Source organism: Phaseolus vulgaris, chromosome 2, assembly GCF_000499845.2.
Source record: "Phaseolus vulgaris cultivar G19833 chromosome 2, P. vulgaris v2.0, whole genome shotgun sequence".
NCBI classification, from domain to species: Eukaryota; Viridiplantae; Streptophyta; class Magnoliopsida; order Fabales; family Fabaceae; genus Phaseolus; species Phaseolus vulgaris.
The window spans coordinates 23,057,259-23,128,923 of NC_023758.2; the positions used below are offsets into that span (position 1 = coordinate 23,057,259).

At 33.7% G+C, this 71,665-nt stretch overlaps 8 protein-coding genes and 1 pseudogene across 9 annotated transcripts in view; 3 read left to right on the forward strand and 6 right to left on the reverse strand.

The window, feature by feature from the left end:
• The window catches only part of LOC137810958 (pathogenesis-related thaumatin-like protein 3.5), a 2,065-nt gene extending 1,026 nt beyond the window's left edge, over positions 1-1,039 (reverse strand). Inside the window, exons 1-2 of the mRNA XM_068612477.1 lie at positions 881-1,039; positions 1-664 (exon numbers count right to left, since the gene is read on the reverse strand). The exon at positions 1-664 is cut by the window's left edge and continues 24 nt beyond it. Coding sequence (XP_068468578.1) covers positions 1-664; positions 881-944 — 728 coding nt within the window. The 5' untranslated portion in view covers positions 945-1,039. The remainder of the gene's footprint in view (positions 665-880) is intronic.
• A 5,373-nt stretch (positions 1,040-6,412) lies between these two features.
• LOC137810957 (ferredoxin--NADP reductase, leaf isozyme, chloroplastic) lies at positions 6,413-16,669 on the reverse strand. Its single transcript, XM_068612476.1, has 10 exons — positions 16,554-16,669; positions 9,074-9,417; positions 8,749-8,983; positions 8,507-8,640; positions 8,284-8,362; positions 7,965-8,056; positions 7,666-7,743; positions 7,266-7,328; positions 6,924-7,158; positions 6,413-6,689 (listed from the first exon to the last, which is right to left on the reverse strand). The coding sequence occupies exons 2-10, from the start codon at positions 9,176-9,178 to the stop codon at positions 6,622-6,624; spliced, it is 1,089 nt and encodes a 362-aa protein (XP_068468577.1). The 5' UTR covers positions 9,179-9,417; positions 16,554-16,669; the 3' UTR covers positions 6,413-6,621.
• Positions 9,254-11,038, forward strand: LOC137809215 (uncharacterized). Its single transcript, XM_068610351.1, has 6 exons — positions 9,254-9,319; positions 10,005-10,138; positions 10,257-10,377; positions 10,457-10,627; positions 10,713-10,790; positions 10,862-11,038. Exons 1-6 carry the CDS (start codon positions 9,254-9,256, stop codon positions 11,036-11,038), a joined length of 747 nt encoding a protein of 248 aa, XP_068466452.1.
• An 8,967-nt stretch (positions 16,670-25,636) lies between the features above and the next one.
• Positions 25,637-27,126, reverse strand: LOC137809216 (uncharacterized). Its single transcript, XM_068610352.1, has 4 exons — positions 26,935-27,126; positions 26,627-26,731; positions 26,242-26,532; positions 25,637-25,780 (listed from the first exon to the last, which is right to left on the reverse strand). The coding sequence occupies exons 1-4, from the start codon at positions 27,124-27,126 to the stop codon at positions 25,637-25,639; spliced, it is 732 nt and encodes a 243-aa protein (XP_068466453.1).
• A 5,492-nt stretch (positions 27,127-32,618) lies between these two features.
• On the reverse strand, positions 32,619-33,537 carry LOC137810960 (V-type proton ATPase subunit G-like; annotated as a pseudogene).
• An 864-nt stretch (positions 33,538-34,401) lies between these two features.
• Positions 34,402-35,676, forward strand: LOC137810959 (uncharacterized). 2 transcript variants are annotated; one of them, XM_068612479.1, is made up of 5 exons: positions 34,402-34,687; positions 34,769-34,895; positions 34,979-35,254; positions 35,334-35,435; positions 35,514-35,676. In XM_068612479.1, the coding sequence occupies exons 1-4, from the start codon at positions 34,476-34,478 to the stop codon at positions 35,352-35,354; spliced, it is 636 nt and encodes a 211-aa protein (XP_068468580.1). In that variant the 5' UTR covers positions 34,402-34,475; the 3' UTR covers positions 35,355-35,435; positions 35,514-35,676. The 2 variants fall into 2 exon arrangements, with proteins under 2 accessions (XP_068468580.1, XP_068468579.1); XM_068612478.1 differs by lacking the exon at positions 35,514-35,676 and having other exon boundaries at positions 34,979-35,414.
• On the forward strand, positions 35,556-36,008 carry LOC137809218 (uncharacterized). The gene has a single exon (XM_068610353.1). The coding sequence runs from the start codon at positions 35,556-35,558 to the stop codon at positions 36,006-36,008; it is 453 nt and encodes a 150-aa protein (XP_068466454.1).
• A 19,674-nt stretch (positions 36,009-55,682) lies between these two features.
• LOC137809219 (peptidyl-prolyl cis-trans isomerase FKBP62-like) lies at positions 55,683-57,976 on the reverse strand. The gene is made up of 5 exons (XM_068610354.1): positions 57,916-57,976; positions 57,765-57,845; positions 57,546-57,638; positions 57,280-57,449; positions 55,683-55,799 (listed from the first exon to the last, which is right to left on the reverse strand). The coding sequence occupies exons 1-5, from the start codon at positions 57,974-57,976 to the stop codon at positions 55,683-55,685; spliced, it is 522 nt and encodes a 173-aa protein (XP_068466455.1).
• Positions 56,980-60,867, reverse strand: LOC137810961 (probable peptide/nitrate transporter At3g43790; the record flags this gene model as incomplete). The annotated part of the gene is made up of 10 exons (XM_068612480.1): positions 56,980-57,167; positions 57,280-57,638; positions 57,765-57,845; positions 57,916-59,236; positions 59,517-59,566; positions 59,718-59,795; positions 60,039-60,141; positions 60,217-60,297; positions 60,445-60,560; positions 60,700-60,867. Coding segments are annotated over 7 exons (708 nt in total), but the record flags the coding sequence as incomplete, so codon positions are not given.
• Between the last annotated feature and the right edge of the window lie 10,798 nt (positions 60,868-71,665).

Sequence of the window (71,665 nt, forward strand, 5' to 3'; positions counted from 1 at the left end):
GTGATGGTATAATCAGCAGAAGCGCAAGTGAAGGTGCTGGAGCCATCGTCGTAAGCGTAGCTATAAGCGCGTGGGCACGCGCTCTTGAAGAACTGCGAGTAGGAACTGGGTTTGCATGTGTCAGGTGTCGCGTAAGCACCACTGCAGCAATACTGTGGATCATCGAAAGCTTCGCACGCGCTTCTACACGCCACGCCCTCACCGCTGCTCGTCACTTTGAGCTCCGAGGGGCACGGCGTGTTCAGGTCCACCACGCACCCCGTTGCGGTGCAGTTTCCGCCGCCGGTTGCGCCCTGGGGCTCCACGATCATTGGCAGGTTGTAACCGTCGACCAGGCTCACGTCGAAGAAATCCAGCCCGCCGGCTCCGTTCAGCGTGAACTCTGCAAGCGTGGCCGGCGGGGCGGCGTTACCTCCGGCGCATTCCACGGCGGAGCCACAGTCGCCGGTGACGCAGGAGAATTTCCCGGCAGCGTCTTGTGAGCAGAGGGTCCGCCCCCAGAGGCGGCCGGACCAGGCGGGTGGCACGCCGACAACGTTGGACTCGCCGGGCTGTAAAACAAAGCCGGTGGTGGAGAGCGGCGAGATTCCGGCGCTGGATAATATGCCGGGCCACACAGTGTAGCTGCACTTGTTGACAATGGTGAATGTCGCTGAATACGAACCTGTCCATGGTTAAACACAACAACGGTCAAACAAAACAAGTTTTTGACAGTTAATACAAGTAGTAGTTAACACAACACAACACAACAAAAAACATTTATTTTTAAATACTTAATGTCTGTTTTTCAAACCAAAAAACATCTGCATGCACATGTGCTCCATAATAATGTCAAACATTTTGAGAACATGAAAGATGTTACGTTGGTGTGAGTGGTTACCTGCTATGAATTGGAAGAGACATAGTGAGAGGAGAGTGGTGGAGAATTGAGTTGAAGGGGCCATGGTTGAAAGTTGGGGAATGAATATAGGAAAGGATGGAAAATAATCAATATTCGAATTCCTTGTTGGATGGTTTTGGAGAGAAGTGTTGTGGAGAAGTAATATATATAGTGGTTTTGATGTGGGCATTTGAGTTTAGGGTTATGGGTGTGGGACCAAGTCTAGCAGGGCACATGCATGCATAAACCGCCAATGTGGAGGTCGGCAATGTCTGGTTTATTGGTGACGATTTCACATAGGTCCTAGATTAAAGGAACCTTAATATATATATAAGTATATAAAATGACAAAACATAGAGATGGAGGGTCTGGGAAGGAATCAAAAACAGTGCTTGAATTGAAGCTGAAAAAGGACGGCTACGGATTTACATATTTAGAGCCAAAAATATGAATAGTGATATAAAGAACCTTTGATACTCGTGCACTTGAAGCAATTATCATTTTCAACTAACGAGGGATTGAGGTTGTTTTAGTGCAGGTCAAGTGGAGGACTGAAAGGTCAAATATAAGACAGTAGAAGTACTTATTCCATGTGATTTTTGTCCCTTCATCAATCTCATTCACATCACATGGACCATCCTTCACATGCTCACATGCATTCTGCCTTCTATTTTTACAATCACTACATTTGTTCCATAACTTATTCTTTCTCTATTGCTGCATAATACTTGATAATGGCTTCCTTGTTTATTGTGATACCATAATTGCTAAGACAATTTCTTTCTCTTAAAAAAATTCTGTTTGCAATCTCAAAACCAAAGCCACACTTCTACTGATAAATATTTAAAAGCATGTGAAAAAAATAAAACAAAAATACCCGTACAAATCAATGTATTATAAATCTCACCGTCCTTTTGAATGAGTAATATTAAATTATTATAGAGTTTTGTTATAAAAAATTGTAATTTGTCTGTTCTGGCCACTTCTCTCCGTATTGGACTTGCACTGGAACAAGGCCCAAAAAAATCTGAAAAAGGTAGTTGAAGAACACCACAATGCAGTATGAGCCCATATCACGCAATAACTAACCAGTAAACCATTGGAACGTGGCATTGAAAGCCCGCTTCATTCAAAACGAAACAAAGTATGATACATGCGGAAATTTTACCAAATATATCTAACCAATGATCTCCTTTGTGAGAGCCGAAAATACTGAAAAATTGAAACCACTAAAAGACAATTTTCGTTTCAAGTTGTTTTGAAATTTGTGTCTCAACCAAAAAGAAGAAAACAAAATCTCGAGTGTGTCAGAAGACTGACAGCACATAGCAGAGATTCATGGTGCATTTGTGTTTCAGAGCCAACTAAAAACAAAATAGAGATGTAACATTCACAAAGATGCAAGTAACCAAGTTGGTTGCATTTTAATTGAAGTGGGTACTCCACAGTTATGTGCCCTGTGAATTGATGAAAGGTCAACAACCTTAACAGTCCAGTATTACGGCCTTTTCTGTGTCATGGGAATGTGTCGTAAGCTAGCATGAGTGATGACATAAGAAATATGACAGTCTTTGTTTTCAATTTATTTTATTATTAGTTGCTTCATTTCATCCTCTAATAATATAGCAAAAGTTGGCAAGAGATTAATCTACAACCACATTTACATTGATGTCATTGAACACACTATATTTTTCAATCAATCAATGAATTATAATAATTCTCAGTTCGTTTTTAGTCTACTTGTGTATTCAGATTGTCCCAAGCCGCAAATATGAGATAATGCATTCATTTCATAGCTATGTGCAGTGAACTTTATTTTTTGAAGCCCTACAATGTTCTTTTCGGAATTCTGATGACTGGGGTCAAGAACATTATCATTAATGAAAAACCAATCAATATATCACATCTCTTGTATTATCAGGAAAATCCTATACTGCAAAAGAGTACGAATATTTTAGTTGTTTGTACATTCAAAGAAGTAAATTAATGTACGTGTAGAGTGAATGACTGAATTAGGTATAACTTTTAGAGGCATAAATACATGGCACAAGGGGTGCCCTACCCTTACAACAAGACATGAAGTGCACTGAACTAGAAGCAGTATGCTCATAGAGTCATAGCACCAAACAATGCATCAGCACAAAAACAGAACAAAAAGATAAAACACCATACTAATACTAACATAAGTTCGTTTTACACAGAAAAAAACATAACAAAACCAGAACTTCAGCAAAACATAATTTATGTTATTTGTTAGATAATGTTCAAATAGACGAAAGAGAAAATCATATAAATGGATCATATAGTATATTATGTATTATTAAAGTTTGTTTTGCACGTGTTTGAGGATATTTTACAAAATTATTTCGTCACTTGTTAATAAAGCATGATTCTAAAATGTAACAATGTGAAGCTACTTTTCATGCACTAATTACCTACTCTCAATTTGTTTGATTTGAGAAAAAGATTGAAGAAAGAGAAACATTTTATAATACTTTTTCATTTATTATTGTTGTGGTTTTTTAATTTTATTTTATTTAAAATGTAATCTATAAGTTATACTTAATCAGGCTAAAATAATAAGGTTTACTTGTTTTAGTAATATTATATGATTGTTGTTGTTTACGAGGTTTGAGATACTCGTATTAAGAAACTCTTTTAAATATTTATTTTTAAAAAATTAGATCAATTTTAGATTTATCGTATAATTAATTCTATATAAATATGATTTCTTTATAACACAATAATTTCAATATTATGTTTAGAAATTTCCCATAAGTCACTTTACATATTGTTGACCGTTAGAGAGTAACATTTTTCCCCATGCCGTGATAAAATTAATTATTTATGTTCAAATTATTCCATTTATTTTTATTCATAATTATTAAAGTCTTTTTAGATGAATAGTTTTGACTTGTGAGCTTATGATAAATTTGAGAAAAAAAACATAAGATCCATAATAATGTTGATTTAATTTAAGAGATTTTGTTAAAAATGTTTTTTATGAAAAAAATATTATTTTAACTCAGATAATAGTTGTTGATGTTTATAGTAGAAAATCAGCACACCATGAGTTTTACTAGAATAAAGTAAGCTGAACTTTATATAGTACGAATTATAGAAAAAAAAGTATGGATAAAATTGAGATAATACAATTTATTTATGTGAATTGCTTTCTGTACCCAATCAATTGCTTTTTGTACCCGATGATTTTTTTAAAATTTAATTTTGCCCTTGTCTTCTTTATTTTGAAAAGGGTGTAGGGTGCACAGAGAAACTTGATTTTCTTCTTCTCTTTGGTTGGTGTTGGTTTAAGCTGCGGAGGTGATTTTAGTTTGGTGGTGGACATGCTGTTTTCAATATAATACATATATTAATATCCGAAGTTAAGAATTCTAGAAAAACTTCTGAAGATATGCATCCGCAACACAAAGTTACACTTCTGGATAACCCACATCTAGAACAGCGAAAAAACTTCTAGACAGAGGCATCCGCAACACAAACTCACACTTCTGAATAATTCACATCTGGAACAAAAACAAACAAAAAATAATTTCGGATAAAATTATCCACAGCACATAAAGGTATTCCACATAAATATATCCAGAAGGCAATAGCAACGAGAAAACTCACTTTTTTGCGTGTCGTCTATTCTCCGGTAGCTTTGTTCTCTCTCGCCGTCCAACTTCGTCACAAACGATGCTGCCTCACTGACCATCACCACCTTAATCGACGTCGTTGTTCGGTTGATCTTCGTCACAGGTAAGCACCACTACTGAATGGAAAACGGCACAAAGAAAAAAGCGGCAGAAAGATTGAAAACGAAGGGGGCTGCAGTGTGTTGGGTGCAGGAAAAACTAAGGGGACTACAAAAAAAACCCTAATTTTCATTTCATTAAGGTTAGTTTAGTCTTTTCACATAAGCAATTAGGTGCCAATCACATTTGATTGGATGCAGGGAGAATCTGCCTGGACTGATTCTCCCTGCATCCAATCAAATTAGACCTGTACCCAATTGCATTTGTGAAAGTACCGAATTTTCCTTAATGAAAATGAAATTAGAGTTAAGTGATTTCTGCACCCAATCACACCTCCAAGGGTTTCTCCCATTCTGCACCCAACTCGCATCCTCGCACCCAACAGCGAAGACCAACCCAGGAGCACTGCGTGAGGCATCATCAGTGAGGACAGCGACAGTGAAGGAAGGCATCAGAGAAGACAAGGTGAGTTTTAACATGCGTATGCGTTGCAGATTGTTTAAGGCGAAATTGATTTTTGACTTGCGGATCTTTTGATACAGAACGTTTGATTTTTGACTTGCGGATGTTTTGATGCAACACATAGTGGTGTGTTGCGGATGGCTTCTCTGCAGCTCAAATCATCACCAACTCAAACCAAGTTTCTCTGCACCACACCCTACACGCTTTTTCAAATAAAGATGACAAGGGTACACTAGAATTTTAGAAAGTTCGTCGGGTGCCAATCACAATTGATTGGGTGGAGGAAGAAATTGCCATCTGCCTTTATTTATATATCACTAAAGTCCCCAACCCATTCTCAGTCCTGCACCAAACAAAAAATTAATAGCCCATGACAATTTACTATTTACACCAACCCGTTTTCCCCTTTGCACTGTTTCCAATATTTTTTTTAATTGTTTGATAAATACCATTAATTCTATTTTAGTGAATCCATGAATGTGATAATAAGATCTACAAAAGATGTACAAATATGCCAAATCTCACATATAGTCTATTGTTTAGTCATCAGTACAAATGATCAAACCTTTTCTTAACACTACATATTATTAATATCTTATTTATGTGTAATTCATTTTCATATTTAAAATTTGGTTTCGTCGATATTTTCTTTCTTAAATGTCATTGTTGATATTTTTCTTAAATAAATATTCACAAAGAATTTATTATTTGATAAAATATACTTTTAAGGAATTTTATTTCCATAAGATCAATGTGCCGAGGTGAATGGAAGATGAGTATTTTGAGAGTATAAAAAGAATGGGGCTGAAGAGAAAAAAAAAAGATTATGAATAAGATTGACCTAAATTAATTAAATTTCATATATTTTTTTATATATAAAACAAAAATGAAACTTCATTCTCCAAAAATATCTATTTTTAAAGATTGAAAATCGAACTAAAATGAAAAATGATTCATTTCGCTTTGCCCTTCTACATAAAAACTTGCATCATTAATCATTTAAATAAAACTTTAAATCTGATCTTAAAATAATTATAAAAAAAAATGTCACAATATTTTAATAGTATGATAAATTTTCGTATGTTAAAATAATTCGATTGTCAAAAAAACCAGTACAGAGAATAATTCATCTTCAAAAGCTCTATTTTAAAATTATGAATTAAGTTAAATAAGGTCTTAGCTATTGTTGATCTATACACCAAAGCATGAGTGTATTGAAATACTGCATCATGATCTGCATAATTAAATAATGTTTCGTTAAGGGCTTAGTTCCAGAAAAGCTATGCACTACAAAATCTTGACAAAAGAAAGATTTCGGAACTTTGTAAAAGCGAAGTCGATTTCATATGTATTGCATGATCCTCAAAATTATTTCATGCAATGAAGCTTGTTCATAAACATGGTAACAACAACATGATCCTCAAAATTATCTACAGAACACAGAACAGCAAAATAAATTTGCTGCTGCTCAAAGAGGGACATCACATCATATCTATGCAAGTGCAAGTGAACACAGATGATTCAGTATACTTCCACATTCCATTGTTCTGCCTTCTTCAATTGCCTCTTGTAGTCAATCCAATCGATACCTACATCAACAAAACCAACTCAACAACGCCAAGAAAGAAATTTCTCTAATTATGTGCTATCAGTGAATCAAACCGAACACTGAGTTAAAATACTGAACCATTTTCAATATAGTTCCATGTCATTTTTTGAGTTCAGTTTGAACAAACCTTTTCTTGGTTACTTTTGATTCTAATTTAGTGCTGAAGTGAATTATGATGACACTTAACTATGACTAAAAGAAAGTGTTATATTACCATCTTTTGCTGCCAATGACACCATTATGTCATCGATTCCCTTCTCCATTCCTTTCAATCCACACATGTACACAAAAGTGTTATCTTTCTTCAGTAATTCCCATAACTCTTCTGCATATTGAGCCATTCTTGTTTGGATGTACATCTTTTCTCCCTTCTCGTTTGTTTGCTCTCTGCTCACAGCAAAGTCAAGTCTGAAGTTCTCGGGTGCTTTCTCCTTCATCTTTTCAAATTCCTGTTCCACATATCACCATATATGTGCAACAAAGATCTATAAGCTTTCAGATTCCACACACCAAAATGATTGAAGATGAATAACAACAATACTTTCATTCATCTTACCTCCTTATAAAGTAGTGAGCTGCTTGTGGGAACACCCAGGAAGAGCCATGCCAAACCATTGAACTACATACACCCCATCACTCGTCAAACATTGATCACGTACAAATACATTTTTTACAATACTAAACTCTTAACTAGTTTCTTATGCAGCAATTACGTGACTAAAAAAATTTGCCTCCTTTGAAAGATGAAATTTTGTATGGAGTTGCAATAAAAGAAAGCTCCTCACGGTTGTGGATTATGGTAACCTTCAATCTTTCAATACATAAATACAAAGTTTTTTACTTCAGAGTGTATTTTTTAGACGTGTCTGTAAAACAATCGAGGAAATTGAAATAAATAACTATACACATTCATATTCATAGATTCAAGAACACTATAAGTCTCCGTGTACACTTACCCTGTAATCATCATGCTTCTCGAAGAACATTTTCCATAAAAATGAGCGAAATGGGGCAATTCCAGTTCCAGTGGCCAACTAAGGAAAAAAATCATAAAGATCAATGCTAATGGTAAAAAGAAAAAATCATGCAAATTTCTGTTTAATAAATCGTTTTAGAAAATATATAAACATGACTTCTTCATATATTAAAATTAACTTGAATATGAAATAATCTGTAAACAAATTAGTATAGTTTTTCTCAAAAATTTCAAATATTCCTTTTTCTATTAAGATGAGGATGGTTAGATAATGTGTACCATGACCACTGTGGCATTAGGATCTTTTGGCATAAGCATTTCTTTACCAATAGGTCCAGTAATCTTTACCTCGGCTCCTGGCTTTAAGTCGCCTGGGTAAGCATGACCACAAGTGAGTAAATATAATTTCAACTAAAAAGGAAAAAAAAAAAAACTCACATTGCTTGATTAAGTACATCTATTGAGAAATATAAATAACATTTACGAGCACTTCTTAATTTTATATACACAATTTAAAAGGAAAAAAAAATCTCTAGATAACATAAAAATCCTGTGACCTTATATATATATAACAAAAACTAAAGTCAGTAATCCTTACATAAGAAATTTGAGCAAACTCCCTTGACAAGTTCTCCATTTTCATTTGTGTACACAAGACGTTTCACGCATAAAGAAACCTGTTTGAAGGCAACATATACATTAGATGGCAAATAAGTTTAACTGCTATGCTGCTAATCTCAAATTCTTTTGGGGGTGAAATATGCAAGAGTCTGAAACACAGATCAACATTCAACTTTGACAAAAGCTTGATCAAAACTCACAGTTTTGGAATCTCCAAAATCACCAAGGGCACTGCTGGCAATAGAATACAATCTCAGTTTGTGAGGCTTGCCATTCTTGTCAACCCCATCAGCAATTATCCCGATTGATTGTCCTTCTCTGTAAGGAACTTCTCCTGAAACAACGGGAAGTTATATAGTTTTAATAAAGACGGTGTTTTTTAACAGCAATATACATGTTATGAATAGCGAAGGAAAAGGGTAAAATTTGAGAGAAAAGGTACCCTCAGTGCTGAAGACCATGTGCCAAGTTTCCCCAGGTGCATCATCCCCGGTGATCTTTGTGTTGAGAAGACACCTACCAATATAGGGGTCCTTGGGTTTGAACTTGTTCACGATCAGACCTTCATCTTGTTTCTTGGATTCCTTTTCAACCTTTGCTGGTGCCTCTGTGGTCACTTGGGCTCTGACCGAAACTACCCTTCCACTGACTGAAACATCTCTGTATTGTAACGAAAGCTGAGAAACAAAACAACCGGATCATACTCCAGTAACACTGCAGTGCTAAAACTGCAACCTTTTTCTTCAATACATGTGAATGGAACGTACCTTCTTGAAGAGAATTCTATCTGGGGAAGTGACAGAGGTTCTGCTTGGAAGAGAGGTGGACTTAGAGGCGGGAAAGGAGACTGCAGCAGTTACCGCAGTAGCCATGTTGTAAAAACTAGAGACAGAGAAAGAGAGAGTGATGATATGGTGTGTGTGCAGTGAAGAATGAAAAGAAAAAGAATGAGTGAGGGTAGAGTGGTTATTTCAGGTTGCACAGAAGATTTTAAGATTGGGTGGATGAGATTTGTAAGGCAATGCAGTGGCAGATGTGAGGATAAGTTTATTTGTGTTGTAATGCAATGTGTCACACTCGACCCTGCGAGGACCATTTTACCCTTCACTCTCTATGCATTATGTTAAAGAGGTAATTTGATTTATATGATTGTTGCGATGACAAAAGATTTTTTGATTGGGTAAAGATACATTTTTTATATCAATGTAAAATTAAATTTTGATGTAATCTGTTTAGATTAGATTCAAGGTCATTTCCTTTGTTTTGTGTAAAGATATGATTCAAGGTCATTCCTTTGTTTTGTGTAAAAATATGAATATTTTGTCATTGTTTGGAAACTATTTTCTATTGCATTGTGTTTTTGAAACCATAACGCGTTAATAACGTAACATTACATTTAGATGATATAATATATATATATAATGACATTGATTTCCATTCAATATTATTTAAATAATTTTATGAACATTGAATAAATTAGAAGGCCTAAGAATTAATGAATAAAATGGAATAATATGGAAAATATTTCTAAGTATAGATTCATAACTGAACTTAAGACGAGTTATACCAAATAGTAGTATTCCAGTCAATCATTATCTCTTTTGAAGGTTAATAAACTTCATCAAATTTTTATTATATTAATATTTTAAATTCTTATCTGTTTTTGTTTCCACTTATTTTTACATTTTATTGAAACAGGTCAACACATTCATAGTTCTTGCAACTATAAAACATGTTGTGGACGATGATGATTGGTGGTATATTGCCTGCATCTGTAACAAGGCAGTTTACCCCGACTCCGAAATGTTTTTTGTTAAAAATGCAATAAACATGTAATGAAGGTCACCCTTAGGTACACGTTTTGAAGTATGTGTTGTTGATTTATTCTCGGATATTGATTATAGTATAGTACTAATGTGTTGCTTTGAACATATTGTATTTGTATGACAGGTATAAAGTGCAACTTCGTGTGATCGATGACACTGATTCTACAACCTTCATGCTTTTTGACAGAGAAGCAAGTTCACTGCTAAGTAAATCATGTGCTGAAATTTTTGAAAGCCATGATAAGGTTATTGTTGCACACCTTTAGATGTGAATTATATTTATAACCCGTGCATTGATTAATTTGAATTTCATTTTTATTTTAGAACGAAAATCTTCCAAATGAATTTGCAGAAATATTGGAGAAAAAAGTTTTGTTTAAGGTTGATTCAAAAATGGATAAAGGCTTCAGGTTTGAGCAAACCTTTAGAGTTAAAAAAATTTGTGTGGATGCAGACATCATTCAGCGTTTCATCAGTGACAATAATAGTTCATTGGTAAGTTATGTTTTACTGTACAATGTCTGTAATATAAAATGTCTGTTACGTACTGATTTGTTTAAATTCTCATTTGTTTGATAAGGAGATATATGATCAAGATGGAAAAAAAGGAAAAGGAAAGCTAGCATTAATCGATACTTCCTGTGAGAACATCATAGAGGTATAAAAAATTCTAATAGACAATAGCATTAGTTGAAAACATTTCTTCTAAACGTGTGTGTATTGAAACAGGATTTGTTGACAAAGTTTGGGAGTGAATGTAGTGAGTCGCAATCTCAAACTGTGGATTTGAGCAATGACAGTGTTACAGTGACTTCACTCAAGAGACAATCTTTACCAATGGTGCAAGTTGCAAAGGACAATTTGTCCCTCAAGACATTCAAAAGAACTGTTAAAATTGAGAAGTGAAATGTTATTTAAAATTTATGTGTGACATTTGATCTTTTGAGGATATGAGAGTAATTTGTTTACTTATGTAATATTGTAGTAGATTTGATATATTATGCAAAACAATGTCAGAACTATTTTATGTTTTGGGGATATTATGATTACTATTATGTATGACATGTTATGTATTGCATTGATAGCTGTGTATTGTTATTTTTTAGGTTTGTATATTTTGATCCTTAATGGATGAAGATTGTTAGAGTATGCTGAAAGTTCTGTCATAACAAAGTTGCAGAGGTGAACCAGAATGTTCTACGACATTGTTATAAGATTGAAGATTGTTCATACAATATTTTAAACATGTATAATTCATTTGAGATTTGATTATTAATGTGAATAATCAAATGTGTTGTTTGTATCTTTCAAATGTGTTATGCAGTGCATGACTTTAACCCGTGTAATGGACTTATTAATAGGTTGTAATAAATGAAATTTCAAGCGTAGTATTAGATTTGAGCTCAAACATTCTTTCTTTGGTGACATTATGATGAATAGATTGCCCAACTATTGCTAAACTTTATTGATCTTTGTGAATACAATTACACAAAGGAATTTGTATTAAAGCCTTATGATTTTTGTGAATGATAGTTATGACATTCAAGTCAGCTAAGATGCAATTTTGTAAGAGTTGTTGAATTTTGACATTAACATCATGTTGCAGAAGCTTCCAGTAATTCTGAAAACAAATTGCATAAAAAAACATCTCCTTTTAAGACATTGTCCATATTTAAGCTAAAGACAAGAGTTTTGATTTCATCCACAAATTGGATGAGAATGAGCAATATATCTTCAAAATCAGTAAGCAAATGTTGAAGCACAACCTGCCCTAGAACAGTAGTGATAGTAAGATTGATACCATGATCAGATGAAGTAAATATTAGAATAGTATTGCTTATATCACAATATTCAATTTGAGATAGAATTGGGCATGTTCAATGGAAGCTACCAAGAAAAATAGACAATAATGTGTATAATTTTTCATAAAATTTGCTTTTAAAATGTTTGTCAATAATATTTGTAAGTATGACACGTAATTTTGGGAATGTGCAAACAACTTTCACCTATACTTTATTATTAATTATTAATACAATTTGACTATCTTTTGTAAATCTTTGTTGTGTAGCCTAATTTGTTTTTACTTGAGGACAAGAAGGATATGATGTAGTACAGATTTCTGCAGACCATTGGAATAACCCAAATTTGAGAAAGTCAAAGTGCATCCAAAAAAGAGAATTTGGATTCCCGCTTTAAACTTTCACTGGTCTCTACCTATTTGACAAATTCTTTTGTCAAAACAATTTAACAACTAACTGAACTTCACTAACAACAATATATGCATAATGGATCCAGATGAGTCAAAGTCTACAAGAAATCGAAGGAAGATCATCCTTCAAAATAAGTTACACAGAAAAGCTACCAAACTTACAGGTAATATCTCACATGCCATTTATTTTTTTGAAATATAGAATTGAAGTTTATTGTTGATGACTTGATTTCTTGAGGTACTGCAGATAAAAATTGCAGCAAACAAAGTCCTCAGACAATAACAATTTCTTATGAAGAAGCAAATTCTGTTTTAACAACAGGTAAATGAGGTTCTGATTGTTGGTTATTATTGACTGTTAATATATTAAAATCAAAACTACACTGCAGATGTCCGTGACAAATCAGGCCACAATCCAACAAAGAAAATGAAGATGGTTTTCAACCAAGAATCCACAAGTCAAAGGAATAAGTTAACAACATTTTCATATGGATTAAACTACACACAGGATGCGATTTCTGAAATAGAGAGTACAGAAGATGTACATGACAGTTCATCCGAGAATGCAATAGAGAAAGTTGCCATGGTTGTTACCCCACAATATACAACCCAAAAGAAAAACTTAACAGCTACAAACCATGAAAAGGAGTGTATTTTTTCACAAAATGCAATATCAGACTTAGAGAATAGGCAACCCTCGTGTCCTTTAAGTATAGGTAAGTCTTAAGGCCTTTCTTATAGAGGCATATTGCATATCATTATATATATTACTGATTGTTTATAATATCCTTAACTTGCAATTAATTTTTCTCCTAATCAAAACACACTACAATCAATTGCACAAAGGAAACCATTATCGAAATTCAACTATAGTAAGTGATGTCTTAAACCTTGAAATTCGATTGTAAAATGTATTTTTTGTTAATTTGGAATTAAAAACATGATATATTAAAATGAATTTATGATGTGCACATGTATGTTCAAATATGCACCAATATTCTTTTTTATGGTTTTCTTCACTTCTCATTCATAATGGAAAATAACAATTTATTTAGTATCACTGTCATTTTCAAAAATTTAGAAAAACGTTATTCCTACTTCATACTAAATGTATATGCTAACTAATTAAAAATAAATTAAATTAAAATTTTAATTATAAAATGTAATTTTTGTTAATTTGAAATTAAAAATATGATATATTAAAATGAATTTATGATGTGCACATGTATGTTCAAATATGCACCACGCTCTTTATTTGGAATTCTATTTATTTATTTTTGGATACGGGATATGTGTGAATGGGTATTTAACCACAAAAATATTTATTTATTCATGAGGATGCCTTTTTTAGGCATGCACTCTGCTCTGCTGGATTGGATTGATGTGTTGCCTCATAAAAGTTTCTCATTTCACATTAAAACGTATCCCTAACTCCTGAAGTGTTTTTCAAACTCTTGCATTTTAAACTCGTTGTTTACCCAATCTTCTTCTTTATTATTGTCTGTACTTCTCATTCATAATGGAAAATACCAATTTATTTAGTATGACTATTATTTCCAAAAATTACCATTCATCATTTCAATACCTAGAAATTTAACCTTTTTTTTCCTTTTTTTATTGCCATAAAAACTATTAATTATTACTTATTAGTTATTATTTATAAATTATATATCTTTCCACAATCACACACCATTAGTTTGCATTTCTGAAAAGTTTTTGAACTCTAATCTACCTCTACTCTCTGTATACTTTCCTCTGGTAAACCACTTCAGTGCTTCATTAACTTTTAAACAAACAAAATAAACAACGTAGACTCAACAGAAATCATAAGTAGGGAAACATTAGGTACATTCAAGAGCATTATACAACCTTCAGAGGTATGTTCTCATATTTATTCTCCATATGTTTTTTTTTCTTTCCGTTTTAGGGTTAACTATTCTTTGTGTGCATTCTCATATTATGCTTATATTATCATAGTATGAATTTTTTTGTGGATCGGGCCTTTGCAATAATATTTGGTACGAAACTAGATTCTATATGGACCCTTGCGGATCAAAGAGGAAATATATTCAAGGTACGTTATAATATGGACATGCATAATCCCTTGATCGTTCAAGGTTGCGATGACATGCTTAAGCTGTACGCATTAAAAGAAGAATCTCATCAAATTCTCTTCTGTTACGTGGGGGATAACTGTTTTGATGTAATGATATTTGAGGATACGTTGTCCGAAAATACTCGTGGATTTTTTCTAGAGATTGAAAGTCGAACCTCACTAACGTATCATGCACTTGTGCATTTTACACTAACTTTAACTGTTTCCCAGTGCACAACAAGTCATCTGGTATTTTTTGTATAACTGACTTTTGCTTTACATATATTAAATGAAAATGCATTTTTTTTTCACAATAGCAAATATTTAACTTTTTATTGTTATGTAGGATTTTCCTGTGACTTTCACAGTTTATTTGCGAAGAGGTAGATTCCAAAATGTCACTTTGCACGGTCCAAAGAACGGGTGCAATGCAAAGTTCTAATTCGAAATGTTCCCAAAAAGACTGTCAAATTGGGAAATGGATGGAAAGAATTCTACAGGGAACACTCACTTCAGGAGAATGATAAAATTATTTTTGAAGCAGATCATGAGTATACATGACAACACTTTCAAGTTATCATTATGAAAATAATTTGATTGAAAGTTTATTTGTAATATATTTGGGAGTCAGAACTGTTTTTAAAGCCTGATAAAAAAGGTAATTTTTTAATTTTAGTTGGACTTAATGAGGGCAACCATATAGGTTGCTCAAACATTATTAATATTTATAATTATTATATTTTTGTATTATATTTATGTTTTCTAACTTATGTTTTTTTTTTGTAATTTAGTATTTTGTTATTTTGTATAAATTTGGTATCTTTGTTATATTGTATAAATTTCTTTATTTACAAATTGTATGAGATGATTATATTAGGTGAAAGTATATATGTTATTGATAAGTATCTAATTTCAGTAATATTTCATATTAAAATATAGACACTTATGAGGATTTATTGCTAATTTACATTTAAAATAATTCATAATTTATGAATTTATACATTTTTACATTTTTACGAGCTTTATTTGAATAAGGGCATTTTATTCCCAAATTTGGTGTTAATAGCAGATTTTTAGGGAGGATTGAAGATTTGGAATAAAGGAGAATAATTTGAGCTAAAAAGAGAAAGTTGGAAGGTCCCATAATGGAAAAAGATGCAAAGAAAGATTGGACATTTTTTTTATGTTTTATCACTTAGCCCATTAACGCGACGACACAGGAAGCAACCTAACCCTAAAAAATTAGGATAAATACGGGGCTAGAGGTTCAACCCTAGTGTGCCAGATTGAGAGGAAAACACCATAAAGTGAATTGTAACCCAATTGGGAGAATGGAAGGTGCTAGAAGTATAAGTGGCTAATTCTACCCTTTGGGATTGAGAGTAATGTGTCTTAAGAATTTTAAATCTGACGGGAAAGTATTTTTAGGGTTCTGACCTAAACACCACTACTTAACATATTTGAGTGCTAAGAATAGACTTGAAATGTTAATTGTTATTAACGTCTAAGTTTCGTTCTAAGTTGTTCTTATAATTATGCGAGCAATCGATAGTTAGGGAACATTCTTAAGAATTTTATATGCGAGGAATCAATATAAATGATTTTTATACGAGCATCAGTTTCAATCAAAGAACTTAATATTGACATGTTAATCAAAATACATGAGAGTGAGACAGATGAAACCTAATCCCCATTTTTCCAATTGACGCAATTACTCTTTGATTTGTTTTCTTGTTAATTCTTGCCATTATAACAATTTCCAAACAACTTTGTATTGTTCTGTTTTAAATTTAGAGAATATTGTACTTGATAATTCAACTATTCCTTGTGAGATCGATGTCCGTCATTAGGGACAAATTATTACTTCTGACAAACACGGTGCACTTGCCGTAAAAAGTCAACAGTTGTAAAATTTATTATTTTTAAAACATTTCAATTTAAGGTTGTATAAAATTATTTATATAAGACACTTTAAGATATCTTTATGCATCTTTAGCAAAAAAAAAAAGTTAAAATATATACCTACATAAATTATAATTATTTATTAATATATTAATAATATTTCATAAATACAATCTTTTTCATTTCCTTTCATGTGCAAGTCACGGGTTAATAACCTAGTTATTTACATAGAACATGTGATTACATATTTTCATCACATCATTATATGCACAAGATAAAGAAAATCTCTTCATCAACCAGGAAAAGGAAAGGATCTTTCTTTTTATTTCACAAATTGCATTTTATCATTTTTTTTCCCTTTATACAGGTTGAATAGTTTTTTTCTCTGTTAAATTTTTGAAATTAGTGATACTATTTTCAAAAGTCTTAATTTTATTTAAAATTAATAAATGTAGTTTCGTTTATCAATTTGGAGTTAAATAAACTTTTACATGAGAAGTGAGAGAATAGCTTTGAGGTGGATTTCACAATAAGGTTTCTATTGGGTTTTTGGGTTTTTTTTTTTCTAACTCAGACAAAATCATTGAAAAAATATCTGAATGAAATCGATGTATTTAAATAGAAAAACTATAAAAGTTTGTCTTGATCATTATAGAGAAAAAAAATATATAACAAAGTTTAAATTTAAGGAGATTTTCAAGTCACTTATGTTGTAAGAGTTTATTTGGAATCATGTTAAAGTTTGGATCTCTACTTCTCTTTTTAAGTTATCCTTGTTGGCTTCCTTTGAAATAAAAAAAGGAGTGACCAATTGTTGAAGGTCTTGATTCTAGTGACTCTAGTGATTATATGTGAGAGATATGTGAGGGAGAACTATTGAGCGGGTGAGAAATATGTTGAGAAATATGTTTCACTACTGGATAATACATAGTAACATCAAAAAATTGTTACTAAATCAAGAAAAATGTTACTAATAAGATTTAGTAACATTTTATCAAATGTAGCATATATTCTATGTAACTAAAAACTTTTAGTAACATTTTTACATTTCGATAGATACATTTATAAAAATGTCACTAAATATATTTTTGTAACATTTATTTAATAAAAAGATAACATTTTAAAAATATTACCAAATCTTTTTTAGTAATGTTTATTAATAAAAAGTAACACTATAAAAATGTTACTATAAATCTTTATTAACTTTTTTTAATATGGAGGTGACATTTTAAAAATGTTACTAAATCATTTTAGTAATATTTTTTTAAAAAAAAGTAACATTATAAAAATATTACTAATTATTTTTAGTTACTTTTTTCAATAAAAAAATACATTTTAAAAATGTTACTAAAATTTATTAGTAACTTTTCTTTAATAAATAAGTAATATTTTAAAAATGTTACTAAATCTTTTTAATTATATATTTTAGAAAGAGAGTAACATTATATAAATGTTACTAAAAATATTTAGTAAATTGTTTGATTGAAAAAATTATACAAATTACTTAAATTTTGGATTGTAAGATATGAATTTCATAATTTATGTTTAGATATTGTTATTCTATAAGCAAACTAGTAATAAAAATCTGAACGCCAATAATATTTAAATGAATTTTCAATGTTTAAAAGTGAATTTAAACATGTCTTGTCAATATATTGTCATTTTTATTTATCATCTAGCACCATAAGATTCCTAATATTTACTGTGACTACAGTCTCACAATCAAATCGTACATTTATTCAACATCAAAACCCTTCTCCTTTCGATCACTTGCAACCTCAACCACAACTTATGAGCTTCCTCATCCTTCCCTCGTCAATGAAATCCTCCAATGCTTCTTTGTGCTCCTTCAGCCTTGGCTTCACATACAACTTTATCCTTAATGATCTACATCAACTATACACGTCTAAGAACAAGAAACCAGAAAGATATGTTGTTTCTAGATAAATAGACTACTGAATTCATAAAGCTACAAACAACCATTACTTTACATTCATCAACTACCTTCTTCAATATCTACACTACTAATCTTACTCAAGCTTTTCAAGTACTCCACACTCTTAAATGCAACACCTTCAATCATCATTGTGCACCAGGAAACACACAGTCACTCAAATTCTACGAATACTAATAGATTCTCTTCCCATGCCTCTCTAAACCTCATTCATGCTTAACTACAAGTCACATACCTGCTAGCTGCACATATAAATAAATAAAGCTTTTGTTCCTATTTAACTATTTATTCTCCGTGTGTATTTATAGCTTCGTTGCTAACTTCATAGAAATCAAAAATATCATTTCCAAAAGTACGATTTTCCTACTTTAAAAACCAACTTTAAAAAATGACCCATTTTAGTAACAAGGAACCGGTTTCCTCAAGAACTGCATTAAAAATGTGTTGCATACATCTCCTCTGAATTCTCGGTTCACTGGTCTGGTCAATAGAACTGCTTTAGGGTATGCCAAGATTTGACCACTTTCTCTATCTCTATTCGTTGCCATCTTTCTTTGCCTTGCATCCGCCATTGCCATATGGTTGAACCTGTGCTGTACATTTTTCCATTAGTACATCACACAGTTGTTTTACATCTTTTGTTCCTTTAAGAATGTCTAGTTACCCAAATTTACTATTTCACTCAACTCTAATTTTTTTTAATTTGTTTACATGGTGATAAACCATAAATTGTCATAAATTATTCTTATTATTATCATCACTGTTGATTCTAATAATAATCATCATCATTATAACTTGAAATTAAAATGATTTTAAACTCTTGAAAAAGAGTAACTTTTTAACTAATTAGTAAATGAAAAGTAAACGCTTGACTTTTTTTTTACCAAAAAAAAACACTTCACTTCTTAAACATATTTTCATCTTACGTGCAGAAAGAATCCATACGAGGATTAAATTAAAATAAATGGAAAGATTTAAGAACGAAGTGAAAGTAAAGTGTGTGTATCACCCTGTAAGTCATGGATCAGAATTGAGTTGTTGCTTCAACTGTGAGAAAAAAATATCAAAATAAAGTAAAAAGATGATTGCCTTTTATCTAAATTTGCTAGATAATTTGTGAGTCTAAATAAGGTTAATTGTGTTGAATGGAAAGGGTTGAAGTGAGATTGTAGAGATGGAAGGGTATTGATGAATGAGGAGAGTGGTGAATGAATAGAATAAGGTTTTCTTAGACATAATAAAGAGTTGGACCATGAAATGCACCGAAATAAGAGGGGGATAAAGTTGGACCCACGTTAGGGTTGATTGTGGTGTAATCAGTGTTCGTTCGTTTCGCTGACCTCACCCTAACTGTACAAAGGTAGGGGAGGATTTTAACTGGTGAACCATACTGTTCTCAGCCTTGGTGAACTCACACAAGAGAGAGACTCACTAAGAACCATATTATTCCCAATCTTGGCGTATCAAACTAAGGGAGAGGTTCATTACTGCACTGTACAAAATATTTCTCTTTAACAGAATAGCTGGAATTTTATTGGGTGACCTCATTAAAAAACCATTATAAGGGAAAAAGAGTGTCCACTAAAACTGTGTAGAATGCAATAATCTTAACTGAAATAAAAGTTAAGGTTGGTCACGTTCCACGTACGAGGGATTGCTCCACCTTCTAAGTCTCGAGCCTATATACTCCATTCCCAAGGGCCTCTGTCACACGGAAGGGACCAGTCCACTTGGGAGATAACTTGTTTTCTAACTGGTATGGGTGGACTTTTCGCATCACCAGGTCGACGACCTGGAACTGTCGAGGTCTCAGCTTGAAGTTGTACCTGTACTCCACCTTTCTCTTCAAGGATTCTGCCTTGATCCTCACTTCTTCTCTGACTTCATCCAGTAGATCCAGGTTCACCTTTCTCTCTTCGTTGGATTCTTCATCCACAAAGTTCTGGAAACGCAGTGAGCTCTCCTGGATCTCTACAGGAATCATCGCGTCTGAACCATACACCAAGCTAAATGGTGTCTCTTTGGTAGTGGACTAGGGAGTGGTGTAGTAAGCCCACACAATTCTAGGAACTTCTTCTACCCTGGTCCCTTTGGCTTTATCTAGCCTTCTCTTCAGACCTCTGAGCAGAACTCGGTTGGCAGACCCGACCTACCCGTTCGTCTAGGGGTGTTCGATTGATGCGAACACCTGCTTTATGCCTAGCTTTGTGCCCAACTTGCCCAATTGTTGGCTAGAAAACTGGGTGCCATTATCGGATACCAATCGCTTTGGAACTCTGAAACGACATACTATATTCTTCTACACAAAATGTTGGACCTTGTGGGCTGTGATTTGCGCCACTGGCTCAATCTCTATCCACTTTGTGAAGTATTCAATGGCAACCACGAGGCACTTCACCTGTCGAACTGCTAGAGGGAATAGCCCTAGAATATCAATCCCCCAGGTATGGAACAACCATGAGCTATAGATCAACCTCAACTCTTCTTGGAGCGCCTTGTGCCAGTCAGCATGTTGTTGGCACTGCTTACGTCGTTGTGCGTATCTCGTGCAGTCTTCCCTCATGGTCGACCAATAATAACTTGCACGAACAACCTTCGACGAGAGAGCTCGACCACCGATGTGACTCCCATAATGCGCGTGCACTGCTCACCACTTACATATATCAAGGTGGGGTGAGTGAAACCATGTCTGAACAAGTTCCCGTCGATCAGGGTGTATCTGCTCGAATTCTTCTTGACTACTCTAGCCTTTGTGGGTTCCAGCGGGAGTACCCCATCAGCCAAGTAGCGTCAGTAGGGGGTCATCCAAGTCTCTCCTCCTTCAACTAGGCAAACTTGCATTGACTCTTCCCCTGGTAACGCGTATGTGCTTATTCTGGGCGTTATCAGGGTTTTTTGAGCCAACGTCCGATGAATTCTCTTGACACCTTCCGAGGTGCTTATCTACTGGACTTCTGTTGCATCGTTTGTGGTGGTTCGAGGTGTCCTCAAAGTCTCCTGTATGACTGTCCTCTGTCTGCCCCTCTTGCCTGAACTCGCGAGCTTTGCTAGTAAGTTAGCTCAGGAATTCTGTTCTCGAGGGACATGTACTAACTCGAACACCGCGGAATTCTCTTTCAAACTCTGAACATACTATATAGGTATGCGGCCATCTGGGGGTCCTTGGCTTGGTACCCTCCCGTAACCTGTCCTGTTACCAGCAGAGAGTCACTCTTTGCTATCAAACTTTTCGCCCTCATCTCCTTGGCTAGCAGCATTCCAGCTATGAGGGCCTCATACTCCACCTGGTTATTGCTGACCTTGAAAACAAACCGCAGGGCCTTCTCGATCAGCAACCCGTTTGGTCCTTCCAAGATGACACCAGCCCCACTCCCCTGTTGGTTAAAGGACCCATCTATGGAGAGGACCCACTTGAAATCTGCTTCTTCTTGGTGCGTGGCTTCTGAGGAGAGCTCTACCACGAAGTCAGCGTAAACTTGGCCTTTGATAGGGCCTTTAGGTTCGTACTGCACATCAAACTCTAATAGTTTCACTGTCCAGTGCACCATTATTCCTGCCACATCAGGTTTTTGTAAGACCTTGCGAATGGGCAGGTTTGTCATCACAATCACCGTGAAGCTCTGGAAGTAGTGGCAAAATCTTCGCGCTGAAAACACTACCGCTAAAGCTGCCTTCTCTATGGCTTGGTACCTTACCTCAGGCCCTTGGAGCACTTTACTCACAAAGTATATTGGTCTTTCTACCTGGTCCTGCTCCTAGACCAGGATCGAATTGATCGCTCGATCTGTGACTGCGAAGTACAACCGAAGCGAGGTGCCAGGCTGATGCTATGGCTTGCACAATACCGGGGGGTGGCCAAGTACTCCTTCAATTTGAGGAAGGATTCCTCACACTCCTTGGTCTAGATGAACCTGCTATTTCTCTTAAGGCATTGGAAATAAGGATGCCCCTTATCTCCCCCTGCTAACACAAATCTGGACAGAGCGGGCATCCGCCCTGTCAACTGCTACACTTCCTTCACCGAGATCGGGTTGCGCATAGCTATGATTGCAGCGCACTTTTTTGGGTTTGCTTCTATCCCACGCTCAGTGAGTAGGAATCCTAAGAACTTGCCTTCCACCACCCCAAACACACACTTTTCGGGGTTCAACTTCAACCTGTATCTAGCTATTGTAGTAAATATCTCTTCCAAATCGACGACGTGTTAGTCTTTCACCTGGGAGGTGACCACCATGTCGTCCACATATGCCTGGACATTCCTCCCTATCATGGGCGCAAGTACTTTGTCCATCAACCGCTGGTAGGTCGCCCCTGCATTCTTGAGCCCGAAGGGCATCACTTTGTAACAGTAATAGGAGAGCTTCATCATGAACGTCGTCTTGCATTCGTCCCTGGGGTGCACGTGGATCTGGTTGTACCCCGAGAAAGCATCCAGGAAGCTAAGGAGTCTACACCCTGAGGCGTTGTCTACCAGGGCGTCGATGCTGGGCAACAGGTAGGAGTCCTTCGGGCAGGCTTTATTAAGATCCGTGAAGTCCACACACATCCTCCACTTCCCGCTGGCCTTCTTGACCAACACTACGTTCGACATCTACTCTGGGTATTGTATCTCCCTGATGTGTCCAACACTCAACAGTTTCTGGGTCTCTTCTCTGATGACTTGTCGCCTATCATCGTTGAACTTTCTTCGTCTCTAGTGGACAGGTCGGACCTTTGGGTCCATGGTGAGGCGATGACATAGGAAATCAGGATCAGTGTCGAGCATGTCTAAGGCTAACCATGCGAAAGCATCCATGTGCCGTGCTATAACCTTGCAATTTGGTCATGTGCTTCTTGGCTCAAAGATCGGCCAAGCTTGAACTTCTTACCCTCAATCTCCCTCTCCAGCACTTCCTCTACAGGCTCGGGTCGTTTCTCCCGGGCGATCTCGAGACGAGTGACCTCTTCTTCCCTTGGAGGTTGGGTGGCTACTAAGCATACTCCCCTATTTGTTTTACTCCCTTCGATGAAAGCACCATGTATGGCTGGTATCACAGTGTCCATGATCACCTGAGAGAATGGCATGGGGCGGGCCCTAACTAGCAGCGACGGGGCTCGCTCATCCACAGTGCGTTCTCCTACGTTCTGCAAATTTCTACGCAGTTCCTTATTAGTTCTGCGCAACTCTTCATTGTGCGCTTATGATCTGGCCAAATCAACCTGGAAACGATTGTGGTCGACTCTGAACGCTGTTACCACCTCCTAAAGGGGGCGTATGGTCTCCATGAGTTGTTGCATGGTGACGTTGTCCCCTCTTGAAGGCGCAACAGATCCTTGTCTCGTGCTCCTCATGTTGCTGGTGGCTCTCAACACGATTGTGAATGAGACCTAGTTTTATCGGGCCCCACGGTGGGTGCCAAATGTTCTCGTCGGTTGACTTGGTTGCCGGTTGACTCGAACGGCAACCTCAGGCCCGTCTGTCTCCTCCTGAGAATTAAAATTCCTGGGAGAACTCTTCACCTGTAAAGACAAAGGGCGCCCTTACATTCGTTTGCACTCTGACGCTCAAGTCAAGGCTAAAGAAATGGTAATGTGTGTAAAGCAGTTTCAGTTTTAGAAACGACGTACCTTTTTAGGGTTCTTACCACCCTCTTTATAGGTTGTATCTAGGGTTACTTTTATGTTGTTCCCACGACTCTTGGTGGGCTTAGGGTTCCTGGGAGAATGTCCTTGTGTCGCTATTACGCAATCTTAGCGTAACTGGCGCATAGGACTTCCCTTTACTGGAGTGCATAGACCTAACAACATAGCCGCCAAGGTACCTACTCACGTACCAACGCTGCGACATCATCTGTTTTGTGGGTGCCCTAAGTATTCACGTGCCATGCATGCAGTCTTTCCTTGGAAACCCTAACCCTAACGAGTCTTAGCGCCTCCAAGGAACACTTGCTTGTGTCGTACCTGAATGCACCATACACATCCCATGCATGATCCTCTCGTGACTTAGGTCCCTTCTGGTATCTGGGTGTTAACTTCGTGTTAACACATGTTGTTTGTGGGACCCAGCTTACGTGACCCACCATTACTATCAAACCACCGATGTCTGATGTTCGATCTCTTTCTCTCAGGCTCACCTCGATCTGTACAATCATTTTTTTTCACAATAGTATTATATCATCAACTTTTTTCATACACATCCATGCACTCAGTGAAATGTAAAAATTATTCTTTCATGTCATGAAAAATATTCTGAATTAAATGATTAAAAAAATTATAAATTATATAAAAGTTATAAAATTAAATGATGTAGTATAGATTGCAGTGACAAACTGTAAAAAATAATTATTAACTCTAAATATATTTTCAAATGCAATTTTTCTATGGTATAATCTAAAAATATATTTTAAATTATATAATTTGTAATTAATATTTATAATTTATTTTATAGTATAGTGTATATGAAAATATATTTCGAATTCAAAATTCATTTTTTCGAGTTTCAGAATTTGCAATTAAGTTTCAAAAATTTGAAATTAATTTTTCTATTTTCCATTAAATAAAATAATCGTTTTCTTTTGAACTATGCATTCCAAAAATATATTTCCATTTCAAATTCTGAAATCCAGAAAATTAGATAACTGAATCCAAAAGTTTATTTTCTCTTTTCTTGCGTGTCATATATTGTACGTTCAATATTCATTGGCGCCACTATCCAATTACTTGCCCCCATCTCATAATGCCCTCAGATTGTGGAAAGAAAATTAGATTTTTTAATTTCTAAATTTTGTATAATGGAAATATGAGGATTTTTTTACCATGATGGGTTATTTTTTTTTTTTTGGTTTTATCAAAATGGGGTCTGTTTAAAAAAATTACAAATTTAGGCAAGTCGTGTCATCATATGCACAAATGGTCCCAATTTGATACGACTCTGTCATGTCATACTGAAGTCAAGTCAGCTATTTATTTTGTTAATTCACAACAATAATTCTCTATTTATTTTCTAAATACAATAAATTTTCATTTATCTATTTATTTTCAAATTCAATAACAATTTTCTTTATTTTTTAATTAATCAAATAATCAAGTTATTGTATTACATTACCGTCAAACATGATCCATACACGATCCGTATGTATCAACAGAAATCCGTAGGTAAATCAGCATTACCTATGGACTTCCCACGGAAAAAAATTTGTATGTAATGTTGGCGTCGGTAATTTACGTACGAAATATGAACCCTTGGGTAACAGCAGTCCGTGGGTATTACCCACGAACAACAGTTTGTAGGTAATATCCACGAACATTAGTCTGTAGGTAATACCCACGAACATCAGTCCGTAGGTACTACCCACGAACATCAGGTCATAGGTAATACCCACGAACAACAGTTCGTAGGTAATACCCACGAACATCAGTCCGTAGGTAATACCCACGAACATAAGTCTGTAGGTACTGCCCACGAACATCAGTCCGTAGGTACTGCCCACGAACATCAGTCCGTAGGTACTGCCCACGAACATCAGTTCATAGGTAATTTCGTATGTAATCATACATCCATCAAAATGTCTATTCATACATTTAAATGAATTCCTTTTTTAAAACCTGTATAATTTAACATATCCAACACACATTTAATTTCAAATTCAAATATAACATAATTAAAGTCTCATCATATAAAAGATAACATAATATAAATTCAAGTCCACTTGAAACATCTAAAAATCAAAACAAACTTGAAACATAACTAAAGATCCTAATTCAAAAGTCAAGTGAATTTGTAATGTAATTTGTTGTTCAAAAAAACTACAAACATAATCCTAATAGTCTGCATAATGATTATCGTCATCTTGTTGTTGCGTAGGTGGTTCCTTTTGCCTTGGTGGTTCTTGTGGCGACAATACTTGTTGAGATTGTTGTGCAACAGAACTTCGTGCTTCGGGAGGAAGGAAAGGAAGAATGATACTAACCAATGATTTCACATGCTCGGTGAGTTTATCATTATGTTCCTTATAATTTCGAACCTCTTCCTTTAGCAACAAAACGCTTGGTGAATCCTCAGAGGAACTCGAAGGTTGATCATAGGTGAGAGTATTACCACGTTTAAAGTTATGAGCCAAGTCTCCAACCCCGTAGATTCGACCTTTCTTCTTGCCACCTGCTTCAAGAAGCCAACTTTCAAGTCTAATTTTGTCTTCCTCTGCAGAATCTATGGGGGATGATCCAGATGCAACCTCAGATCTGATTTGGGAAAGTCTACTCTAAAATTCTTCCTATTATTGATATACAAAAAATAATGTCATATGTACAATATATAACTAAAATAAAGAAAAATAACAAAAAAATGTAACTCACGTGTGTACGTCTCGATCTTTCATCTACAAATTCACCACTACTTTTTCGTATATGAGTCTGCATAAATACCTCATCAATATATGCAGGACGACCCAACTCTTTTGCCTATAAACAACAAACATAAATAATATTATTTTTATGCAAAACAATATCATCCAACTTCTTAAACTTAATATAATCCAATGTAGTATTATCAAATATCTGACCTTCAAACATTGTATAATAGAATAATATGTAATCATAAAACATAATTCAAAACCAATTACAAACAAAGTCCAATGCAACTTATATGTTTCGTGAATACATACCATGCAAATGACATGCTCATGTGTACTAATGGAGCCACCTGTGTGTAAAGAACCACCTGTGTCAGATGTTCGGTTTTTTTGGTTTTGACTACACTTGGAACGAAAGTCAGGTGAATTCCACTGAGATAGCAAAGAAGTCCAAACATCATCAAACATCCAAATAGGCTTCTTCCCATTTTTTCTAGCTTCCATTAACATTTTAGATAACCTATGTGCGGCTTTTGAGTGGAAGTTTTTTTTAATCCTTTCCTCATTTTCAGGTTTCCAAGAGACTTTTTTCTATGTAAACACAAAATTTATAGTTAAAAAAGTGAAGAATTTTTAATACAACACTTTAAAGAAATAATAACTGAGAATTCAATTATGGAAGATGCCAAATACCAAAAGAAATGGACATTTTGATTAAATGCAACAAGTATAATATAACAAGTATTGTTAATATTAAGTATAAGAAGAAATACTTTAAAACGTTTGAATAAGATTTCTATGTCTTCATCAGTCATTGAACCCCATGTAAGCCATGGCTAATAATATTGTTGTTTAATAATGAATGTGATTGCATGTGATGCAACCCTACATGGATGAAACCTTAAAAAAACAAGTAATAAAGAAATTATTAGATAATAAACTGATAAAAGAAATAATGTGAAAGATTTTATTTATGGTCTTTACTTACCCATTACCATAAGGTGAAATCATAGGAAGAGCATGACCAACTGAGAGAGTGTCATCCTCATTGTTTGATTATGCATCACCTCTATCGGGATAAATCTGTGCACCTTCCCCAATAGCACAATCATTGATTCTAGAAGGCACTGATAGCGGGGAGGGTGTTGATAATGGTGTAACCCTTGGCAATGGTGATGGTACTGATGATGTTGAGGGTCCTATACCTGATGGAGAAGGCGCTGATGCCACAACTGGGGTTGGGGAAAATGTGGTGGGAGAAATGTCTCTTCTTGATGGAAAAGGTATGTCTGTAGTCCTAGGACATGGAAAAGATGCAGCTGTAGAGATAGGCGTGAGACCTGGGGTAGGAGAAGATGTATGTGCAGGAGTTGGGGATGGGGAACGTACATGTGCAATAGGTGCATTTGGTGGGGGTGGAATATTTACTTTAAGCACATATCGTGGCCTTTTACGCTTCATTACCCTTTTCCCCTTATTTTGACCAGATAAGTAAGGTTTTGGTTGGTCACATCCTCCTGAAGACATCTATAACAAAAAAATTATATTATCAATTATAAATGAAAGGAACATACTGCAATTAAAAATACACAACATAATAAAAGTTTCTTTCACAGAAGAATCAGTATGTTATTACATAAACAAGAAAATAGCAACACTAACAATCACATAATGTATTCATAACATAATTCAATCATCATCAAATTCATGTTCTTCATTGTCTTCTTCTGAATCATTTCGTTCAAGTTGCCCATCTTCACTATCCTTTCCAGTATAATCATCTTCAGTGTCCCCATTTTCACTATCTTCAAACTCCTCTTCATTATCCTCTTCTTGAAAATCTTGAAATTCATTATCCTCGTCCACTTCTTCAACATGAACCTGCGAATGTTGGAATCCTGAAATACCTTCAACTTCAATTACTTCATTTACATGAGACATTTCATCTATTTGGTAAGGAACATCATCTTCCATATCAAGAGATTCAATGCGACCTCTAGGCTTTGTTTTAATTGCAACACACCAACTTTTTTTGTCCTTTCTTGATGTCGGATAGGAGACATAATATACTTGTCTTACATTATGTGCAAGGATAAATGGATCAAAGGGTAAATACCTTTTCTCGATGTGAATGTCCACAATTCCATATTTAGGATCCACTATTGTACCTCTATGTGATGGATCAAACCACTGACAATAAAATACCACCACTTTCTTCGGGGAGCTCGAAGAATTGTACTCTAGCTCATATATGTGTTCAATGAGTCCATAGAAATCATCATGTCCTCCTTTCGTGAGCCCCTTTACATAAAACCACTATTTATTGTTTTTTTCCCCTTGCTCCATGCATGAGTGTGAAATTTGTACCCATTGACGAAGTAAGTGTGTCATTCATTAGTACATGTGAAAGGGCCATATGATAATTCCCTTAAGTGTATGTTTCTTACATTTAAAGGCTCACTTGTAACCTACAAAGGCAAGAGATACTGACTTATTTATATTTTTTTAGGTTATATAAGACATAACTTAATCACATTGAGTTTATCATACTTGACCCGTAAACCATTCAGGGAAATGTGCATGTATATCATTTGATGAGCTTATTTGTTTAGATTGCAAGAATGAACTGTGAAACATATTAACACAATCAAGAATGGTTTATTTAGAAGATCAATTTTGTCAAAAATTGAAGTCAATTATTTGATATACTCACTCGAGGTATGGTTTTATTTCGTTGCAATTGATCAAAACATGAACATGGACAGAGTTCCATTCTTTATGGTTGAACCAATGGATTAACTTTTTTCCTGAAGAACGACCAGGCTGGTTAAAGATGGATAACATTGATGGAAAACTTTCAATTCCACGAGGTATTTCATTTCTACGATTTCGTGGTGACAACATGAAGTTCTTGAAATAGTGGGAACAAAAGTGAATTGTTTCTCGGTGCAAGTAAGATGTAGAAATTGATCCTTCAACTTGAGCCTTATTTTTTACTGAGGGTTTAGAATCACCCATAAACCTATAATTAAGTAAATTGGAGATGGATTTAGACAAATAAATGAACTATCACTACAAGAAAATAACAATTTAGTCACCGAATTCAACGACCGAAAATAAGTGGTCGCAATTTGCAACCGAAATAGTCACCGAATACCTATAGTGTCAAATCTGCGACCGAAATAGCGACCAACTGAATTATTAATGATTTTGGTTAGTTTTGCGACCGAATCAGCGACCGAAGTTGAGAGTGACAAAATAACTGGTCGCTAAAGTGGTGACTGTTTTGAATAAATTGAAAAAATATATTTGCGATCGAATTAGCCACCGATTATGTTTCTTTTTTAGTCACATATTTTAATTCGGTTGCTAAATATTATTGTTTATTTTCTGCCACCGAATTAGTCACCGAATATGTTTATTGTTTAGCCACCGATTTTTCTTTGGTCGCTAAATATAATTGTTTATTTTTGCCACCGAATCAACCACCAAATTTATTTAGTTTTTAGCCACCAATTTGTTTTTGGTCGCTAAATATAATTGTTTATTTTTTTTACCAAATCAGCCACCAAATAAATATATTTTTTAGCCACCGAATTTTTTTGGTCGCTAAATATAATTATTTATTTTATTACTACTAATAATAATAATAATTCATTTTTATTTTAAAAAAATATACAACGATAACAGTGTTATCCTTTATATATTCATGAGTGGTCATAAGTTTGTAGTTTCTTAAATTAAAATAAAATTAATGTTATATTATTTTTAAAATATCAACTCAAATAAAAATTATAAATAAATTACATAACAAAAAATTATTATTAATAAAATTAATTCTTTTAAAAAAATTAGGCCACATAATTATTATTATTGGTGAGTATATGAAAAAGAAAGGAGAAGAGTGTGGAAATATATATATGAAAGAGAAAGAGAAGGAGGAAGGATGAGAGTGCATAGGTGGAGGTAGGTGGATATGTTCTAAGTTTGGAACAATCCCTTGGAACATTTCAATTCCACGTTACTTGTTGTTTCTGGTTTCTATACCCACATTTATCTCGTGCTTAAAAAATGCTTCCAATTGCAAACTCTAAGACAGCAAAAATGGCAAGACCAAACCAAAGCACAACAATCTGTTGCATGGAATTCATTCTCCGCCAATTACTACAAATTTGTCTTCTCACCGTTTCGACATTCTGTGCCTTCACATCATACCAAATATTTTTTTACTTTATTATTTTCAAAATTTACAATAATCTAATTTAATATCTTATTATGAAAAAAACAGGTGTTTAGAAAATAATTAGATATTAAAACATCTTTATATTTCAGCATTATAATTTTTTTATTCCACGTAATTTTGATAACCCCATATTTATTTTTACATATATCTTATCAAAATTGGACTGATCAGTTTTTGTGATCGTAATATTATATACTTTTCATCCGTTTTGTGATCGTTAATACTATATAATTTCAACATTAATATATATATATATATATATTACTTGACACTATTAATTAATATTATTCATAATTATTAATTTAGGTTCATTAATATATATCTATTACTTGACACTATTTAGTTAGTATTTTATTAGTATCTATAAATTAGTAATACCAATATACTTATATAAAATTATAAGTATATTAAAAATAAAATTAGAAATATATGATTAAATATAATAGTTTGTATTAAATATACAAGCAAAATTTCCATCTACAATTATATGATACATTTATTTATTTCCGATTGTATGAAGTGTTATTTATAATTTATATTTACATTTTTTATTTATTAGTGACAAATTTGTATGTAATCTGGTCCGCTAGTTTGAAGTTATTTGTAATATAACTTATTTTCTTAACTTAAATACAATGGCAGTAGGGTATATGCTAAATTCTACTTCCGACACTGTAATTTCTCCTTTATTGTTTATGCCACATAAACAAAGTTAAATTAACTTATTAAAACTTATTGTAAAATTAATAATTTATATTTAGAAAAATAATTTTATTTTTCATACACAACTTACTACTTTTAATCAATTTTTTTAATTGTTTTTGTTAATTTATAAAACTGAAATTTGAAATTATATATGAAAAATTCAAATTCAAATTTATTTAAGAAACAATATCGTTTGATTTCGTTTAATTAGTTTAGAATAGGCTGCACCTGAAGTTTAATTTCGTTTCTTTCTATATATGCTACATAGAAAATCTGTCTTGTGCCACAAATTGGGCCACAAAGGTTAGTTCTAATTACATTTTTAATTGGCAAAATTTATGCAAGCAGGTTTCTTCCTGTGAGAATAACTCATTGTTTGCTTGTGGGAAGTGTACTTGAAATTATAGTCTAAACTTCAAGTTTTTATACGTCAATATTTGTTTGAAAAAGAAAACAGATTCATAGTTTTATATGGGAATTTTCTTGTATGTTGCTGGAAGAAGCTTTCCTTGGAACTAATAAGGATTAGCTACAGAGGACGTAGGTGTTCAACGTTTTGATATTGAATTATTGTATATATAAAAAAACAATCTTATTTGGCATTTAAAAGTGACTCAGTGGTAGTTTTATATTTCTCAGATTTCATCTCTTCTTGGAATATAAAGAATATTACTTTATTTGTGTTTGAGAGAATTGTTACTATTATTTCTTTTTCTTTTTTTTTCATTATGGTGTTCTGTTTTTTATCGACATGTTGCTATGTACTACTTACACTTGTATATTACTCATGTTAGTTAGTATTTCATATACTCAATATAACTATAAATTTTTTATGTAAGTTACATAAATTATTAGATTAATATCAAAATTTAATAAGTTACCCACCCTAAAAAGGAATTTCCTCAATACACACTGTCAAAGTGATCCTCAGAACTCTGGTGAAATGGTGATGCATGACATATAAGCATGTCTATGAATTCTTAACCGTTTATTTTAACAAAACTGAAAATTAATTTTAATACATGACAACAAGACACCACATATTACAGCTAAAAGACAAGACTCTGTCTGCACCAGAATATAGATCAATAATAAACTCAAGATAAATGAAATATATTATTCTGCATAACTTGAGAGTTCCCAACACCAATATTTAATTTTTCACACTAGTTACATACTTGAGGAGCAAGGTGACAACATCCCCTGATATCCTCCCTGCCTCAGTTTTCAGGTGATGGATCTTTGCTCCAGTGTCTTCACATTAGCACCAGAATCTCCACTACTCTGTATTAATAAGAATGAAGGCATACAAACTTATAATAAGACAGTGGTACAATACAACAACAATAGTTATTTTATTTAACTGTAGTCAATTATAGACTTGCCTCTGACACTTTCTTTTGAAACTCATACTCCAACTGAGCTCTGTACTCAGCAATTTCCTTTTCAGCCTCTTCTTTGGCCTGCTTCAATCTAGCCAATTTTTCTAACAAGTGTACAATAATGATACTGATTACTTCACGATAAAGAAGAGATTACACCTAGATTCAACACAATTTATAGGAGTACACTAAAGAAAATAAACAAAAGATAGAGGAGGAGAGAGGGACTAACTTATTATAATAATAGTTAAAGAACTTGCTGTCACATGTATGAAGACTAACCGATACCCCTCATAAAACCAATAACTCAGACCTATATATGAAAATGAAAATATCAAAGCAAAAGAGATAGAGGGACACAAGAGTTTCAATAATACCATTCTTCTCAGCATTGACAGTCCTCTGTGCCTCTTGTTCAGCTGCCAGCAACTGCTGAATTCCACTTTGACCCCTGTTGGATGCCATTCTGTGATAAAATCCATTGTCAGAAACTTGAGAAAAGTGTTGTTAGCTCATATGACATTTTGGGTGGAAAAAATATGAATACACATGTCTATTTAGGACTGTCTAGCATCCGAATAATAATCCTGTAATTGTAGTAATTGTGCAGATATATAATTGCATGATTTGACAAGATTCTCTTACTATATGTATCAACCGTATGCCTTAACTTGTAGCCATGCATTTATTTATCTTTTTTGCATTATGTTCTTCAAGATAGAGAGATTTATAGGTGAAGTGAGACCTAAAATACATGGAAGTCAATCAAATAGAGACGAATTAAGGTTCAGATAACAGATAAACTTTTTGGTCCCGATCTATTCGTATAATAAGCATATTTATGTATCAAACTACTACGGCAGCAAAGAAAGAGTGGGAGCAGTACGTAAGCACATAAATACCCATGGTTTTACTGCAATTAATTAAAAAAGGTGATGGTGATCAAACCTGGTGCTGGCATTATCTAATTATCTAATTGCATATAGTTATGTGAATAGAAAAAGTGAAGATACACACAAAGTTCAGTAAAGCTGTGATGAGAGAATGAAATGATTCTTACTTGGTTGTGAACTCTATTGAAGATGGTGCAAGGGAAGAATAGTGTGGCGCTGGGTTTCCATTTTATAAGCAGAAAAAGCAGTTTCTGGGTGAAAGGTATAAGCAGGTTTGTGGCAGTAGATAGTGGGGAAGGTAACTATGTGGGTGGGAAATTAAAAATTGGATCACTGATAAAACCTGTGACTTTAGTTTGTATACTTACACAGTGAAGTATTCAAGGATAAAATGTCTTTCTTATATTACACAGTGAAGTTATTCTTGTTTCCAGTTTGATTCATTACTTTATTTGTTTATTCAAAATTGATTGATCCACTTTGATTATTGTATTAATTACATTTTATATATTTAATATTTTTGACTTGCAGATGACACCAAGGGGTAGAGGTGGTGGTCGAGGTGTTCGTGTTGATGATATATCTTTACCCAACACCAATATTTGCCCTTCATTTGTTCTTCCAACAACTATGGAGTCTACACATCCTATCTATGAAGGACCCTCACTTCCTACATTTCACGAACAAGATACTGAACATCATGTAGGAGAATCAAATCCTACTTCCTTTTCTATAGAGCCAACTATGAATCAACCTTCACCAATACAAGACTCTCTTACACCTGATAATGAGTCCGGCAATGTAGTTGATCAAAGACCTTGGCTTCATGCAGAAAGAGGAGAGTAAGTATATTTTAATCTAATTGTAATTCATCAATATGTTTTGATTTTCATATATCATTTTGACAATATGTTTGAACACAGATTTTCACCAGCAAATGGACCTTTCAATGTAATCTCACGAATCATCAAGCAAAAATATGATGAACCCAGTCCCACTTGGAAGAAGGTTCGTCTTGAGGTCAGAGATAGATGGTTTGGAGAGTTTAAGGTAATTTGAGTTATGATTACATTTAAAATGTTATTCTGTTTTTCTACAATGTTTGTTTTCTAATTTATTTTTCATGCACAAAGAGTATAGGTGGGATCTGGAACAAGACAAACTCATTAGATCCATTTTTGATACAAAAGCCTCCCCGTATCTTTAAAAATGCTATGAGTAAAGTCAGGCATGGTCAAGATAAAGGGACCTGGATTCCACAACTTGTTCGAGCAACCTTGGACCAGCATTGGAGTTCTACAGAATTCCAAAACAAGAGTGTTATTGCCAAGGCGAATCGGGCTGTTGAGAAGGGAGCCTCAGCCTACTGTGGTGGTTCCATATCTACTGCGGCTCACTTTGAGAAAATGGTAATATTATTATATTTTTTTTTCTTTCTATATTTTATTTAAATACAATCTATTATATCTTTTTATTAAATTTATGTAGACTAAGGAGCTTGAACGATAACCAACTGCTTGGGAGGTTGTAAAGAGAACGAAGAAATTGAAGACTGGAGAATGGGTCAATGGCAAGACTCGCGACCTTGCAGTATGTTTAAAATTTAAGTTATAATTTAATTTTTACTATATGTTTTCTTTGCAATAATCAATTTGATTTCATTTTCAGGAGAAATATAAGAAACGCCGAGAAGAAGCCCAACAACAGCAAATGCTTGAAAGCGAATCTTTGCAAAACTCTCATGTTGCTTCTATTGATGACAATGAAATATACATTGATGTTGTTGGAGCTGGAAATAAGAAAGGGAATGTCTATGGTATTGGTGTATTGAGCAAAAGGTTTAATAGTTCAACAATTGCTCACTCGACTACAAGCCAAGCTCCAATAGTCCATCAAATAGAAGAAATGCGTGAGATTATTCAAAAGTTAAATGATGAACTTAGGACAAAACATGTCAAGGAGCGGACTCTTGAAGAAAAGATGGAGCTATTGATGAAAACTCGTGAAGAGAAAAGTGAACGCATGCACAAACAAGATGAGCAGATGCAACAAATCATGCAACACATTCAAATGAATAATCCCATATCAGGTTCTTCAAATCCTACTACCAGTGGACATCATCAAGGAGACAACATTGGAGATGATAGTTCAGAAGAAGATTAGTTGGATGCTTAATTATATAATAGATTTGACTCTTTCAACTAATTTTTAATACTTTTCGTTGTGTAATACGATTTACTTTTAATTTGAGTACAACTCCTTCTTAAACTATGTATTAGAAGTTCACTCGTATTTAGCTTGATTGAATTTTGAGTATCTATAAGCAGGTTTGAATTTTGAGAATCTATAAGCAGGTTTGAATTTTTGTATAAAATAGTTAAAATACCATTTTAAATAGGTATGAACAATAAATATAAAAATAGTCATCGAAACTGAAATACCAAATTAGCGACCGAAATAGAATCGGTCGCTGTAATTAAGAAAAATATTTAGCCACCGAAATCAAATCAGTCGCTAAAGGGGTCTCTATATAGCCACCAAATTAGCCACCAAAAGTTTTTTTTTAATTAATTATTTTGATCCATTAGCGACCAAAATGGTGGTTGCTATCACCTCTATTTCAGCCACTGATTTAGCCACCAAATTTATATAAAATTTGGTCGCTAATTTGGTCTCTGATTTTTGTGACCAAATTTTCTGCGGCCGATTTAGCCACCGAAATTTCGGTTGCTAATTTGGTTTCTAAACTTTGGTGACCAAATATTCTGGGACCGATTTGGCCACCGAAATATCGGTTGCAAATTAGCGACCACCGTATAATTCGGTCGCTAAAGGCTTTGCGACTAGGGTTTTCGCTTCCATCTTTATTTGGTGGCTGTTTCGGTCGCAGATCCGTTTAGCGACCGATTATAGTACTGTTAGCGACCAAATTTGGTGGTCGCTAAAAGTGATTTTTTTTGTAGTGTATTTTGACATAATAACAATAATATTTTTCATACCTTTCAAATGGATACATCCATCTATATTGAACTGGTCCACCAAGTCTTGCTTCATTTGCATGATGAATTGGAAGGTGTTCCATTGAATCAAAGAATGCAGGGGGGAATACTCTCTCCAACTTGCAAAGAATGATTGAAATATTTTCTTCCATTCTAACCAAGTCATGATCCTTTATTGTTTCTGAGCACAAATCTTTGAAGAAATGGCTAACTTCGATAAGTGGATTCAAAACATGCACTGGTAATGAATGAAATGCAATAGGAAGTAAACACTCCATGAATATATGACAATCATGATTTTTCTTCCAAAGCATCTTCCCCTTGTCTACATCCACACATCTTGCCAAATTTGAAGAATAACCATCAGGCATACAAAGTTCTTTTATCCATTGATAAACTAACTTTGATTCCCCTGTAGTTAAAGTGTAATTTGCTTTTGGTTTTAGAATCTTCCCATTAGCTTGCAACTTTAACTCCAAATCAGGTCTCCTATAATGCAATCTTAGGTCTTTTCTTGCCTTATCATTGTCCTTTGTTTTACCTTTTACATCCATGACGGTGTTAAATATATTGTCAAAGAAATTTTTCTCTATATGCATAACATCAAGATTGTGCCTCAATAAATTATCTTTCCAATATGGAAGATCCCAAAAGATACTTCTTTTTGTCCAATTATGCTACTCTTCATAACCTGGTAATTTGGACTCGTGAGGCTCATCTATGACTGTTGGTAGATTCCTAACTATACTCCAAACCTCTTCAAATGTCAACATAGGTGGTGGTCCACCCATTTCAACTTTGTCCTTTTTGAAAGCCTTTTTATTCCTCCTAAATGTATGATCATTAGGCAAGAACCTACGGTGTGAGTCAAACCAACTATTTTTTTTTCCATGTTCTAATCTAAAGGCCTTTGTGTGCTCCATGCAATACGGGCAAGCCAATTTACCTTGAGTCCCCCAACTAGACAACATGCCATATGCAGGAAAGTCATTAATTGTCCACATTAGACTTGCTCGCATCATAAAGTTTTGCTTCCTTGAAATATCGTATGTTTGAACACCACTCCACAACTTTTTAAGATCATCGATAAGTGGTTGCAAATAAACATCGATACGAGCCTTCGGATTATGTGGACCGGGAATGAGACAATTCCAAAACATATAGGGTCTAGACATGCACATTTCAGGAGGAAGATTATATGGGGTGACAATTACTGGCCAACAAGAGTAAGGTTTTATTGATGCTTGAATATATGGATTAAATCCATCAGAGCATAAACCAAGTCGTATATTACGTGGCTTAGCGGCAAATTCAGGATGTAATTGATCAAAATGTTTCCAAGCTTCACCATCTGAGGGATGTCGTAGCACACCCGAAGGTCTTCTATTATCATAGTGCCATGTCATTTGTTCTGAAGTTTGCATAGATGCAAACAATCTTTGTAATCTTGGAATTATAGGAAAATAGAACATTCTTTTCAGAGGAATTGGTTTTCTTTTACTTGTTCCAACTTTTGGGTCATGATATCGTGCATGATGACAAAATTTACACTGTAGTAGTCGTCCATCATTTTTCCCATATTCATTGTCATAAAAAAACATACAACCTTTTACACAACAATCTATCATATTAGCCTTCAACCCCAACATTGACACTAACCTCTTAGCATCATAATAACTTTTTGGCAAACCCTCTTTTATTGGTGTAGCATCCGACAACATTGTTGTGATAAAATCTAAGCATTGGTTAGGAACATTCCAATTAGACTTGCAAGCTAACAATTTCATACACATTGATAATTTAGAATCTACAGCCCCTTCAAACAATGGCTCATTAGCCTCTAACAACAGATCATAAAATCTCTGAGCTTCTTCATTGGGCCTCTCTGTTATTAAAATTAGATGGTTCAAATGTCTCATGTTGCCCAAGAGCATCATACACCATGTCTTGCATTGCTACAAATTGTTCACTTCCATCCACATGTACATCACTACTTGAAACACGAACGTGATCGTCATTGTCATTAACATGTGGCACTTGTTCACCATGATGAATCCAAACATGATAATCATACATCAAACCGTTTTTATAGAGGTGAAGCTTGACCATTTCAATTGGAAAAATCTTTGTACATTGACATTTATCGCATGGACATCTAAGCTTCCTTTCATTCAAATAAGACTGTTGTTGACAAGCTTTAATGACAAACTCTTCAACCCCATTCACAAAACTTTCTTTTAAACCCCCTTCTGCCAATATAGCATCTATCGTATATCCAACTACGATTTACATGAAACCATTCCATATTCCAAACCAACGATAACTAAATATTGAAGTTGCCACAAAGATGCCTTTAGCCCTTTAATGTATTAAAAAAGAGTATTATAAGTTACTTCACCCTAAACTAGCAAGTAATGTAACAATCAATTGTGTTAAAAAATGATATCTATGAACAAAGCACTCTTAAACCAATATAAAGATATCTCTAAATAAGAAAGAGTTTCATAAATTATTGCATTATATGACAACATCAATTACTTATATAAGTTCTATGCAGGACATCAATCACTTCCTAATCTACTTTTCTCCATTATGATATAAACAAACAATTATACAAACAATTATCATAAACTACAGGTCTATATAGTATGTAATTTCAGTTAATACCATTCACAAAATAACAAAAAATAAAGCAATTTTTAGACCCACTTATTCTAGTAAAAGAGGTTCAACATGCCACCAATTAGTGAAAATAATGTAGATCCTAATAAATTGCAATGGGCATATGAGTATACTTAAATCTATTTCAGAAAGACTTACCTCTTACAAATCCTTTCAACTGATATGATAAAATTCCTAAACTGTTTAAAACCTTCTAAGCAACATCCTGCAATTTTAAAAGTACAGTCAAAATTATAATACAAAATATTAGTTTGTTTTAAAAATATTTGCTCAAGATAATATCTACTAAGAGAAGTTGAGAAAGAAAAATAGATAAATGATATCCCAACAATCAACAACCTAAGAGATAATTAATTGAGACTAAATATTTTCATTTCTTGCTTTGTACTGGAATGATGTTATGATTTAGAGTAATCTAAGCAAGCCTTATGCTTAACTGTAGTATAAGTTGGGTTTTTTTTTTTTGCTTGTTTACTACCAAGGGTGGAAAAGGTGTGGTCAGAGGTTGATGTGTTGCCAGCTAAACCATCTAGGAGGCATAGCAGAACCACATTGAAGGCATGTGGAATAAGCCTTGTATAAGGTGGTATCTAGGTGGCATAATTTTCTTGCTCTGTACTGGAATGATGTTTTGATTTAGAGTAATCTAAGCAAGCCTTATGCTCAACTGCAGTATAAGTTTAAGTTGAGTTTTTTTTTTGCTTGTTTACTCCCAAGGGTGGAAAAGGTGTGGTCAGAGGTTGATGTGCTGCCAGCTAAACCATCTAGGAGGCATAGCAGAACCACATTGAAGGCATGTGGAATAAGCCTTGTATAAGGTGCTATCTAGGTGGCATAATTTTCTTGCTCTGTACTGGAATGATGTTCAGATTTAGAGTAATCTAAGCAAGCCTTATGCTTAACTGCGGTATAAGTTTAAGTTGGGTTTTTTTTTTGCTTGTTTACTGCCAAGGGTGGAAAAGGTGTGGTCAGAGGTTGATGTGCTGCCAGCTAAACCATCTAGGAGGCATAGTAGAACCACATTGAAGGCATGTGGAATAAGCCTTGTATAAGGTGGTATCTAGGTGGCATAATTTTCTTGCTCTATACTGGAATGATGTTCTGATTTAGAGTAATCAAAGCAAGCCTTATGCTTAACTGCAGTATAAGTTTAAGTTGGATTTTGTTTTGCTTGTTTACTGCCAAGGGTGGAAAAGGTGTGGTCAGAGGTTGATGTGCTGCTAGCTAAACCATATAGGAGGCATAGCAGAACAACATTGAAGGCATGTGGAATAAGCCTTGTATAAGGTGTTATCTAGGTGGCATAATTTTCTTGCTCTATACTGGAATGATGTTCTGATTTAGAGTAATCTAAGCAAGCCTTATGCTTAGCTGCAATATAAGTTGGGTTTTTTTTTTGCTTGTTTACTGCCAAGGGTGGAAAAGGTTGGTCAGAGGTTGATGTGCTGCCAACTAAACCATCTAGGAGGCATAACAGAACCATATTGAAGGCATGTGGAATAAGCCTTGTATAAGGTGGTATCTAGGTGGCATAATTTTCTTGCTCTGTACTGGAATGATGTTTTGATTTAGAGTAATCTAAGCAAGCCTTATGCTTAACTGCAATATAAGTTGGGTTTTTTTTTTTTTGCTTGTTTACTGCCAAGGGTGGAAAAGGTGTGGTCAGAGGTTGATGTGCTGCTAGCTAAACCATCTAGGAGGCATAGCAGAACCACATTGAAGGCATGTGGAATAAGCCTTGTATAAGGTGGTATCTAGGTGGCATAATTTTCTTGCTCTGTACTGGAATGATGTTCTGATTTAGAGTAATCTAAGCAGAATCAGGAGCAATAAGCCTACGATTTTTTAAGAACTGGCAGCTAGGCTTATATAAGCCTAAAAGTGTCTTTTTGAGATTGGTTCCTTGTTGGAAGGCAAGGTTTTTCTCTCATGCTCTTTTGGTTTAGCTTGAGCTTAAATTGCTACACATCCTAGTAGGTTTCGCAGTATGCAGACCAAGTTCTCCTCACATTCGCTGAGGAGTGGGAGATAGACTGATGAAGTGGTTTATTATGAGGTCCACTCTTTGGTTGGAGCAAAATCTGTGACAAGGGGTTGAGTTGTTGTTGGGAGATTGGTATGAATGAGTATATGAATCTTAATACTCATTTTTTGGTCAAGGAAGGAAGAAGCAAGTCAGTATATCTGTCAGATGTGATCATGTAGGGGCAAGTCAGAGAAGTAGGTGCTGGACAAGGTTCTTTTTTGAAGATTTTCTCTTCATAGGCAAGGGTGTGCTAGTGTGGCGTGTAAATGATTCAGGTCCTTTAGAGCTATCCAGCCTTGGTGTGTCTCATTGTAACAAGAAAAGGAAGTAGATAGAAGGAACATTGGTACTGGTTTTTCCAGGTGTTGGTTAAGGTGGTACTAAAGCTGGGAGCACAGGAACAACTTTGTCATGTTGTTAGAAGATATAAGGAAGTGAAGGGAGAAGAGTTTCAAGGAAGTGAAGAGTCTCAGTCTCACATAACAAGGGGAAAAACATACAAGATTGCAAAATCCTTTGAATGATTCCATATTTGATGATCATATCTCTCAATAAATCCTTTTAATGTTCTGCACTAGTATTACCACATTACAACAGAGGGTAGACATTAAGAGTTCCTAAATATTCAAGACAGAAAAAGAAAAGACCCATGTCATTCCAAAGACCTATAACTTACACATGTCATTCCAAACACCTATAACTTACTCTTAAAAACTATTTCTTTGCATAAACTACTCATTCCATAAAGCCTTAAAACCCGAATTAGTGAAACAGTGCTACTTATTATTCTACTATCGTGACACAAAATGATATGTCACAGCAGCTAAGTCCTTTTCAGCTTTCTCAAGTACTTCCATTTTATTGTATTTACTCATCCTTGTTAAGAAATTAGAATACGATAACGCCAATAAACTGTATATTTTCAATTAAATTGTTCTCTCCAAACATCCTCAAAGGGCACTAGCTTGTCCTTAATACACCACTGCAGAATGAAAAGTAGCCTAAACATGAAGAAAAAACCCTAAGAAATGAAAAAATTAACAAGGGGGTGGAAGACTAGACCTTTAGTCTTTAAAGAAAAACCCCTTTGAACTTACTTATACACAATCTGGAAATGAATTTCAAAAGGCTTGGGAATTTGAAATAAAGAATAGACAAAATTAATGGTGCATCACAGTACATGAAAAGCATTACAAGGTCATTCAGATATTGGGCATATCTGGTAAGACATATAGTTTCTATTGTTTTTCTACATAAATGAAATGATATAATTGGGAAAAAATGTAATCACCACCAACCTTGGAGCCATGTAATAAGTAAGCAAGTAGGGATGTTAAGAAAATCAGGAGAGCAAGAAACCCAAAATCCCAGAGCTAATGACTGTGGCTTAGTTGTGTATTTCAACAAAACTACAGCCTCACTAAGCTCGACAATCTGAATGGTGAAAAGAGATAAGGCCTGAATGGTGAAAAGAGATAAGGCCTGCATCAGCAAAGAAAAATATATTGTTAACAATAGAAATACGATTTCTAATGCAATTGTCCCAAGGATTCTTTTGGGTGATGTTGAAGTAGCACAGAAAATTAAATTATAATTTGAGACCCTCAAATTATAATTGTGCAGACAGCAGAATGTTAAAGAGAAAAACCTTTTTGGTTTATGCCAATGTGAAGAGACTATATAGTACCAGAGTAGGATTGTGGGACAAAGCAAACTATGTACAAAAGCCATTATTTGTAGAGTGACTTTGACCTCTAAGACCAAAATAAACAAGTACACTAAAAGGAATAAAATCCAAAGCAACATCTAACCCAAAATAACTCAATATTTGCAATATTTAGGAAAAAAGATGACTACCTAGAATCTAGACGAGAAAGAAGACCTTGGATTAGCTAAAAATCAAATTCTGTCTGCAAGGAATATAACTAACCAATAAATAAATTAAGTAAAAATCACAAGAATGAGATCTACTTCAACTGAAACATTCTATTACATTATAGTGGTATGTAACTGAAACATTATAACGATGCAAACAAATTATTTTCACCTTTAGTAACTCCAGATAGTCAAAGACTGGTCTATTACTTCCACACTGAAGCTCCCAAACTTTGTAATCCCAACTTTCGATAAGTCAACATCAGGAACTTCAACTATCTTTATCTCAAAGATACTTCAACTATCTTTCTCATAGATCTGTGTCAACATAAAATATTTAACTTCAATATCTAGAACACTTTATCATTGACAATAAGAATGACTATTTAACCCCAATATCTAAAACACTTTATCATTGACCATAAGAAAGGACTATTTATCTAAAAGATAGTATTCTTGCTAATGTCACTTCCAATCCAAATCATTTTATAACACCTAGTTTTAAGATAAATGTTTAGTCTTCAAAGTACAAAAGGCTAACCGCTTCCATTTGTTAGAGCAACTTTGCATATGAACACAAAAGTTTACATATGAACACAAAAGTTTATAGACTAAACATTGTAACATACTAACATCTGACAAAAAGGAAAGAAATATATAAAGACCTGAAAGAATATGTAATATATTAAGAAATATATTGCTACAAAATTCCATGCCCATACATTACCCTTGTTCATCATGTCATACCCTTCATTACCGTAAACTAGTGTAGCTGAATAGCCAAATATTAAGGAGTTAGTACGAATGTTGTCTACGAAATTTAAGCTCTTGGAGAAGAAGACTTACGTCCAAATTTTGATCTTGCACGATAGAAAACAAAATACCAGCTTCTCCACTTCAAGGTCCCATATGAAATAAACACTATGACATCACAATAGGTTATCAATATCAATACATTTAAAGTATATTGTAAAATACCCTAAACTGATAAAAGAAAAATGTCATATAGGGTTCCCAATTGAACCCAAGAGAAAGCTGAAGGAAGGAAACCCAATTGGGAATTCCGAACAGAGAAAAAAACATAATATTGAACATAGAATTGAACCCAAGAGAAAGCTGAAGGAAGGAAACCCAATTGGGAATTCCGAACACACAAAAAAACAGAATATTGAACGTAGAATTGAACCCAAGAGAAAGTTGAAGGAAGGAAACCCAATTGGGAATTCCGAACAGAGAAAAAACAGAATACTGAACATAGAAGGAAGTACAGGTAAGGGAATATGTGCATTATTGCTTATTATATTTCTTCCATTACATTAGGTATTATTTATAGGTGCTAAACGGTGGAAGCGGTGAGCCACCGCACTGCACCGCTCACCTCTCTAAACTCACTTTAAATGTCAAGTAATCCAACTGAACATTATCGTACACTAAATCAAAGAAAAAAAAATTCAATACCTTTCTCAGTACTGGATGAATAAGCCTCCGTAAATCGCCCTTGAATCGGCTGCGCTTCAGGCCACCGCGACGACCACGACGACGATTTCCATTGGGTTTTCACAACATTTTCGAAGTCACCATTCAGGATTTAGGTTTACAATCAGGAACACCAGATTAGGGCTTTTGGTTTCACAAATTGAAACCAAAAATTGGGGATTTCAGTGTGGATTTGGGAAGACATGAATTTGGGTTGAAATCTTGGAACGAAACAGAGACTAGGAGAGAAAAAACGGGAACTTCAAAGTTTCATTCTTTGGGCGTTTCAGAGCTTTGAAGGTGTTACAGTTTCGGTTTCTCACATTCTCACGGTTTGGTTTAGGATTTCAGAACCTCCATTGACGTTTTCAAACAAAAACTCGTGTTTCAGTTTAGGAAACCTGTTTCAGTCAAGGGAGCAAGAGTGTGAGAGTGTTTGAGAGGTGAGTGGAGAGGAATGTTCCTCAGAAGGAAACCAACATTTTTTTTTAAAAAAAAAATTACTTTAAAATACATTAAAAACTTTCCCAACACCTTAACTTTCGTACGTAAAGTCCTTTCTCCCATTTTTATGTAGAAAAACATTACCTACGAAATCTTTGGTAGGTAAAAACCTATTTACATACCAAAAAAAGTTCATGGGTAATTATCCATGGGTAATACAGGTTTTTCTTGTAGTGGATTATCCAATTTTTTGTTTCTTAAAACTAACACTCTTAGAAAGTTATGTATCAAATTAATTTTTAACATTACATAACTTACTACCCAATATATAAACAATAAAATTAAAAAAAATAATAAAAATTATGACGTGGCAGAAGTCGTGCCAAGTTGGCACGACTTTAGTATGACATGACAGAGTCGTGTCAAATTGGGACGATTTATGCACATGAAGTCGTGCCAATTGCCTAAATTTGTAATTTTTTTTAAACAAACCTCATTTTAATAAAAACGAAAAAAATAACCCATCATGGTAAAAACCCGAAATATGACGAAAAAGTGTTTTGAGGAAAAAAGTAGTTACGAGGAAAAACACAAATGAAAAGAAATGTTGTCATATACCACTTCCAAAATTTTAAATTGAAAATTTATATTTTCTAATTTATAAAATCTGCATAAACATATAGAAAATTGATCTGAAAATATTATAAAATATTAATTAAAATAAAAATTAAATTTAAATCAAAGAAATTTTAATGCATTAGAAACAGTAAAAAATGAAGAAAAATCACATCTTTTGTCCACCTTAATATCTGCGTTCTACAAAATTATGTATATTTTTTAGAAGAATGAAAGCAAAAAATGACTATTAAAAAGTTGTTAATATTTTGGAATTATTAAAATACTTAATTCTTATTTTTTACGCGATTAAAAATATTTAGTGTTCCTCGAATAGTATTTGTAAATACAAATAAGAAAAATGAAAAAAAAAGGTGCATTAGAATTTCCTGTGAAAAAGCAAAGAAGATTATTTGACTTATTGACCCAAAATAATCTATGGCTGATAGTGAATGAAAAATGGCCGTGTAAATTGAGTGTGAAATTGTTAATCAAATAACATAAAACATGGGTATAAATTTCGTTTAGTAGAATTTGATTTAAGAAAAGATGGAGATGGATTGAGGAGAGAATCCATTGTAAGAGTTGCCCCTTCTGTATGAACATGGATTATGATTTTAAAGAACAAGAGCGCTTAAAGAAAGTGATAAGAAGATCACATACCTTTTTTCTGCCACCAAAAGACATCATTATATTGTATAATACTTACTTCTATCTTTTCTTTATCCACAGTGCAGATGCGCTTTGGTGGGGTGAATACTAAAAAGCGAAGACAAATAAAAGCTTAAACAACTACAAAAAAAAATAGCTTGTAAATATGCGTGCAACTCGTGGGCAAAGTCACACTGAATTGGAATTTGAGTGTACGGAGCCATGGCAAACAAAAGGAATGAGAAATTATATAGGAATGAACACTAATTATATAGGAAGCGCGTTGAAAATCAACAAAACAGAACACTAATTATTCCTTAAAATATATGTCATTATGTAATAGTTTAATAATAGTAATAATTCATTGCATATTCTACTTAGGATCTTTCCAAGAGCAACTACCAAATCTAACAACATAAAGTAATAAAAGAAAAATAACTTACACACAAATCAGAAAGAAAAATATTGTTTGAGATCACTGCTCAGTCTACCCCTTATCTAAATATTAATATTTTAATTATTTTTTATTATTTTTTATTTTCAAAATTAGTTTAACATTTTATATTTTATCTATATTTTCATTAAAATTAATTTTTTTATTATAAATATTCATATTTTATTATAGGTGTAAACCGAAACAGGATATCAAAAATATGATCGCCATACAACAAGTATGGAAGAGTTATGGGTTGGGTGCTATGTAGTCTCAGCTCTAGTTCCTGACTCAAGCTGAATTCCCGCTCTCATGCTGAATTCCCAACCTCTGTTTGATAAACGTAACCTTAACCTTATTTGGAATATTATGAAGCCACAAATAACGCTAATACCAGCTAACACGCCTGTGTACTTTAATACAATTTTTACTAAAGGGTCTTTTTTGTTGTCTCCCTCCATCCAACTGCACAAAATTCAAAACCAAGACAAGTTTTTATTTTATATCACCATATCAATTCAATATATAACTTATTTTATATAATAAACACTCCTTTTTTGTTAATATATTGTAAAAAAACAAAACGGATGTTTTGTCAACTTCACGCACACAATTATATCAAACCATATTTTACATTTAGATTAGTGTTTGTTTGAAGAATGCATCCGTGCGGCGTTCCTGATTTACCAAATCCCAACGTATGTCCTTTCACGTCAATCAGGAAAAATCAAGAAGAGACCATCAAATTCATTTTGAATTTTTTTTAATAATATTTTTACATCTTACTCCACTTACACTCATAATAAAATATTAACAATAAAAATATTTAAAAAATAGAAAAATATTTTTAATGAAGATTTTGTCTCACAAAATACAAAATATTAAAATAAAAATATTTAAAAAATAGAAAAATGTTTTTAATGAAGATTTTGTTGTTGGAGATCCCACATCGACTAGAGATTAGAGCCTTTCATTGTATATAAGTGGGTGCAAACCTCAATCCTATGAGCCGGTTTTATAGGGTTGAGTTAGGCTTAAAGTCCACTTCGTAATGGTATCAGAGCCATTTCGAGCCTATCATAGCGAGTGTTTGTGTTGGGCCTATCGTGCCACCCGCTATCGGGCCGCTATCGGACCACCCATAATATATAGTCCCACGCACGAGCTTCTATCTATCACTCTCGGCGTGAGGGGGATGTGTTGGAGATCCCACATCGACTAGAGATGAGAGCCTTTCATAATATATAAGTGGGACCTCAATCCTATGAGCCGGTTTTATAGGGTTGAGTTAGGCTTAAAGTCCTCCACTTCGTAATGGTATCAGAGCCATTTCGAGCCTATCATAGCGAGTGTTTGTGTTGGGCCTATCGTGCCACCCGCTATCGGGCCGCTATCGGACCACCCATAATATATAGTCCCACGCACGAGCTTCTATCTATCACTCTCGGCGTGAGGGGGATGTGTTGGAGATCCCACATCGACTAGAGATGAGAGCCTTTCATAATATATAAGTGGGTGCAAATTAAGAAGTGGACTTTAAGCCTAACTCAACCCCATAAAACCGGCTCGATAAGGTTGAGGTTTGCACCCACTTATATATTATGAAAGGCTCTCATATCTAGTCGATGTGGGATCTCCAACATTTGTCTCACAAAATACAAAATATTAAAATAATTTTTAAAATTAAAAGAATTAAAAATAATTAAAATATTAATATTTAGTAGATGTAAAGTGGTAGCTATGTAAAAAAATCATTTTCGGTATCTCAGTTGTTTTCGACATAAAGTATAGTTGGTCTCATAAACGCCAAGAACTGTTTCAAAAACCTCCAAATTATTTAATTTTTTCTATGCTTTGCACATGCACTATTTTAACAAATTTGTTTGGTTTATTAGTGAAACAGGAAAAAAAAAAAGTTGAAAAAATACCTTTTGGAGGTAGGACAGAAAGTGACGGTATAATCAGAAGATGAACAAAGGAAGCCATGGTTATCGAGAGTGTAGACGCGAGCACCAGGACATGCAGTCTTGAAAAACAGTGAACTTGAGCATGGTTCAGTTTGGCACGTGCTTTTGCACGCCACGCTCTCTCCATCCCATATCACCTTAAGCTCCATGGGACACGCCGCGTTCAAGTCCGTCAAGCAACCCGTCGCCGAGCAGTTTCCATCCCTGGGAGACACCTTCACCGGAAGGTTAAAACCGCCCACAAGGCTGATGTCGTATAAGTTGAGCCCGGCGGTGCCGTTAAAATCGAACTCTACCAGAGTAATCGGTGGGGCAGGGTTTCCGCCGGCGCATTCTACCGTTGAGGTGCCGCAGTCTCCGGTGACACAGGAGAACTTGCCGGTGATGTCGAGGGAGCAAAGGGTCCGACCCCACAATCGGCCTGACCAAGCGGGAGGCACAGGGAGAGTGTTGGAGTTACCTGGCATGAGGGCGAAGCCGGTAGTGGAGAGCAGCGAGCTTCCATTGCCGGATAAAATTGCTGTCCACACTGTGTAGGTGCACTCATTGGTGATGGTGAAAGTGGCTGAATATATTCCTGTAACAAGTTAACCTTTTTAGAGCAAAAAAAAGCTAGGAATATATAAGACATGGAAATAGTAATATATATCAGTATCCACCTAATGGGAATAGGAAGAGAAAAAAAGCCATGGAAAAGGTTTTAGCTGAAGAAACCATGGTTGATCTGGAGGTACCAGAAGTCTAGTAACAACAAGGGATGGAGGCACAGAAGTTTAGTAACAACAAGGCATATATATACGGAAAATGGTTTTTTGACACACGTCATGCTCCGACTCTAAAGCTTGATATAAAAATAATTGGCACGTGCTTGCTCCACTTTAGACATAAAAATAATATTTTATTATAAAAGATGTGGGTTTAGAAGAACTCCTTTTTCTTTTGCCACAAATCACACAACCTTTACTTACTTGCCGATCAAAAATAAAAAAGAAACAACGTTTACTTAGTTGGGTAAGGGTTGGTGACATTATAAGAAATGGAAAGGTTTTGTGAATGACTCCTTTGAATATGCATCAAATTGAATCTGCTGCCATCCCTTTCACCATGTCAATCCGTCATAAGTCAGTTACTGGAGATCATATATTTACACTGTTCACACTAAATGTTAACATATTTAATTTTTTATTTTAAATTATTGGACTTTGTTTCTTTGGTCCAACTTTCATTTTTTATTTTAGTTAGGTCTTAATCTTTCTCATATATACACCATGTATTTTACTCTTTAATATACAAGTGAATAAAAGTTTATTTTATATTTAGTTTTCTCTACAAATAGGGTTTATCAAAACCTTTTTTTTCATTACAATTACGTACACTACATTAAAGCATCACATCAGGCAAGGAATATTCATCATCTTCATTTACTGTAATATGGTATCAGAGCCATTTTCGAGTCTATCCTAGCGAGTATTTGTTGGGTTTATCAGGCCACCCGCTATCGGGCCGCTATCGGACCACCCATAATATATAGTCCCACGCACGAGCTTCTATCTATCACTCTTGGCGTGAGGGGGTGTGTTAGGGATCCCACATCAACTAGAGATTAGAGCCTTTCATTGTATATAAATGGGTGCAAACCTCAACCCTATGAGCCAGTTTTATGGGGTTGAGTTAGGCTTAAAGTCCACTTCGTAATATGGTATCAGAGCACATGCCACCACCACATGTGAGCTACAATGGTTGTCTTACCTCCTTCAGGATTTACATCTTTCTCTCTCCCAGCTACAGCAACTTGCATTGCAGAGGTAATGGGCAGCAGTTTGAGGAGACCAGAGTTAAGTTTTTCACGAACTAGGTGGCAATCAATTTCGATGTGCTTGGTTCGTTCATGAAAAACTTGATTGGAAGCTATTTGAAGGGCAGATTTGTTGTCACAATACAGGGTTGCAGGCTGGGAGAGAGGAAGATGTAAATTCTGAAGGAGGTAAGACAACCATATTAGCTCACATGTGGTGGTGGCAAGTGCTCTATACTCGGCTTCAGAGGAGCTGCGGGAGATAGTTGGTTGCTTTTTTGATTTCCATGATATTAGGGAGTCTCCTAAGTAGATGGAATATCCAGTGACAGATTTGCGTGTGGTAGGGCATGTTGCCCAGTCAGAGTCACTAAATTCACCAGGGGTGCCTTTGAGGTAACGCAGAAGACGGGAGACAGCTTGCTGATGATGAGTTGTGGGTGCAGATATGAATTGGCTTAAATTGTGGACTGCGAAGGCGATGTCTGGTCGCGTGTTGGTTAAGTAAATTAGACGTCCAATGAGTCTTCTGTACTGGGAAGTGGCATCAGCATCGAGAGGTGAGCCTTGGTCGGGAGAGAGACGGGAGGTGTGAGTCATAGGAGTGGCCACAGGTGCAGAGTCAAGCATGCCAGTTTCTTGAAGGAGATCAAGAGTATACTTGCGTTGACTTAAATGAAGACCAGTACTGTTGCGAGCAATTTCCAGTCCCAAAAAGTAAGTGAGATTACCTAAATTTTTTATCTTGAAGTGATGGTGAAGGAATGCAGTAATTGTATTGATTTCCTCCGTGTCATCAACAGTTAAGACCAAGTCATCAACATAAACAAGAATAACAGTGAGTTTATCATTATTATATTTAAGAAAAAGAGAGTGGTCAGCAACAGAGATAGAGTACTTATTTGATAAAAGAAAAGTAGAAAGTTTTGCGTACCATTGACGACCAGCTTGATGAAGACCATACAAAGACCGTTGAAGCTTGCAGACATGCTGGGGAGAAGGAAGAGAGAGGCCAGGTGGGGGGGTCATGTATACCTCTTCATGGAGATCACCGTGAAGAAAGGCATTATTGACATCAAGTTGTTTTAAAACCTAATTTTTGGTAGTGGCAACAGCAAGGAGAAGGCGAACGGTAGTGAGTTTAGCAACAGGTGCAAAAGTGTCTAAGAAATCAAGTCCTTCAACTTGGGTGAACCCTTTGGCAACAACTCTAGCTTTGTGGCGCTCAACAGTGCCATCAGAATGATATTTGATTTTATATACCCATTTACAACCAATAGTTTTCTTTCCTGGAGGGAGAGGGGTAAGTTGCCAAGTATTGTTAGCAGCAAGAGCTTGAAGCTCAACTTGCATGGCAGATTGCCAAGAAGCATGTTTGGAGGCTTCGGTATAGGTGCGAGGTTCAGGATGAGAATTGATAGAGGAAATAATATTTCTAAAATTAGAAGATAAGGAATTGTAAGACAAGTAATTATGAATAGGATATCTACTACTTACAGTGTTGGTTGCTGTGTGGAAATCAGCAAGATAGGCAGGTTGTCGATGAGGACGAGTTGATCTTCTTGGAAATTGGGGTGAGGTGCTTCCTGGAGGTGCAGGAGGTGATGATGCTGGTGGAGGTGCAGTGTTGGATGCAAGAGCAGAGACATTATTTGCTGGAAGATCAAAGGATAATAAGGCTGGTGGAGGGGCAGTATTGGGTGCAGGAGTAGAGGCACATGGCTCGGCAGGAGGTGCAGTATCAGAAAAAAATCAAGAGCAGAATTATATGCGTTAGAAATAGGGAGAGATAAAGTGTTGGGGTCCCTAGGCAAGCCACCATCCAATTTATATGGAAAATGGGTTTCATGAAAGATTACATGTCTTGATATCTCTATGCGATGAAACTTTAAATTTAAGACAATATAACCTTTTGTATTTTGCGGGAAACCAAGAAAAATACCTTTGATAGATCTATCATCTAATTTCTTCCTATGTGCAGTAATGGTACTAGCATAACATAGGCAACCAAACACTTTTATAAAAGAAATGTCATACGGTTTTCCAAACAATTGTTCATGAGGAGTGATGTTATTAAGTAATGGAGTAGGAATAGAATTTATTAAGAAAACATCATGATTTACAGCAAATTCCCAAAAAATAGGAGGAAGATTTGCTTGAAAAAGTAAGGCCCTGGTTACATTTAGTATGTGTTGATGTTTACGTTCCACAATGCCATTTTGTTGTGGTGTTTCAACACAAGATGTTTGATGTATAATTCCCTTTGAAGCATAAAAACTGGACATAGCAAACTCAACACCATTGTCAGTACGAATCGTTTTGATATTAGTTTGGAAATGATTTTGAACAAAAACAGTGAAGTTAATGATGTGCGAACGCACTTCGGATTTATTATGCAACAAAATAACCCAAGTATAACGCGAGTAATCATCAACAATAGTTAAGAAATAACGAAAACCTTGCATAGAAGTTATGGAACAGGGTCCCCAAATATCAAAGTGTACAAGATAAAAAATAGCAGAGGTAGCAGTAGTACTTAAAGTGAAAGGAAGTTTTCTCTGTTTTGCACGACTACAAGTGTCACATGCATGATGAGTATCAATAGTAATAAAAGGGTATTATTTACGTAAGACATGTAATCTTTCATGTGAAGGGTGCCCCAGTCTATAGTGCCACAGTGTTTTGTCCGTGATATTACAATTAATAAGAGGAGCAAAGTTATGTGGTTTAGAGCGACTAGAAGCAGGCAAGGTAGTGACAGGGTACACCACCAGTGGCTTCAACTGTACCAATCCTCTCTTGGGTGAGATTGTCTTGTATAATGCAGTGAGTTAAAGTGAAAGTTAAAGTGCATTTAAGTTGGTGTGTGAGTTTAGAAACAGATATTAAGTTTAATTGAAAATGAGGCACATATAACACATCAGACAAATAAAACTTGGCCGAAAAGTGTACTAAACCAGAATATGTGGCATAAACAGTTTGACCATTTGGGAGACTAATTAAGACAGGTTTGATTTTAGTTCAAGTAGTAAAAGCGCTCAAATTGTGGCAAACATGATCAATGGCACCAGAATCAACAAGCCAAGATTCTTTTATAGCAGATAGTGAAGAGAAAAACTTACCCGTTGAAGATTGCTCGGTATTGGTGATTTTGTCCGTCGAGAAGGTTCCGACTTGATTAATTTGAGCATGAGGGGCAGGATCCTCAAGGTTTTGCTGACACAAACTGTTGGTCAGGAATTGACACTGTTGTGATGTAAGTTGAATCCCCTTTACATCATGTTCTTTAGAAAAAGACTCAGAAGAAGGGTTAGTAGTAAACATATTGTTGGCTTGGGATGTCCTATTGAAGGATTTGTAGCCAGGAGGAAACCCATGCTTTTTATAACAGGTGTCGACAGTGTGGCCAAAACGATTACAAAAAGTGCAATTTTTTCTAGTAGAAAAAAACTTTGAGGTTTTAACATCACCAGAAGGAAAACTCACTTTTCGAAAACAAACAACTTCAGTATGACCGTATTTACCACAAAAATTGCATGTAGTAATGCGACTACTGTTAAGACTATGAAGACTAGGGGCAAGAACAACCGTGGATAATTGTCTCTCTTGTTGAACAACGAAGGAAATTTTTTTGGATATGGCAGGAATGGGATCCATGAGCAAAACATGAGAACAGATATTTTTATATTGATCATTTAATCCTCTTAAAAATTGCATAGCACGATCCTCACATTTTCTTTGATTTATAATAGAAATGACAGAACAAGAACATTTTACTGGGCATGTGCACAGAGGATTAGGTCTAAAATTCTCTAATTCGTCCCAAATAATACGCAATTTTGTAAAATACTCTGTGACAGACATATCCCCCTGGTTTAAAGAAATAGCTTCAAATTACAAATCAGAAATGCGAGATAAATCCCCTTGTGAATATCTAACTTTTAAATCATTCCAGATGTCAAAGGCTATGTTCATCCAAACAGCAGTGATGAAGGATCGACTCCACGAATGGTAGTTTGTTGAATCAAGAACAGGCGACACCAACGAGGGAAATAAAAATCAGAGAGAAGCCCAGCAGAGCTCTTCGATGAAGAGCTCTAATACCATATTACGAAGTGGACTTTAAGCCTAACTCAACCCCATAAAACTGGCTCATAGGGTTGAGGTTTGCACCCATTTATATACAATGAAAGGCTCTAATCTCTAGTCGATGTGGGATCTCCAACACTAAAAGACACAGTTAACAAATGAGATTCTTAAGAAGCAATCATTAATGAAATATGGTCATTTCTGATCTTTGTTATTTGATCAGGCTTTATCTTTGTGCCTTATATATATATATATATGACTTGCTGAACTCTAATAGTAGAAGAAGCAAAGGTGGTAATGAATGAAGAGAGAAGAGTAAGAAAGTTAGTGGCCTGGGAAAGAAGTACAAGTTTACAAGCAGAATATATAAACTTAAAGTGTATAGACATTCTAGTTTAGTAAAAGAATTTCAGTATTTTACACTTAATATCACCAATATATGTGACACACCTTTTAATACTTTTAGGTTCCACTCTTGGAGTGAAAAAAGAAATTTCACCTGTTTCAAAAAGTCAGAAGAATTACAATTACAGAGATAAGTATAAGCTGGAAAAGTGATAGGAATACCCAAATATAGGATGAAACTTTGAGCCAAAAAGTTCTCATAAAAGATCTTTATATTCTAATTAATTCTTACAAACTCTCAATATATATAGTAGTTAAAAAGATACAAGTAATATTCCATGCTTTCTAATGGTCTCAAAATCCTGGTGAAGTTCAAAAAGAAACAAAATTAGAGAAAATCTTGTTTACTAATATTTATAAATTATAAGACCTTTTCTGATTTATATAGTTGAAAAGTATGACTCTTCCTTCTTCCTGGCAGCTTGTGCCTCTACTATCTTCTGATTTGCTCCAAACATTAACATGCTATCCTCATTTCTTTTGTACCCTGTATCCCACTAAAAAAAATATGCAAAGAGAACCAATAAAAATATTAATATGACAGATAGTAAAATTACTCAACGCAATATTCTCTTTATGTATTTATTACTCTGTTTTTTTTTCTAACCAACACTTAACATTTGAGTATAACATCCCAATATCACATAAATGTAGTAAGTCATTCATATTGAAAACTTCAAGAATATAAGAACATGGATAGGAGTCATCTAAAAATTATTTCTCACGGGCACTGTAAACACTTTTTGTCTCAGAATTTGAGTCTTCTGATGTAATCCAAGATGCAGCTGGATCAAAGACAAAACTTGAATTTGAATTATTAGGTGTAACAAGAGAAATTTGCAATTGTATATGTATCATAAACTACCACCAAACAGATGTAAGAAACCAAATTATTAGTTCAAATTTGAAATCACAAATGATTCTTAACATTCACCTTAAGATCCTCTTCTAGCTTCAAAATAGCCTCTGCTCAAAAACATATCACAAACCAAAAATTAAAAATCATGAGCACAAGAATACACTCTATTATTACACTACAAGAAAAATTGTTTTTAGAAACTAAATTTTTGGTTTCTAAAATGATAAAAATAGTCACTAACTTAATTAGAGACTAATTTAGAAACTAATAGCACTAAGTGGCTAAAATCATGGTCGCTAATTTTAGATACCAATTTAGATTCTAATTTAGAAACCAATTTAGTTACCATTAAATAAAAACCAACTTAGTGACCAAATATATAGAAACTAATCTAGTGACCAATTATATAGAAACCAAATTAACTACCAATTTCATTGAAACCAATTTAGTGACCAAAATATATAGAAACTCATTTAGTGACCAAAATATATAGAAACTCATTTAGTGACCAAATATATAAATACCAAAAAAATGGTCACAATATTGATTTCTAAATAATATAATTTATTATAAAATATTATTTTATTCATCTACTCTTTTTTTTCTTTTTTTATTTATTTACCTACTTACTCTTTCATATTTTATATTTATTTGTGGATTCAAGTTCACTAATTTTAAAAGTTCATCAACTCAATTATTTTCATAATCAAAATATGGTTATAAATGAGAATTTTTTTCAATTTTTTTTTTCAAATTTTACAAAAGAACTTTTTTATGAATTATGAATGTGAACTAAGATTGTGGTAGAAACTAGAAAATAATCACATAAACTCAAGATACTCGTAGTAGTTTGAAATGTACTTTCAACTTTTGTTAATATCCATGAGTTATATGTACAAGAAAGTTTAGTCTATTCCTATCTTGATTGAATTTACATTTTTTGTGCTACTTGCATCTCACAAGCTTCTGGGCTGGAACAAATCAAGGACGGTCTTGGAAGCTAGAACTGAAAGATTGTTACAAATCAGTAAGAAACAAACACAAACAATGGATAAAGGAATGAAAGAATGAAAATTGAAACACAAGATGAGTGCAGAATTGGTTGTTTATTAACTTACCTTCTCAAATGATACTAGCTCAACCTCATAATACAAAGTGGAGTTAGAAGGAACCACAGCAAGTTCTTGTTGAGACTCTGATGAGCCAAAACCATACTCGGGCGCAACAGTTAACAATGTCACCTCACCCTTCTTCATAATCAAAATAGCTTTGTCAAACCCATCAATTGCTTGTTATGCTCAATCCATAAAACACTCACATTAGCTAGCTTAATAAATAATTTAGTGGGAATCGGGAAAAACATTGAGACATTTTTTCAAATTACCCTTATCAGTTTTGAATTCAAACAGCTCCCTTTCATCATCATGACCCTTCTTCAAAAACAATGTACCATCTTGTAGCTTACCAATTACTTTCACTGCAAGAATGCAAAAACAGGTAAGGAAACATTAGAACCACGTTTTAAATCCATAAAATGACAAGGTTATCATCCACATTAAGAATTACAAGCATTTACACTTAAATTCATCAGCATACAACTTACATTGAGGCTTCACACTTAAAACCACTTTCTCTCCCTTCTTCATGGTTTTAACAGCCTTTGACAAAGCAGGACAAAAATAACCTGTAATAGAGTAAACATTAATCTAAAAAATTATAACATGAAGAGCGTAACAAAATTAGTAGGCACTGACCATCTTCGACTGTGAACACCACTCTACAGTTCATCATCTTCTTGCTCTCCCTCGCACCCATTGCTCTTCTCTCCTTTTTTTTCCTTTAATTTAACTACACAGATAAATAAAAAATAATAGTTCAGACTTTATACATAGCCTCCACTTTTGAGTTATAGAATTTATCTGTACAGTGCTTTCCAAGTTATCTGTAACTACCAACTTGGTCTTGAGTCTTTTTCTGAACTATATTGCTTCCAATTTTCTGCTGCATAATTATGACAATAATTTTAATTGGACAGGAAGAACTAAGTTGATCATGGATAACTTCACATTTGAAGTTTTTTACTACACCCTTAGTATCCCTTCATGGTGCATTAATGACACATTTGTCTTACCTTGTTTACTAGGTATTGATGGGGTTAAGGTTAGAGATGGCCACTTATTGATTGCTTATAATACTAAATCGAGGGTGTGCTTAAAGTGGCACTACTTGGATGCATCAAAATATGGTGGCTTGGTCAGGTGCTTATATTCTAACTAGCCTAAACCAATAAATAATGGTCAAGACAGAGGAAGAGAAAAACTTTGTCCAAGAAAACAATCACTATGCCACACTTACAAAGCCTACAGAAAAAAAAAAAAAAACTAGGTTTAAAGTGTCTAGTGAGTGTAGTCCATAGGGTTAGGGTACTCAGGAACAACAGAAAAGGAGATTTTGGTGTTTCAAAGTCAAAAGTGATTATTATAACATAAAATAGGATTATGTTGCCTGCCTACTAGACATGGAGGGAAATTTAGCTAACAAAATCAACTTTTAATCAAACAAACAAATACAATATTCATTTCCACATAATGATGATTAAACAAGCACATCAGACTACTAAAAAAGAGTTTCTATTGAATTTGATGAATTCATTTCAGAGGCATTGAGAGGTACTGGATTCTATCAAAAAGCACAACTGGAAATTAAAAGGGTTGATGGCAAAGAGGCTAACATTGCTGAAGAAGTTTTTGAGAAAACAAAGGAAATTTTCAGAATGTATTGAGTCTTTGTTTCCCAAGCACATCCATGAAACTTGTTGCTCTCTAAATCAAAATAAATATCAACTACTAACTATATGACATAAGAGAATCATATACTAAAATAATTTTTCATTATAAAATGTCATCATAAAAGTTTTTAGAGTAACACCAACGAAATATGAAGGAGATAAAATAAAATTGCAGTCAATGAACAGATTTGTCAGAGCCTAAGATCCATACTGGAATCCAGATGCAGCCAATTGCTACTACAAGTGCAAATACTGATGTTATGAGGTTGGGCAAGAAGTATGGAAACCTACAAAATGATTTATGTTTGGAAAATAAAAATCAGCACATCATTAAGATTTTATTTGGATAAAGTTCTCCATGAGTACTTACAGGAAGATAAAATAAGACAGAAAAACATAATAAGTAAGCAAAAATCAGATTATTCTTAATCTAATTTGTTAAAGTTTTCTTGTACTAGCTTCTATAAAAATGATTCAGGCATAAACTAATTTTCTGGAGAAGTTTATCTAAATAGGTCCAAATGATAAAGCAATTTAAACAGAAACTGAATATGAAAGTCCACTTACTTATTCCAAAAGGAATTCTTTGGAAAAATATTTGGGTACTTCTCTACTGGCTACAATTAAATACAGAATTTCAGCAGTTAACCTTCTCAGAAAACCAGAATACTTTCAATTCAAAACATTTCATCTTATAAACATATGGAAATTCAAGGCTTTATGCAAGATTTATCTTATACTCCAGATGGCTAAGAATATGAATAGTACCTGAGCCAAATAGCCTCTCAATGATGGGCCAATTATTAAACCAATCACAACATGACTAGTTGGTGTGGAAATGCAGTTCTAAGAATTAACAATGTAAAAGAGTTAGTGATGCTTACAGTTGACAGTCCTAGAGCTTGGTGTTCTTCTCTAAAAAGTTCAGTGGCATAGGCTTGTTAAATAAAGTAGTTAGACAATAAAATGTAGAAATGGAAGTTTGAAAGAGAATGAAGTTATAATCAACACATGCATTCAAAATTTGTATCCAAGTACTGGTGGAAAAAACAAGAAAGTGTGAAATAGTAGGGGTTAAAGATATGATACCCTCACTGGTCCTAGAAAACCATTGAAACATCCGAGAAGAAATATCGTAAGAATAGCCATCCAAAAACTTTTGCTAAGGCCAAATAGTGTGTTGAAAATGACACTGAAATGAAGTAAGCATTGATAATTATGGGAATCTTCAAAGCTAAGCATGCAGTTCATTGACATGTATACTTACACTGAAATGATCCCTGCAAGTATAACGGGTTTTCGACCAATGCGATCAACTATAGCTCCCCACAACAAAGATGTCAAACATCTGCCAAGCATGAATACAGAACCTACCACATTTTTATCAATATGTAATTAGGTATACGGGCAAAGATTTCCCCAATCGAAACTCTAGTATGAGAATCATTAAACGTGCTAAAAATAAAATAAAATAAAATAAAAAACAAAAACATACCTAATTGTGCGAACAACTTGAAGCCTATGACACTGAAGATCATATTGCGTTTGAGCACCGTCACCGACAACATTCCGAGTCGCAAGCACGAGATATAGAGATTGAGAATGATTTACCTAAGCTTGAGCAAGGAAAAAGACAGTGAGATGAACCAATTGGACGAGATTGAGAACGAGAACGACAGTGATAAAGAATAACGAAACTGAGAGTGAAGTAGATGAAGGAGACAGTGCGAAGAAGAAAAATGAGACTTACCTGGATTTGAACAAAGAACAAGATAGTGAGACGAACCAATTGAATGAGACTGAGAGTGAAATCAAGAACAAGCAACACTGAGAAAGAAGAACGAGATTGAGATTGAGAGTGAATAGGAAGGAAACAAAGAGTGGAGTGAAGGAAGGTTGCGATGGGAAGAAGAAGAAGACAGGAAAAAAAGATTTATCAAGTAGAATTTTAGAAAAAATATTTTTTTCTAAAAAAATATATAAAAAACTTTTAAATATATACAAACTTAAATAAATAAATACAAATAAAATAAATTTAGTAATAATTTCTTGCAAATTATTATTGAAATAAAATTTATAAATATTTTATAAGAAAAATAAATCTAAATAAATTAGTATATTTTATAGAAATTCAAACTGCAGAATATTTTCTCATATTTAAAAAAATTAAATAAGTTTTTAAAAAGTATGTCTATCTATTTAAATTAATTCATAATACTTTGAATTTATAATTAATTTAATTTTATATTTAAATAAAATTAAAAGATTAAAATACTATTTTAAATGTAATTTTAAATTCATATTAATTATTTTAATATTATACTAAAAATAATAGTTTAGTAAATTTATTCATATTAATTTAAAATATTTTATAAATTAATAATTAATTTTATAAAATTTAATTACTCTAAAATTAATATCTAATTTAAATAATAGTGACTAAAAATTTAAGTTTCTAAATTATATGAGAATTAGAAACTAGAAAATTAGTTTCTAATTTTATTATTTTTAGAGATAAAAAAATAGTTTTTAAATTAAATTAAAAGTGACTAAAAAATGGTTTCCAGTTATATTTTAACAAGAGACTTAAAAAAATGTCTTAAAAAAAACATCTTTTTTATTTTTATTATTAACTACCAAAAATATAGTATCTAATTATATTATAATTTTTATTAATAATAGATATATTTTTAGTAATCAATAATTTTTAGTTTATAAAATAGTATTTAAATTAATTTTTATACAAACTATTCTTTTATATGTTCCATTTAAAATTTAAAATTTAAAATCTAAAAATAAAAAATAAAAAATGGTGAAGTGTAAGTCCGAAGGAGATGGTTTCAATGAAAATAGAACTCTAAGAATTTACAATTAAATAATGATTGATCTAAAATAAAATAAATACAGCAAAAGTGTGCAAGAAGAGATGACAATGATCACAAATGAATGAGGTAGAAGAGCAAAACGTATATGTTGTGTCCACCAGAATCATCGAGGTCAATTTTGGACAAAGGAGCTGGTTGTTCTTAATTATTTATAGTTTTATTTGATAGAGAGAGAAAAAAAACTAGCCAAAAGCACAAATTCTTTTATGGCAACAAAACCTAACACGCACTAGGGACGAAGACAAAAGATGATGACATCACTTTAAAACACAAGATCCTTAATGCACATGATTGCCCAATCTGTAGTCTGGTCTCATGATGCAGCTTCATCATCTTCAATTCACTTATTTATTTGGTGCAGTTTTTTTTGTTTTGCAGTCAGTTTACTTTGATTAAACTAAACTACTATTGTTTGATAAAAGTTGCATCATGATTTAACTTATTTAGAAATAAATAAACTTTCTTATATATTATAAATAATTTGATATAAGTTCAACAAATAATCATTTAGATATGTTTAAAATAATTTTAATATTATATTAAAAAATAACTTTAAGTTTAACTCGATTTGAATCGATTTATAACAACCCTTTAAACTTAAATAATATTATCCCATCAAACTTACTACTACAACCATGTCATATCATTATATGAATGCTGTTATTTATACAACTGGTATTTTTTTAAATTTTACAATTTGCATTAGAGAAACTGAGTCTGAGCAATCTTCAGATTGGATTCTGATTTAGCTTACCCAAAATTTCACATTTTTAAATTTATATTTAACCATTTTAATTATCGGTTAGGTTAGATTTTTTATAAAAAAAAATTAATTTTGAATAAATAAATAAATATATTATATTTGTACCAGAATCAAACTTCTATGATTTTAATAATTTTTATAATAAACTAGTTCATATAATTTATTATTAAATTTTAACAAAAATAGAGTATATAAAAAATAGAAATGAAATTAAAATGTAAGACTTAATTTCAAAATTGAATTTAAACATTATTATTATTATTATTATTATTATTATTATTATTATTATTATTATTATTATTATTATTATTATTAAAAATATGGTGAAATCCTAAATCCTCGAAATTATATTTTACTAATCTATTTTTCTTCCACAGTTATTATTCCTTTTTTTATTATGTCCAATAGGACCATAGTAAGCAAAAGAACACCTGATGAGTTTTTAAAATATAGATTTTATTTATAAGCTAAAGATATGTAAAAATCACACAGCAACATTAGTCCACAGTACAAATTTGACTTTTAGGAATTGCCAATAATGAATAATGTTGAATTTGGAGGGTCTCCATCAAGCAAAGGAAAGGATCACAAGATACCCCACTATTAAAAAAAATCATAAAATAAAAAATAATTTTTAAAAATTAAAAATAATTAGTTGTTAAAGTAATTAAATTAAAGATTATTTTAGAGATTACAGAAATTTTAGTTTCTATTACTGTTAAATGTTTTTAAATTGATATCTAATTAGCAACCAAGATTTTTCTACTAAATTTTGAAAACTAAATAATTGGTAGTTAAAAACTGGGTAACTAATTAGATACATTTAATAATAATAAAAGCTAATTTTTTTTTTTAGTTTCTAAAATAATATTTAATTTAATTACATAACAAATAATTATTATTTTTATTTAAAAATTGATTTTTATTTTATTTATTTTTTTATAACCATAAGTCCACAATGCTCGATGGAATGTTTTTTAAGCCATCCTTGTTTGTTTCCTTTGAAAACTAATAACCAATTGTTCAATATCTAAAGCTCATCTTCAAGAATCCAATATACAAGATGTCAAATTTTGTTTTTTAAGAGATCGATTTCACTAATAATAGAATAATTAGCTTAAAGTTTTCACAAAGTCATGAGTCAACCTATTTTTAAACCTCTCAGGTTTCAGTTTTTCGAGAGTTGCTAGGAGTTTGCTCTCCTTAAAATATTTATTGTAAAAGATATTGAAGAAGTAAATTGAAAGAAGAGTAGTAATGTTATTGAAAGAAGAGTAGTAATGTTATTGTTGCTAAATGTATAAAAAAAAATATAATTTTTTATTTATTTCAATGTCAATTATCCTAGTTTTTAGGAATTAGTTTGTATTATAGCTCATGAAAATATGCATCCATTTTAGTGTTATTATTTTATATATATATATATATATATATATATATACTTACAAGAAAATTATGAAATATAAATTAATTTTAGAGATAGAAAATAATTAATTATTATAGTAATTAAATTAGAGACATTTTAGAAATAAAAAAAAAACTTTTAATTTTTAAATTAGTTTGTATTATTGTTAAATAGTTTCTAAATTGATATCTAATTTAGCTACCAAATTTAGAATCTAAATAATTGGTAGTTAAAACCTTTGTAGCTAATTAAATACCAATTTAAAAACTATTTAACAATAATAGAAATTAAAACATTTTTTAGTCTCTAAAATAATTTTTAATTTAATCACTATAATAACTAATTATTTTTTATTTTTAAAATTAATTTTTATTTGATGATTTTTCTTTATATATATATATATTCCCAATGATTCACCTAAAACATTGGCAATCGTTATATATGCGACTTCCTACAAAATTTTCATAAAGAAATAGACATTATTGTGTTTCCACAAGTCCTCAGGATAGATGGACTTCCATATATTGTTTATATTATATTTACTAAATATTTAAATTTTTATAAAATCCAAATAAATAATTAAATACCCATATTCAAATATTTAGATTGAATTTTAAATCTAAATCCATATTTTTATAAAATAATTTTGAAATAAATTTTAAATTTATATATATATATATATATTTTAAATTAATATAATATGTAAAAAGGATTAATATTATGTAAATATTAAAAATATACATAATAAAATTATAATTTAATAATACATGTACCGGTATGGGCGAGATCGACCCCTAGTCAACCTGACCGAGATCAAGAGAGTCGCCCGAAACCAGAGGGACTTGGCCGAACCCCGAGGCTGACGACCCACCTGGCCGAAACCTTAGAAGACCTGTCCGAGACGACCGAGACCAGGGAAATCTGGCTGATGGCCGACTCATACCTAAGGACTTGGCCAACGGCCAACCCTGATTACCATTAACGCTCAAACCAAGGTCAGCGAAGTTAACCCATCATTAAGAATTAGATAATGCAACCCTAAGTGGTATCCACCTCGATAAACGGGCCCAACAAGGTAGGTCCATTAGAATAATATAAATAGCACGCATCCCAAGGTAAGGTATGTCATTTATTACTGTTCACCTATCTGAGAACTGACCACCCGCTTTGCTGACTTGAGCGTCGGAGTGCCTTTGCAGGTACCCCCACCATCCGGTGTCCACCCGAGACCGAGTGCCGAAGGAGAAGTAGGAGGACGAGAGGAATCCCAGCTCATCACCCAGTAACCTGACCGACCGAAGGAAGGAGAAGAAGACTTCAATAGTTCTCTAGGTCTCATCTCCCTAGTAGGAACAATTGGCGCCAACCGTGGGGCCGAGTGAAACTAGCTGAAGGAAAAAAGTAGATGGTCTCAACTAGAAGCATGGAGAGAATGACCGAAGCCGACCAGACGATGTTGCTGCTGCCTCTCCAGAGAGAGATGGCCGAGATGAGAAGGAAAGTCGAGGAGGCTGCTCAGAAAAACGAGCAAGAACTGCAAGTTCTCCGTAGGGAGAACGAAGAGATGAAAAAGAAGCTGGGGGAAGGAGGACCCTCTGTCATACCGACGAACGTTGTCGGAAAGTCCTACACCTCTCCCCCCAACCCAGATGTGGCCGAGGGGACGAGAGGCCGACCCCCTCCCCGAGAGACCGAGATGGGCGACGAGTCGTGCCTAATCAGGTCCACCCGGATGACCTTGACGGCCGACCCGAACCGCCGACATCCCTTTACCAACACCATCATCGAAGTCCCACTGCCAAAGAAGTGGAAGGGTTTCAACCGAGACCGATATGACGGGTCGACCAACCCAGACGAGCATATGGACGCCTACACCACCCATATGAGTCTCTACACCTCGGACGATGTCGTGTTATGCCGATTGTTTCCCACATCCTTGAAGGGAGCAACCCTTAGTTGGTTCACCAAGCTCTTACCCAACTCCATCGATAGTTTTGCCACGCTCGTAGCAAAGTTCGAGACCCAGTTCGCGACCAGCCGGCCGCACCACCTAACCTTCATCGTCGTGGTAGGCATTCGCTAGGAGAAGGGAGAGTCCCTGAGAACCTTCGTTGATAGGTTCAGTAAGGTGGCAATGAGCACCCAGAACTTGAGCCCAGACGTTGCCATGCACCACATGTTAACAACTCTACGACCGGGGCCCTTTGCCGACAACCTGTGCATGCAACCGGCCGACAGTCTGGACGAGCTGAGAAAGAGAGCTGCTAAGTACATGCAGCTGGAAGAGCTAAGAGAATTCCGCAACCAGGCCCATGCCGAGGCCGGCGGGGAGAAAAACAAGGAAGAAAAGGACCGCCAGGGGCGGCCGAGTCAGAGAAATGACCGACGCCGGGACAACCGAGACCGGCCAATCTGGTTCTCAAGATACACACCCTTGACGACCAAGAGGGGGAGGATTCTGGACGAGGCCCTCAACGCCGAGTTGATCCCTCCTCCAAGGAAGGTGGTCAACCCAAATAATGTCGACCGAAGAAAGCAGTGTCAGTACCACCAAAACACCGGACACTCGACCGAGGAGTGTCAGGCCCTTAAGGATAAGATCGAGGAACTTATCCAGGCTAGTCATCTTCGCCGTTTCGTCAGGAATGGCCGAGACCCACCCCGCCGGGCGAATCCACCCAGGCGGACGAGGTCACCTTAACGCGGCCGAAATGACCAAGATAACAGAGGCGACCGACAACCCGCGAAGGACGACCCCCACCCCCTCCCCCCCCGAAGGGACGACCACCCCAGGGAGGCCGATAGGAGAGGTAACCGAGAGGTTATCAACACTATAGCTGGCGGCTTCGCCGGGGGAGGAAGCACGAACAACGCCCGGAAGAAGCACCTCCGGGCGGTACACCAGGTAAACGCGGTGGCATTCCGACCGAGGATGCCACCCATCACGTTCACGGACGAGAACTTTAAGGGCGTAGACTACCGCCAACAGGACGACCCGATGGTGATAGCGGTCGATATAGACCGATTCACCATACGGAAGACCCTTGTAGACCAAGGAAGTTCGGTAGATATCCTCTACTGGAAAACTTTCAAAGCCATGAGGATAGCCGAGGCCGAGATGATGCCATACGACGACCACGTGGTAGGATTCTCGGGCGAGAGGGTGGGTACCAAGGATTACATCGAGTTGTACACTACCTTCGGAGAGGGGAAGAACACCAGGACCATCAAAATCTGATACCTGGTCATCGACGCCAACACCCCCTACAACATCCTCCTTGGCCGACCATCCATCAACCGATTGATGGACATAGTATCAACCCCTCACCTCGCAATGAAGTTCCCTTCAAGGACAGAGGACATTCTCATGGTCCACGTAGACCAGAAAGAAGCACGAGAGTGCTTGATAAGTGCTTAATTTCAGTAATATTTCATATTAAAATATAGGCACTTATGAGGATTTATTGCTAATTTACATTCATAAACCTTTTTACATTTTTATGAGCTTTATTTGAATAAGAGCATTTTATTCCCAAATTTGGTGTTAATTGCAGATTTCTATGGAAGATTGAAGATTTGGAATAAAGGAGAATAATTTGAGCTAAAAAGATAAAGCCGGAATGTCCCATAATGGAAAAAGATGAAAAGAAAGATTGGGTCTTTTTTATGCTTTATCATTTAGCCCATTAGCGCGACACAGGAAACAACCTAACCCTAGAAAACTAGGATAAATAGGGGGCTAGAGGCACAACCCTAGGGTGCCATATTGAGAGGAAAACACCATAGAGTGAATTGTAACCAATTGGGAGAATGGAAGGTTCTAGAAGTATGCATAGCTAATTCTACCCTTTGGGATTAGGAGTAATCTTCTCAAACTCTTATGTATTGAGGTGATATCTTATATATTAATATTCAGTTCTTGATTGATTATTGATATTGTTGTTTTACTTTTAACTTTCCGTGACAAATTGAGAATCTTAAATATGACCGAGAGGTATTTTTAGAGTTTGGACCTAAACATCAATACTTGGCATATTTGAGTGTAAGGGATAGACTTGAAATGTTAATTGTCATTAACGTCTGAGTGTGATTCTAAGTCTAAGTTGTTTTTATAAATATGCGAGGGATCGATATTTAAGAAACATTCTTAAGGATTTTATATGCGAGAGATCGATATAAATAATTTTCTATGGGCATCAATTTTAACCAAAGAATATTGACATGCTAATCAAAATACTTGAGAGTAAAGATGAAACTAATCCTTATTTTTTCAATTGAAACAACTAATTCTTTATCTGTTTTCTTATTGATCAGTGTCACCATAATTATTTCATTCAAAACTCTTTTAATTGTTCTGTTTTTATATTTAGCGATTATTGTACTCAATTATTACTTCTAACAAACGCGGTGCACTTGCCGTAAAAAGTCATCAAGTTTTTGGCGCCGTTGTCGGGGAACATGTTTTATTTGTTGAGTATAATTTCTTAAATGTTGTGAATATACTAACTATTTTATTTTTTTTATGTGAATAAATTTTTTAGTTTTTTTTTTTAGATTTGAATATTTTTGTAAAGATTTTGTTTTTCTTTTTGTATGTGAATAATTTTTATTTTTTTTCTAGATCTGTATATATTTTTTTTTATTTTGTAAAGAATTTTTTTTTCTAGTTTTGAATATGTAAAAAGTTTTTTTTTAGATGTGAATATGTTGTTTTTTTTTTAAACTGTTATTTTTATGTTAATATTTTTTCTTTTAAGTTTTTTTTATTTGTTTACTTTATTTATTTTATTTTGATTTTGTTTTCTTATATTTTATTTTATTCTTTACTTTTTTGTTTTTATATTGTTTACGTAGTTTTTTTACTGTAATTATTTTATTTTGTTTTGATTTTGTTTTGTTATATTTTATTTTATTCTTTACTTTTTTTTGTTTTTATATTGTTTACGTAGTTTTTTTTACTGTAATTATTTTATTTTATTTTGATTTTGTTTTGTTATATTTTATTTTATTCTTTACTTTTTTGTTTTTATATTATTTACGTAGTTTTTTTACTGTAATTATTTTATTTTGTTTTGATTTTGTTTTGTTATATTTTATTTTATTCTTTACTTTTTTTTGTTTTTATATTGTTTACGTAGTTTTTTTTACTGTAATTATTTTATTTTATTTTTATTTTGTTTTGTTATATTTTATTTTATTCTTTACTTTTTTTGTTTTTATATTGTTTACGTAGTTTTTTTTACTGTAATTATTTTATTTTATTTTTGTATTTATTCTTATTTTTATTTGGATTTTGTTTTATTATATTGTATTTTTACGTTTAGCTTAAGTTGTTTATTTAGAGTTTACGTAGTTTTTATTTATTTATTATTTATTACTATTAGTTTCTGTTTTATTTTTGTTTCATTTTTATTTTATTTTATTTTTTTAATATTTAGTTATTTATTTAGTTATTTATTTTATTTTATTTTTATTTTTATTTTTAGTTTTATTATTTTCTTGATTTCATTCTTAGTTTTTATTTTACGCAAGTTTTTTTCTATCTATATATTCTGTTTTAGTTTTCTTAGTTAGTTAGTTTTTTTTTTATATATTTTTAGTTTTTATATATTATTCTTGTTTTTATTTATTTTATTTTTCTCTTTGTTAAAAATTATAGTTTTATTATTTTATTTAGTTTTTAGTTTTTATTTAAGTAAGTTTTTGTTTCTTTATTTTCTGTTTTTCATTTACTATTTATTTCTCTTTCTTTTGTTATTTTAAATTTTCTGTTTTTCTTTATTTCATTTAAAAAAAAACAAAAAATAAAAAAAACTATTTACTTGTTATACTAATCTTTGTTTGAGTTGTCTTATGATATTAAGAAAACAAGTTTTTATAGATTGAGCAATTGAGAAGACAACCGGAAGAATAGAAGTTAAAAATAAAGAAAAAAGAAGCAAGGAGAGAAGTTAGAAAAGATTGAGAGATGATGATAACGGTACCTATCACCAGTTGAGAGAGAACATATGGTTTTAATAATGAAGTGGCTAGGAAATTCTGTCTAGCCAATCACTCCTATCAAATAAGTCCAACTGGTAAACCATGGAGAATTTCAAGGGAAACCCAACCTATGTTATGTATTTTGACCTGGGGACAGGTTTTATTATTTAAGGGGCAGATCCAGCAAATGAAGCAAAGACTGTAGATAAAGATTTTAACAAAAAGCTGGTTGACTTCTTAAGAAGAGAGGATTGAGCAAAAATATGGTTTTATCTTTCTAATTCTCTTTTCTTTTCAGTTATTTGAATTTTGTCTTATTTTATCTATTTTATTTTTCGGTTATTTTGTTTTCTGTTTATTTTCTTATTTTTTTAGTTTGTTTATATTGCTTATTTTGAATAAATTTCATGTTTTGTTAGTTTGTTAGTTTTAAGTCTTGAATTATCTTTGAATAAACTTCAGTTTTAATTTGTTTGTTTTCTAGTTTATTTTTTTCAAATAAAAAAGAACTAGAATATTAATTTTGAATTGTGGAAAAAAGAATTTGTGTTTAAATATTAAATAGTGGGATGAATTAAACACAGGTTAGAAAAGAAAATATGATTGAATCCCTATTCAAATGTAGTTAAAATTATGATACATGAAAATGTAACAGAATGATTGATTAGGACAGATAATGACAAGACAAAAAGGAATGCGACCATTTAAACCAAGTGAGTGTGTGAACCTTAAATAGTTTCGAGAATTTTATTGATGAATTGACAGTTGTGGTTGCTTAATTTTTATTTTTGTTGCATCATAAAAGAGCATGAAGATGATTGAGGCATTTGTTTGTGTTAATTAGGAGTCAGGGCCAAAAAACCAACCTTTATATTAGAATTCCATTTTTTTATATCCCCTTTGGGCCAAGGAATTCTTGTTAATATTGCACCTTAACCTTTAATGATATACTTTTCTACCCTTTAGCATGTTTAAGGAAGGAGAACATAGATGCAATACATATAGAAAGAAGAATGGTTGGTTATGATTGTGAAAGCTCAAAAAGTTGAAAATAGGAATAATATTTTCCTATTATTGAAAAAAAAAAGAAATAGAAAAAAAAAATCATCATGAAAATCATGAAAAGTCATAAAGAAAATGAGGAAAAAGGATATTGAAAGAAAGTGGTGATTAGATAACATATATGTTCTCTATAAGTGAATTGTAGGTATGTTCTTCTTCTTTAATATGTGCATTTTGTTATCTAAGAAAAACCAATATTTTTTTGGAAGCCTAGCCTCATTACAACCCATCGAAAAGACCTCAAGATTCATGTTTCTAATATGTTTGTGACTTGAAGATGAAATGAAAAACAACCGTGATTTGTTATGATTTTGGTGAAAATAGAGAGAAACACTTACCTGTGAGGCATATGAGAAGATATTACTTGATGAATTGTCATTTGTTTGTTTTAATTTAATCCTGGAAGTTGATTATGTCTATATTTTTCTATATTTGAATTTGGAAGCATTATAAGTTTCTAATTTGATTTGCTGGTTAGTGAATTAAGCTGTTTGATATTTAAATTCAAATATATTCATTTACTTTGCTTGAGGACAAACAAGATTCTAAGTTGGGGAGAGTGATAAGTGCTTAATTTCAGTAATATTTCATATTAAAATATAGGCACTTATGAGGATTT

Bases quoted from the DNA above. Each gene is read 5' to 3' on its own strand.
- LOC137809216 (XM_068610352.1), bottom strand. From the start codon at position 27,126: ATGGAAGCTAGAAAAAATGGGAAGAAGCCTATTTGGATGTTTGATGAT. The intron at 26,732-26,934 runs GTATGTATTCAC...TGTTGTTTATAG, and splicing joins ATGAGCATGTCATTTGCATG to GCAAAAGAGTTGGGTCGTCC. The intron at 26,533-26,626 runs GTGAGTTACATT...GAAGAATTTTAG, and splicing joins AAAGATCGAGACGTACACAC to AGTAGACTTTCCCAAATCAG.
- LOC137809218 (XM_068610353.1), top strand. From the start codon at position 35,556: ATGCTTGAAAGCGAATCTTTGCAAAACTCTCATGTTGCTTCTATTGAT.
- LOC137809219 (XM_068610354.1), bottom strand. From the start codon at position 57,976: ATGGGTGCGAGGGAGAGCAAGAAGATGATGAACTGTAGAGTGGTGTTC. The intron at 57,450-57,545 runs GTAATTTGAAAA...GAGCATAACAAG, and splicing joins TGAATTCAAAACTGATAAGG to CAATTGATGGGTTTGACAAA. The intron at 55,800-57,279 runs GTAAGTTAATAA...TATTTTTTTTAG, and splicing joins AGCTAGTATCATTTGAGAAG to TGGGATACAGGGTACAAAAG.
- LOC137810959 (XM_068612478.1), top strand. From the start codon at position 34,476: ATGGAGTCTACACATCCTATCTATGAAGGACCCTCACTTCCTACATTT. The intron at 34,688-34,768 runs GTAAGTATATTT...GTTTGAACACAG, and splicing joins CTTCATGCAGAAAGAGGAGA to ATTTTCACCAGCAAATGGAC. The intron at 34,896-34,978 runs GTAATTTGAGTT...TCATGCACAAAG, and splicing joins GATGGTTTGGAGAGTTTAAG to AGTATAGGTGGGATCTGGAA.
- LOC137809215 (XM_068610351.1), top strand. From the start codon at position 9,254: ATGAGTGAGGGTAGAGTGGTTATTTCAGGTTGCACAGAAGATTTTAAG. The intron at 10,378-10,456 runs GTTATTGTTGCA...TTTTTATTTTAG, and splicing joins TTTTTGAAAGCCATGATAAG to AACGAAAATCTTCCAAATGA. The intron at 10,628-10,712 runs GTAAGTTATGTT...TTGTTTGATAAG, and splicing joins GTGACAATAATAGTTCATTG to GAGATATATGATCAAGATGG.
- LOC137810957 (XM_068612476.1), bottom strand. From the start codon at position 9,178: ATGGCTACTGCGGTAACTGCTGCAGTCTCCTTTCCCGCCTCTAAGTCC. The intron at 7,744-7,964 runs GTACACATTATC...TTTTTTCCTTAG, and splicing joins CTAATGCCACAGTGGTCATG to TTGGCCACTGGAACTGGAAT. The intron at 7,329-7,665 runs GTAAGTGTACAC...GGGTGTATGTAG, and splicing joins AGAAGCATGATGATTACAGG to TTCAATGGTTTGGCATGGCT.